Raw genomic sequence first — 72089 nt, 5'->3', positions numbered from 1 at the left:
GCCTCGCAGCTAAAGGCTTATTCTGCAGCATGACCTGCGATCGATGATCCGGGCTGCGCACTGGAAGCAGCCGCTGAGGACCCCGCCAGCAGCCGGAGACCGTGACTAAGTCATCACCGAAGGGAGGGGAACTGATCCCGGCGGCAGAGCTGGGGACACTTCCACACCCGGGCCGAGGCAAGCTGGTTCCTCACTGGCTTCTGTGCTCTGATGGGCAGAGGACGGCTGGGTGCTGGCGATGACTGGAGCACGGCACGTGTGTGGCGCTGATCATGTATGGGTCATGCGAGCATCGATAACCATGACTCTTCACAGACAAAAGGAGGATAAGAGAGCCGCTGCTAAACCCCGCCAGTCCTACTGCCCTCTGGCTTGGAGGAATCAGCACACAGCGCGGCAGGCTGTGTTACCGCAGTGTTCTTCTCCAGACTCGATGTGCCCAATATGGAAACTGAGAGCAGACTGGTGTGGGCAGCGTGTGGAGTTCTGTGTGCCAATTGCTATCTGAGAGGTCTATTTTCCAGTATGGTTTATGTATGGAGGGCATTGTCTAGAGATCACACAGAGGACTAAGGGTTACACTATACCAGGGCTGAAACGATTAATCAATTTAATCGAGTTATTTGACACAAAAAGACTATGTGGTCAAGTTCACTTGACATTTAAGATCTATTGTTCCTACTAATGTTTATGCACTACTGTTCTAGCGCCCGTTATTCTAACGGGCTTAATGTGTAGTATATACAGTATATATATATATATATATATATATATATGTATGTTTGCAAAAATGTGTTAAATGAATGAATAAATCAATAAGGAGGTTTAATAAATTAAGGGAGAAATATATAAATAAACTCATTGATTTAAAAAAAAAAATTGTTCTCCAAACAAATACGTAAAGAAATTCAACAATAGAGAAATATATATAAATAAAGTCATTAATAAATTAATAAATATATTAAACAATGCATCCATAAATAAATAAATCTAATATATAAAGCTGAGTGTATGTGTGTGTATGTCCGCTAAAGGAATCTGCACCATCGCATTTACCATCACGAAATTTGGCACACAGGTACATCAGGTGTCCGGGAAGGTTTTAGACCAAGCCTCAGCTCTCTAGAACGTACCGTTCCTGAGATATTCCCAAAAAATGCATTAGTCAATAGAAGCTTGGTCACATGACCCTTATCAGCCAATAGAAGCTTGCAGGTCCTCCAGTCTCCACATAAACAGTTTTACTCCAGGTTTTCATAACAACCTAGCCATTTATCTTCACTAGAGTTGAGAGGATACCTGGATGTTCGGGTTTGGCTGAAATTCACAAAAAAGTTTGTGTTCGGGACCTGAACTTGACCCCAAACCCGAACCCCATTGAAGTCAATGGGGACCCGAACTTTTGAGCACTAAAATGGCTCTAAAAATGTCATGGAAAGGGCTACAGGGCTGCAAATGTGGATAGGGAAATGACTTAAATTAACATAAAATACGTAAAAATAAAAAATTATAATCTTGATCTAGGAGGAGGGGGAGGTCCATATGGAGTAGGAGGTTGATAAGGCGCTGGATGTGGTGGTGTAGGTGGAAGCGGCGGTGGAGGAGTAGGTAGTTAACACTGGTTTCTGTTTTTGTTTTTTATTTTATTCTTTTGTTTAAATTTGGGTAGACCCCAAAACATTGGGAAATATAACCTGTGATAACCCCCTCCAGCCATGCTAAACAAACGTTCAGACAATAAATACACTGGCTGCAGGGAAGGCCAGCACCTCCAAGGTGTAAAGGGCAAGCTCAGGCCATGTGCCCAATTTGGAGACCCAGAAGTTGAAGGGGGCAGACCAATCAGTCAGTACGTGTAGGCGTGTGCACAGATACTGCTCAACCATGTTGCACGTCCCCGTGACGTCCACGATCCAATTGGATATCTTCTCTATCAACTTTCGATGTTCTTTTCTGCGCCTACCATGGTGATCATGGGTAGCGGGGAATCAGGGTTCCAGGCCGGAGAGGGAGCCTGAGAAAGGGATACCACATCCAAGGGAGGTCAATGGATGAAATTAAATGCGATTGAGCAGAAATGTGGGACAAATTATTGAAACCGAAGCTTCCAAGTAAAGGAGCAAATTACCCACTCCCGACTCGGGGAGGTAGTGACGATAAATAACAATACAGGACTCTTAAAATGCTCTGTTATTGGAATGATTAATAAAAAATTACAGGGAATGTCACTGGGGTATTTTGGATTTGGAAACGTTAAACAGGAGAGGCCCTGCTGCCACTTTGTTGACTCTAGATAACTTCTGCCTGATCGCACGTCCCTGTGACGTCCACGATCCAATTGGATATCTTCTCCATCAACTTTCGATGCGCCTACCATGTTGATTACGGTTAGCGGCGAATCAGGGTTTCACGCCGGAGAGGGAGCGTGAGAAAGGGATACCACATCCAAGGGAGGTCAATGGCTGAAATGTGATCGAGCAGAAATGTGGGACAAGTTGTTAAAGCAGATGGATCGAATGAAAGGAGGTGGCGCGCGTCAAGACGAATTTGAGAAATTTAAGTCCCTGTCACCTATGCAGAGCAGGGGTTTTTCATCGGCAAAAATGGGTTAATGTCACCCACCAATGGAACAGACGATTTTAAAAAATTTCGGTCCCTGTCAACTATGCAGAGCAGAGGTTTATTCACGGTAAAACTATGTTCATGTCACCCGCCAATTAATCACACGATTTTACAGAAATTAGGTCCCTGTAACCTATGTAGAGCAGGGGTTTGTATACGGCAAAATTGGTAAAATGTCACCTGACAATGTAACAGACGATTTTTTTTAAATTTATGTCCCTGTCACCTATGCAGAGCAGGGGTTTATTCACGGCAAAAATTGTAAAATGTCACCCAAGAATGTAATAGACGCTTTTGCACCCTGCTCCCTCTTTTGCTGTGCTGGTGCCTCTGTGCAATCACCGCCTCTTCCTCCGCACTAGACAGGTCACTCGCATGACCTTGATTCCATGTTGGGGTCTAGTATCTCATCATCCTCCACATCATCTTCCACCCACTCTTTACCCCTGCCCTTCTTGTCGGTCTGCAGACTGCAGAAAGCCGCAGCAGTTGGCACCTGTGTGTTGTCATCATCAGAGACATGCTGCGGTGGTCTTCCAATGTCCTCATCCTGAAACATAAGTGGTTGGGCATCAGTGCACTCAATGTCTTCCACTTCTGGTGCAGGGCTATGTGGATGGCACACGAAAACCCTGCCAGCAGTCATCAAAAAGCATAACAGACTGCTGCATGACTTGGGACTCAGACTGCTTGCCTGATTTGCAAGAGGGTGAGTTGAAAGACAGATGGCCACGGGCTGTAGGTGCCAACTCTGATCTTTCAGAAGGGGACTGGGTGGGAGACAATGCAAAGGAACTGTAGGCACTGTCAGCCCCCCAATCTACTATAGTCTGTACTTGTTCTGGCCTCACCATTCGTATTGTCCTAAATGCAGTGTAGGCCGCAAATGTACTTTCTAGTGCAAAAGATGAGCATTTGTCACCCAACAATGTAACAGACGAATTAGTGAAATGTATTTCCTTGTCCACTGGGTAGAGCAGAGGTATGTCACAGCCAAAAATTGGTGAATGTCACCCAACAATGTAACAGACAAATTAGTGAAATGTATTTCCCTTTCCACTATGAATAGCAGGGGTATATCACAGCCAAAAATTGGTGAATGTCACCCAACTATGTAACAGACAAATTAGTGAAATGTATTTCCCTAACTACTAGGTAGAGCAGGGGTATATCACCGCCAAAAATTGGTGAATTTCACCCGACAATGTAACAGACAAATTAGTGAAATGTATTTCCCTGTCTACTAGGTAGAGCAGGGGTATATCACAGCCAATAATTGGTAAATTTCACCCGACAATGTAACAGACAAATTAGTGCCATTTATTTCCCTGTCTAATAGGTAGAGCAGGGGTATATCACAGCCAAAAATTGGTGAATTTCACCCGACAATGTAACAGACAAATTAGGCCTCATGCACACGACCGTTGTGTGCATCCGCGTCCGTTTCGTCATTTTTCACAGTTTAGCGGAGGTCCCATTCATTTCTATGGAGCTGTGAAAAAAAACTGATAGTCCTCCGTTTTTTCTCTTCTCTGTGATCCGTGATTCCAGTCCGTCCAAAAAATATAACCTGTCCTATTCTTGTCAGTGGAAAACGGATGACGGACCCATTCAAGTCAATGGGTCCGTCAAAAAAAACGGATGCACAACTGGTATGTCATCCGTGTCCGTTTTTTTCTACAAGACCTTGGTGCAATAAAATTACACTTTTCATTAACCTTCCTTTTTTCCCCCCCTGTCAGACAAAAAAAAGGAAGACACAAGGAAACACAACTGAAGCAAAATCGGACACGGACCACTGAAGCCAAATCACTGACAGTGAAAAAACACTGTCGTGTGCATGAGGCCTTAGTGAAATGTATTTCTCTGTCTACAATGTAGAGCAGGGGTATATCACAGCCAAAAATTTGGGATATGTAACCCAACAATGTATCAGACAAATTAGTGAAATGACTTAAAATAAAATAAAATACGTAAAAATTTAAAATAATAATCTTGATCTATGAGGTGGAGGTCCATATGGAGTAGGAGGATGAGGAAGCGGTGGACGTAGCAGTGTAGGTGGAAGCGGCGGTGGAGGAGGAGGTAGCCAACACTGTTTTTTGGTTAAAATTTTTATATTTTTTTGTTTAATTTAGGGTACACCCCAAAAGAGTGGGAAATATAAAAAATACAACAATGAGAAATTGAGCTGCAGTATAACAAGGGCTGGGTAAGGCCGGTATACATGTCTATTCTGCACAAGGTAAGGACTAGTCCTGTGGGATCCATGCCTGGTTCATTTTAATGAATGTGAGCTGGTCCACATTGGCTGTGGACAGGAGGCTGCACTTGTCTGTGATGACGCCCCCTGCCGTGCTAAACACACGTTCAGATAATACACTGGCTGCAGGGCAGGCCAGCACCTCCAAGGCGTAAAGGGCAAGCTCAGGCCATGTGCCTAATTTGGAGACCTAGAAGTTGAAGGGGGCAGACCCATCATTCAGTACGTGTAGGCGTGTGCACACAGACTGCTCCACCATGTTGCTGAAATGCTGCCTCCTGCTAAGACGTTCCATATAAGCTGGTGGTGCTGGTTGTTGTGGCGTGCTGACAAAGCTTTTCCACATTTCAGCCATGCTAACCCTGCCTTCTGAGGTGCTGGCGGTGCCCCAGCTGCGTTGGCGACCTCTTCCTCCTCCTCTGCCTTCGCCTTGTGCTTCCACTGTGCCCCTGCTGCCAGGTGGCAATGCCACCAGCAGCGCGTCTACCAGCGTGCGCTTGTACTCGCGCATCTTACGATCACGCTCCAGGGAGGGAATTAAAGGGAACCTGTCATGTGGATATTTGATTATAATCTAACTAATTATATACAACCATTAACTACTAAAAAGTACCTTAGATGTATTCACTTACTGGTGTGACAGATGGTTACCTCATAATATACACACAAAGATGCACATGCCGCATGCTAATGAGCTGATTTGAGTTCAGCGTGATGACAGTGAGTCCAGCGTTTTTTTAATTCAGAGATATAGCCATTCCCCTGCCCACCTGCTGCTGATTCATATGGAAAAATCCATCAGCAGCAGGTAGGCAGGGAGAGTCAGGAGCTCATAAATATTCATGACTCATCATTATCAGCTGGAGCTTTTCAATACAAGATGTTGGCAGATTGACTGGGTCAAATAAAGAAAGTGACCCAGCATTTTGCGAAGAGAATCAGTCACTTATTTATGTTTCCCTCAGTTAGGACACCATAAAACTGGTGACAAGTTCCCTTTAAGGATGGTACGTTGTCCTTGAAATGGGGATCCAGCAGCGTGGCTACCCAGTAATCAGCACAAGTTGCAGAGACACTGCAGCATGTAATCGCTCATGTGTGCCAGGCTTCCCAGAGGCAACTACAAGCTGTCCTCTGTGGGAGGTGTATCGTCTGTGTCCTCTGTATCCCCCCAGCCACGCACCAGTGATGACCATGACCTGGTTTGGGTGCCACCCTGCTGTGAACACGATTCCTCCTCCTCCATCTCCTCCTCCTCATCCTCCACCTCGTCATCCTCCAGAACTGTGGCTTTTGTGGGTGCAGGAACCCACCCTCGGACACACTCGTGAATGACTGGCCTGAAACCCTTGGAAATTATCCCTTTTCCTCCTCCTCCTCCTGTACCACATCCTCTTCCATCATCGCCGAAGCTAATTTCAAGGAGGCATAGAAGTGGGATAGTAACGCTGAGAACGGCGTCATCGGCACTGGCCATGTTGGTGGAGTACTCGAAACAGCGCAACAAGGCACACAGGTCTCGCATGGAGGCCCAGTCACTGGTATTGAAGTGGTGCTGTTCCGCAGAGCGACTCACCCGTGCGTGCTGCAGCTGATACCTCCACTATCGCCTGCTGCTGCTCGCACAGTCTGGCCAGCATGTGCAAGGTGGAGTTCCACCTTGTGGGCACGTCGCATATGAGGCGGTGAGCGGGAAGGCCGAAGTTACGCTGCAGCACTGACAGGCGAGCAGCAGCAGGGTGAGAATGCCGAAAGCGCGCACAGATGGCCCGCACTTTCTGCAGCAGCTCTGACATATCGGGGTAAGTATTAAGGAATCTCTGCACCACCAAATTCAGCACATGCCCCAGGCAAGGGATGTGCATCAAACTGGCTAGTCCCAGAGCTGCTACAAGATTTCTCCCATTGTCGCACACCACCAGGCCGGGCTTGAGGCTCACTGGCACCAACCTCTCATCGGTCTGTTGTTCCATGCCCGTCCACAGCTCCTGCGCTGTGTGGGGTTTGACCCCAAACAGATATGTTTTAAAACTGCCTGCTGTCGTTTACCCCTGGCTGTGCTGAAGTTGGTGGTGAAGGTGTTACGCTGACCGGATGAGGAGGCGGTAGAGGATGATAAGTGAAGTAGGAAGAGGAAGCAACAGGAGGCAAAGAGAAGCGCTCTGCAATCCTCGGTGGTGGAAGGACATGCGCCAAACTGCTATCCGCCTCAGGCCCAGCCACCACTGCATTTACCCAGTTTGCTGTTAGGGAGATATAACGTCCCTGACCGTGCTTACTGGTCCACGTATCCGTAGTTGGGTGGACCTTGCCACAGATGGCATTGCGCAGTGCACACCTGATTTTGTCCCCCACTTGGTTGTGCAGGGAAGGGATGGCTCGGCCGGAAAAATAGTGGCGGCTGGGCATGACATATTGTGGGACAGCCACCACCATAAGGCTTTTAAAACTCTCTGTCTCCACCAGATGGAATGACAGCATTTCAAAGGCCAGTAATTTTGAAATGCTGGCATTCAGGGCCAGGGATCGCGGGTGGGTAGGGGGTACTTCCTCTTCCGCAACAGTGTTTGGGAGATGGAGAGCTGAACGCTTCCGTGGGACATTGTGGAGATGAAGAGGCCGAGACTGCAGCAGAAGAGGAAGCAGGAGGAGCCAGAGACCTTTCTTGGTTTTTGAGGTGTCTACTCCACTGCAGCTCGTGCTTTGCACTTAGATGCCTGGTCATGCAGGTTGTGCTTAGGTTGGGAACGTTTATGCCTCGTCTCAGGCTCTGATTGCACAGCGTGCAAACCACTTGTGTCTTGTCGTCAGCACATTGTCTGAAGAACTGCACACCAGGGAACTCCTTGGAACTGGCTTTGGTGTGCTTGGTCCCTTGCTGCGATGGGCAGTAGCAGGCGTACTGTCTAGGGGACGGCCGCTCCGCTTTTGCACCCTCCTCCCTCTTCTGCTGTGCTGGTGGCTCTGTGCAACCACCGCCTCTTCCTCTCAACTACACCTACTCGCACCTGAGGAAGGTGTTTCACTGTGCATGTAGCTGGCACAGATCGACCATGGCCTCTCCCTGCAACAGGAGCTCCATCAGCAGCACCACGACCGGGGCCACGTCACTTATTTGACGCTCTCCTCATTCTCCGCAAATTTAGGATCTTGCACAAAATGGGTGTTTTTTTAATAACAGAATATAACAGCAGTATCTAACGCTTGTATTTCACACTGACAAATGCAGCAAAGGCCGCTAATTTAGTATTTTGCCCAAAATGGGTGTTTTTTTGATAACAGAATATTATTGCAGTATTTCAAGCTTGTATTTCACACTGACAGATGCAGCAAAGGCTGCAGATGTAGGGTATTGCCAAAAATGGGTGTTTTTTTAAACCCAGAATATTATGGCAGTATTTCAAGCTTGTACTTAACACTGACAGATGCAGCAAAGGCCGCAAATTTAGTATTTTCCCCAAAAAAGGTGTTTTTTTAATAACAGAATATAACAGCAGTATCTAAAGCTTGCATTTCACACTGACAAATGTAGCAAAGGCTGCTAATTTAGTATTTTGCCCAAAATGGGTGTTTTTTTAATAACAAATTATTATGGCAGTATTTCAATCTTGTATTTCACACTGACAGATGCAGCAAAGGCCGCAAATTTGGTATTTTGCCCCAAAAAGGTGTTTTTTTAATAACAGAATATAACAGCAGTATCTAATGCTTGTATTTCACACTGACAAATGCAGCAAAGGCCACTAATTTAGTATTTTGCCCAAAAAGGGTATTATTTTAATAACAAATTATTATGGCAGTATTTCAATCTTGTATTTCACACTGACAGATGCAGCAAAGGCCGCAAGTTTGGTATTTTGCCAAAAATGGGTGTTTTTTTATTAACAGAATATTATTGCAGTATTTCAAGCTTGTATTTCACGCTGACAGAGGTAGCAAAGGCCGCAGATGTAGGGTATTGCCAAAAATACTAATCATAGAATATAACAGCAGTATCTAACGCTTGTATTTTACACTGACAAATGCAGCAAAGGCCGCTAATTTAGTATTTTGTCCAAAATGGGTGTTTTTTTAATCATAGAATATAACAGCAGTATCTAATGCTTGTATTTCACATTGACAAATGCAGCAAAGGCCGCTAATTTAGTATTTTGTCCAAAATGGGTGTTTTTTTTAATAACAGAATATTATGGCAGTATTTCAAGCTTGTATTTTACACTGTCAGATGAAGTAAAGGCCGCAAATATAGTATTTTGCCCAAAATGGGTGTTTTTTTAAACCCAGAATATTATGGCAGTATGTCAAGCTTGTATTTCACACTGACAGATGCAGCATGGGCCGCAAATTTAGTATTTTGCCTAAAATGGGTGGTTTTTTTTATAACAAATTATTATGGCAGTATTTCAAGCTTGTATATCACACTGACAGATACAGCAAAGGCCGCAAATTTAGTATTTTGCCAAAAATTTGTGTTTTTTTTAACCCAGAATATTATGGCAGTATTTCAAGCTTGTATTTAACACTGACATATGCAGCAAAGGCCCCAGATGTAGAATATTGCCAAAAATGGGTGTTTTTTTAAACCCAAAATATTATTGCAGTATTTCAAGATTGTATTTCACACTGACAGATACAGCAAAGGCCGCAAATTTAGTATTTTGCCCAAAATGGGTGTTTTTTTAATAGCAGAATATTATGGCAGTATTTCAAGCTTGTATTTCACACTGACAAATGCATCAAAGGCCCCAAATGTAGGGTATTGCCAAAAATGGGTGTTTTTTTTTAACCCAGAATATTATGGCAGTATTTCAAGTTTGTATTTCACACTGACAGATGCAGCAAAGGCCACAAATGTAGTATTTTGCCCAAAATGTTTTTTTTTTTATAACAGAATATAACAGCAGTATCTAACGCTTGTATTTCACACTGACAAATGCAGCAAAGGCCGCTAATTTAGTATTTTTCCCAAAATGGGTGTTTTTTTAATCATAGAATATAACAGCAGTATCTAATGCTTGTATTTCAAACTGACAAATGCAGCAAAGGGCGCTAGTTTAGTATTTTGCCCAAAATATATATATTTTTTTTATAACAGAATATTATGGCAGTATTTCAAGCTTGTATTTCACACTGACAGGTGCAGCAAAGGGCGCAAATATAGTATTTTGCCCAAAATGGGTGTTTTTTTAATAACAGAATATTATGGCAGTATTTCAAGCTTGTATTTCAAACTGACAGATGCAGCAAAGGCCCCAATTGTAGGGTATTGCCAAATATGGGTGATTTTTTTTAAAACACAGAATATAATTGCAGTATTTCAAGCTTGTATTTGACTGTCACAAAAGCACTTATGCTGTGCTGGTGCACTGAACTTGCATAAAATGGCCGCCGACACCTACCTAACGAACAGATGGATAAAAGTTATTTTTCTCTGTCACTGGGCTCAGGGCAGGGTAAAAAACCACAAAACAAAATCGCTGTAGATCGCTGAGTTAAAAAAGCACTTCTGATAAAAGATTCTTTCCTATTCTCTCCCTCACAGCAGCAGCATCCTATCCCTACACTAATAAGAGCAGAGTTATGTGCAGCGCTACGTGACTCCAGCTTATATGGGTCATATTCTGCACTGGCCAATCACAGTCATGCCATTAGTAGGCATGGCTGTGATGGCTTCTAAGGGCACACAAATTAAATGTTTGTTGATTGGCTGCTCAGCAGCCTTTCAAAAAGTGCCATTAACTCGATGAACACCGAACACCGAACCCGAACTTTTACTGAAGAGTTCGGGTTCTGGGTCCAAAAATCCTAAAGTTCGGTGCGAACCCGAACTTTACAATTCGGGTTCGCTCAACCCTATATATTAGGCCCAGATTATTGGAATTTGCAATACAGACACTGTTTTCTGATGTAGTACAGTATTGGTTACAGAACACCACAGATTATGGACACTATATTAGGTCCAGATTATTAGAATCTGTAATACAGACACTGTTTGCAGATGTAGTTCAGTATTTTTTACACAAAGCCACACACTATGGACACTAGACGTGGCCCAGATTATTAAAGACACAGTCTGCGGATCATGTACAGTATATGTCGCTAATAGGTATAAATTAAAAATATCTTGCTGCTGTCAAACACACACAGTAGTCCTTAAAAGGGCTTTGGGGTCTTTGAAAAGCTTTTGGTAGTAAAAACAACAGATTTCTCTCCCTGCACTATCTGTTCCTACCTCAGCACTGTCCCTGAGACTGCAGGTAAATAGATTGCTGCTCTAAAACACACACACACACACAGTAGTCCTTAAAAGGACTTTTGGGTCTTGGAAAAGCTTTCTCAGAATAAAAACGGTGAAATTCGCTCCCTAGTCTGTCTTTCCCTTCCTACGCTCTGCTCTCCCTGTCTACGTCTGAGCCGAACATGCGTCAGAGGGTGCTATATAGCACCAGATGACGCGTTCCGGCCAGCCAATCACTGTAATGCCAGCAGCCAACATGGCTACTGGCATTTCAGTGATGGCAGTACTTACCTGCAACTTTATTGGCTGTTTAAAACCCACAAAACGTACGGGGAGGAGACTCGAGCATTGCACTCGAGCACATGCGGTACTTGGTCGAGTACCGCCATGTGCCGAGCATAGCGATGCTCGAGCCGAACAGATATTCAGCCGAGCATGCTCGCTCATCACTACAGGTCATCAATATTTATAGTAAGTCCCAGAAAACCCCTGGTGGTTTCACACATAGATTTTTTGGAAAAACACCACAGTTTCTCTGGCAGTTTTTGATGCAGTTTTTTTTTTTGCCAAAGCCAGGAGTGGATCCAGGATGATGGAAAAGATCTTCCTTTGTATTTCTCATTTATTTTGAATCCATTTCTGCCTTTGCTCAAAAGACTACATGAAAAACTGATGTAAAAATTGCATGAACATGCTCCAGCAGTGATGTGCTGTTTGGAGACACATCACCGCTGAAGTCAATCATTGGCTGAAGCGGCACTCTTGACTCCATCCACATGGAAGTTGACAAATGAGGACCAGAAGTGCACTGAAGACAGTCTGGGAGCCATAGAGCAGGAACAGATCATCAGGGAGCAGATAGGTATAGGTCTCTTCAAAGGTACCGCTGGGGGGATGGGAGGCTAGGAATGAAAAAATCAGTAGTAGACAACACTTTTAAGGTGAATGAAGTGTATGGACAGCTTTTAACTGCCCACCCATCACCTTGAACAGCAATCTAAACTAAATAGAATTTTTAGGACTAAACAGGCTGCTTTTTATATGGCATAATATGAATTGCAGCTCATCAGAGCAAACTACCCTGTTTCCCCGAAAATAAGACAGTGTCTTATATTAATTTTTGCTCCCAAAGATGCGCTAGGTCTTATTTTCAGGGGATGTCTTATTTTTCCATGAAGAAAAATACGGTACACATTTATTGTTGAACAAAAAAAATGTATTACGTACCTGTATACGGTACGGTAGTAGTTGTCATCCCAAACCAGCATAACCAGACAAACTGTGAATCCTACGGTATCAAGAATTTCTTGTTACTACAGTACCATTATTTCCATGTACAACAATCTATGGTACATTTACTGATACTGATACCGGTATGAACACAAAGTAAGATTTATTCAATGACAGTCATGTCATCATCTTCTGGAACATCATCATAACAATCCAAACCCTGAATTTCCTGGTCAATTTCTTGTGACTCCATTTCTTTCAGAATCAGTGGACCGAATCTCTCATGTTTAGCAATAGCACTGTCCTTAAATGAGTACTTCTTGTCAAGGTAGCCTGCTCGTAGTGCATTTGCAATGCAACTGTCAGTGATTTTCTCCCATGAATTCTTCACCCAAGTCACAACCTCTTGCAGTTTAGGTTTCACAAAGTTTCCACGCTGATTTCTCTCCATTCTATTTTCAATGTAGTCATTAATTTCTAAGCGCAAATTGTCCTTGAATGGCTTGTTTATTGCAATATCAAGAGTCTGCAGATAGGCCGTCATTCCTGCAGGAATCATTATTTGATCTATTTTTCTTTCGTGAAGAAATTTCTTCATGTCTTTAGCGCGGTGAGTGCTGGCTGCATCCCAGACTAGCAGACCTCTTTGGCCACCCCGCAAAACAAGTGGCAGCATTAAATCGACACACTTCCTTATAACGGCTTGTGTGGCCCAGGCTTTTTCAGTTTCAAGAATAAAAATGCCCGAAACACGTTCAATATTTTCCTTCTTGCCCTTAGAAATGATTAAAGGTGGGATTTTAGTGCCATCAAGACGAATTGCCAAAATACAGGTAACACGTGCACTTTCGTAAGCAGTGGAGGGAATGTACACTGAGGAGGCACCCCGCTGTTCAATTGTTGTTTGAGATGATTGGCCCATAAACACTGCAGTTTCATCCATAGCAATCATGTTGGAAAGATTGTATTTAGAGAAGTCAGCATCATCAATAAATGACTTGAATTCAAGTGCTCGCTTAATAACTTGAGCATCTTCCAGCCTAAACAATGTTGTGGATCTTCTTAAAGACAGTTCACTTCGCTGAAGGAAATTATCCAGCCAGTGTTGTGATGCTTTGAAGTCTTCGGGGGCTATGTCAAACTGTGGTGCCATTGCAAGGGCAAATTCTTGAATCTGAGCCCTATTCACAACCAAAGCCTTTGCTCTCCTGTCAACAACCCATTCACAGATGAGATCTTCCAGCTCGTAAAATAATGGTTGCCGACCTGATCCACACTTGCGCTTTTTAGCATTTCCCTTCTCCACATGTTCAATGAGGTTACCATACTCTGCTCGCCATTTTCGGACCAATCGGATACTCAACATCTTCTCTTTGCAGAAAGCAGTAAGATTTTGGCCCCAAGAGTCGTCCACGATTCCTTTCTTATACTCTATGGAGTAGCTCTTTCTTTTTGCGCTCATGTCTAGGGGTAAAAAAAAAGAAAATGGCACAGGGGTATCAGGGTGGGGAGGGGGATCACTTAAGATGGCACAGGGGTATCAGGGTGGGGAGGGGGATCACTTAAAATGGCACAGGGGGATCAGAAGGGGGAATCAAAATGGTACAGGAGAATCAGAGGGGGGGGGGATTACTATAGCATTGTAGTACCCCCTTCTGATCCTCCTGTGTCATTTTGATTCCCCCCTCTGATCCCCCTGTGTAATTTTAAATGATCCCCCTCCCCACCCTGATACCCCTGTGCCATTTTGATTCCCTTCTCTGATCACCCTGTCATTTTGATTCCCCCCTCTGATCACCCTGTGTCATTTTAAATGATCCCCCTCCCCACCCTAATAACCCCTGTGCCATTTTAATTACGGTACCGTTTTTAGTCCCTCCCCCATCTTCACCAGACACCCCCCACCTTCGTTCACATATTCCTCCCCCCCACCTGTCACCCCGTCCCCTGTGTGTCCGTGGCAGCCAAGTTGTCAGGGCAGAGCGAGCAGCGGGAGGAAGAAGGCGGAAGCTTGTCCTGTCTGCGGCGCGGGCTCTGCGGCCAACGTCCAATCAGTGAGCTGCGTGGCGGCACCTGTAGGGTCCAGAGGAATAAGACTCCTTACGGTAGGGTAGCGGGGTCCTTACATTCTGGGGTGGGGTGCTTTATAATCGGGGAGGCATTATTTTCGGGGGGTGCTTTATAATCGGGAAGGCCTTATTTTCGGGGGGTGCTTTATAATCGGGGAGGCCTTATTTTCGGGGGGTGCTTTATTATCGGGGAGGCCTTATTTTCGGGGGGATGCCTTATATTACAGGGATAGGCAAAACTAGAGGTAGGTCTTATTTTCGGGGGATGTCTTATTTTCGGGGAAAGACGGTATATTATAAATGAAAAACAACAGTCATAACTACGTTAATATAAAAATGTAAGACTAGCTTCACATCTTCGGCAGAGTTCTCCAGATCTGGTATTGCCAGATACTACCGCCTTCCCGCCAGACCCCATTGTCTATAATAGGATCCGGCATAGATCCAGCCGCTAGCAATGGTTTTGTCAGTCCGATTCCCGACATTGTCTTCCGATCCTACCTGCTGAAACACCCAGCTACATTGTAGCTACATTGACCTACATAGATTAATAAAACTGTAAAAATGAAAGACAGGTAACTAAAATTGTTTTTCCTTTTTTTTTTTTTATAAAACAGCTCATTATGGTCTTATCATGCATAGAAAAGCTTTTTTTTGTGCTAGAGTTGCAAAAAGGCAGCATTACTATCAAATGGAAGTCAGGAACACAGTGTGATTTATAATTCATGTTAAGTGCCACTGCAGCTAATTTTGCCGGCCCTGTTTTATTTAACAGAGATTGGAGAGGAACACTGAATCTCATGTGGTTGAGTAGTCTTGATGTTTGCTGGAGTCCCGGTCACTCATGCATATGTTGAAATACTGATGTTGTAAGACATGCTTTGATGCATAACATAGCAATGTTAATCATGCATGGTATTATTCAGAAAATGACAATGGAACTTAGATATATTCTATTTGCATGAAGAGAAAATATTTTTTCCATATAATCAGACTCATTTGCTCCAGAGGATTACCATGTTACAGTCAAAATGTGTAGCTGCTTAGACTCTGTCCATCAAGCAAGCCACACCATAAATCATGAATAACTCTACAATGAGTTGCCACATAAAGCACTTCATGTACATTTTTAAGAAACTTTGTAATGTATCCTTGAGAAAAATACCTCTTTACCCACTTACGAGCCACTTTTTCTCCTACCATGCCTCCTGCACCGATTATTCTCTCTCAGTTCCCTGATTAAATTCCATCTTGAGACAAAAATTGAGCTGTTTACTGATGGATCAGGTTACAGTTGCTGCACATAAAGTTCCATGGAAAGAGGAAGGATGAGGAGTGAGAGAGACAGAGAAGCACACACAGATGCAATTACTGCCTCTAACAAGATTTCTATCTCACCCCTGTGCTGGATTCACAACTACACTGCTCTGTATTGCTGTGTAATATCCTCGCTGATGCTGAGTGTGCCACAGGTAGATAGGATAACAGGATCTTCTGCTTGTATGCTCTGTATAGGACACATCAAATAAGCTATTCTCTGCCCACTCTAAAGTTGAGCTCAGGAAAAACATACTGGTCAGTTAGTGTTATTTTCCATCTACCCACATATTATGAAAGCATGAGCCACCAATAAAGGCAGGCCTACTGTGGTTGTAAGTTCACCCAGAGGGTCTGCTCTCACTGTGCACGAAGAGCTTGTCACATTGTTTAAGTGCTGTATGCCTGCAGTGTCCAGAAAATGAGGTGGAACTGAAGTGCAGAAAACTGTTGGGTAAGTTGCTTGAGCCTGGACAGGAAAAGACCTGACAATTTATTAAATTCATTGGATGAAAGAGCACTGACAGTGAAAGAAAGTGGCAGCACAAGCAAACCAACGTAGAGGTGTTATTCTGTAAGAAGACAGGTGAGAGCAGTGGCGTAACTACCGGGGAAGCAGGGGAAGCGGCTGCTTCGGGGCCCGGCGCCCCGGCAGCGTGTGTGACAGTTTATTTTCAAGTTAGGCCTCTTTCACACTTGCGTTGTCCGGATCCGTCGTGCACTCCATTTGCCGGAGGTGCCCGCCGGATCTGTAACAACGCAAGTGAACTGAAAGCATTTGAAGATGGATCCGTCTTCAAAATGCATTCAGTTTTACTATGGCACTCAGGACGCTATTAAAGTCCTGGCTGCCATAGTAGTAGTGGGGAGCGGGGAAGCAGTATACTTACCGTCCATGCGGCTCCCGGGGCGCTCCAGAATGACGTCAGAGTGCCCCATGCGTGTGGATGACGTGATCCATGCGACACGTCATCCATGCACGTGGGGCGCCCTGACGTCACTCTGAAGCGCCCCGGGAGCCGCACGGACGGTAAGTATACTGCTCCCCCGCTCCCCACTACACTTTACCATGGCAAACAGGACTTTAGCGTCCTGGAAGCCATGGTAACCATTCAGAAAAAGCTAAACGTCGGATCCGGTAATGCGCCGAAACGACGTTTAGCTTAAGGCCGGATCCGGATTAATGCCTTTCAATGGGCATTAATTCCGGATACGGCCTTGCGGCAAGTGTTCAGGATTTTTGGCCAGAGCAAAAAGCGCAACATGCTGCAGTATTTTCTCCGGCCAAAAAACATTCCGTTCCGGAACTGAAGGCATCCTAAACGGATTTCTCTCCATTCAGAATGCATTGGGATAATCCTGATCAGGATTCTTCCGGCATAGAGCCCCGACGACGGAACTCTATGCCGGAACCCAACAACGCTAATGTGATCTAATCTTACTGTCTCCTGATGTGTCTGGGATTCGAACCCACAACCGCCATGTACCATGTATAAGAGGCAAAGCATTTACCCACACAGCCATAAAGGCTGCATTACTACTGATTGAAAAAATATGAGACTTCTACTGTTATAGCTGGCTAAGTCTACATCTATACACAACACACCCAGCTGCCCCAACACACCCAGCACTGCTATATCTCTATATGACAGCTGTCCCAGCACACTCAGCTCTGCTATATCTCTATATATGATAGCTGCCCAGCACACCCAGCTCTGCTACATCTAATACACATGACAGCTGCACCAGCACACTCAGCTCTACTATATCTCTATATATGACAGCTGCCCCAGCAAACCCAGCTCTGCTACATCTATACACATGACAGATGCCCAAACACACCCAGCACTGCTACATCTATACACATAACAGCTTCCCCAGCACACTCAGCTTTGCTATATCTCTATATATCTATCTACTGTATAGCAATACTTAGAGATATATAGATGTAGCAGAGCTGGGTGTGCTGGGGCAGCAGTCATATATAGAGATATAGTAGAGCTGAGTGTGCTGGTGCAGCTGTCATGTGTATTAGATCTAGCAGAGCTGGGTGTGCTGGGCAGCTATCATATATAGAGATATAGCAGAGCTGAGTGTGCTGGGACAGCTGTCATATAGAGATGTAGCAGTGCTGGGTGTGTTGGGGCAGCTGGGTGTGTTGTGTATAGATGTAGACTAAGCCAGCTATAACAGTAGAAGTCTCATATTTGTTCAGTCATTGGCAAGGCTGCTCTTATGGTTGTGTGGTTAGGTGCTTTGCCTCTAATACAGAAGGGCGTGGGTTTGAATCCCAGCAGAAACTTTTCTGAAATACAAGCACTGACTCCATATATATACATACAGGAAGAGGCTGCATCGCATCGCTGACATGAAGTTTTTTTTTTTTTAATACCCGACTGTTACTGTTACTGCCATGGGGGGAGCGGGAGGCACTTGATACTGGCACATGGGGGGAGGGGGGTTTGGCACCTGATACTGGCACATGGGGGGGGAGGCACTTGATACTGGCACTTTTTTTTTGGGGGGGGGAGATGGCACTATGATACTGGGACATGGGGGGGAGAGAGGCACTTGATACTGGCACGTGGGAGGGGGGGTTTGGCACTTGATACTGGCACATGGGTGGGTTTGGCACTATGATACTGGCACATGGGGGGAGGCACTTGATACTGGCACTTTTTTGGGGGGGAGATGGCACTATGATACTGGGACATGGGGGGGGGTTGGCACTTGATACTTGCACATGGGTGGGTTTGGCACTATGATACTGGCACATGGGGGGAGGCACTTGATACTGCCACTTTTTTTGGGGGGGGAGATGGCACTATGATACTGGGACATGGGGGGGAGAGAGAGGCACTTGATACTGGCACATGGGGGGGTTTGGCACTATGATACTGGCACATGGGGGGTGGGAAGGAGAGAAGCACTTGATACTGGCACATTGGGGGGATGGGAGATGGCACTATGATACTGGGACATGTGGGGGGGAGGAGAGAGGCACTTGATACTGGCACATGATGGGGGGGCATCTATGGGGACACTTACTGGCACATTATTGGGGGGCATTATGGGGGACACTAGGCCGGCAGCCTATCAGAGGCCGGACACTGAGGGGCATCTACTGGGGCACTATATATGGGGCATTTTATACTGGTACATTATGGGGGGCACTAGCAGGAAGGGGGAGAGGAGCACTATGGGGGAATTTACTGGGGGCACTATATAGGGGTATTTTATACTGGGACATTATGGGGGCACTATGGGGACATTAGCTCAACTGGGGGCATTACAAGGGGGTATTTTTGCACTGTCACATTATAAGGAGAATTATTTCTACTGGGGGGGGCATTATGGTGGGCTTTATTACTCCCCCATGGTATGACCCCCTAGTAGCAGCACCATTCTCTCCCTGCTCTGCTATCCCTCTGCCCCTTCTCCAAATCCTTATTATGAAATCTTTCTCATTAGGATAAAACACAACATCAGCTCCACTGAGCCCCCGACCAAAGTGTTGAAGTGGCGTCCGAGATCCCCAAGGGCCAAGTCAAGTAACTGTAAGTTTTCATATGAAATATGTTTATGTTATACACATATAGCCTACACTGTGCCACACAATATACAGTATACCGCTACACTGTGCCCCACAATATACATTATACCGCTACACTGTGGCAAAGGAGTGGGGTTTACACAGGAGGAGGGAGGTGCGAAGCGCGCTGGGGGGGGGGGCCCTTACAAATATTTGCTGTGGGGCCCAGTCACTTCAAGTTACGCCCCTGGGTGAGAGGAAGGGGCCAACTAAGCAGAAGATGCTGGGAGTGTGACTTGGAAGGATATTTTGATCCAGATTGCCTAGCTCGCCATTAGGATGCCACCCGAAGAAATTTTAAACTAGATCAGCCTGCAGTTGAAAGGACAGAGTCATCACTTCAAACAAAGTTGCAAGAAGGGATGGGGAGTTACAATGGAGTTGGAAGCTCATTTCCTATGAGGTCATGCGACTTGTATACCCGTGTTCGAGGTGAAGCTCGAAGGTACCAGGAGACCAGTACGGACTGCATAAAAATATGCTGAGACCAGGTACCTTTGTGAGTAGGCTTTCAGAATCAATAAATCAATAAGTTGAAGTACCGTAGCACCCACGGATTAAGACTAGTAGGCATCACCACACTCCAACAAGGGCAAGGCCACTAGAGAGAAGAGTCCCCTGTACTGTATGGAGAAAGAGGAGATCCAACCCCTGAGTTAGATATCTCTTCTCAAATGTGGCACTTGCACCAGTCCAACTTTATCAAGTTGCCCTCAACCTGTGCACCATAATGGAAGAGTTGGCTGCAAAGGGGGCAGCGTGATATTATCCAATTCGTGTGCAGGTTGCACCTGTCACACTGTTTGTTGCAATATACTGTTCCTCAGTAAAGAATTATACCCATCCACCTACATACTTATATGCTTATAGGTAAGCATGCAAAGCATGCTATTGTAAGTATCACATTGCCAGCAACAGTGCCGACTATCCAAGCCATAGTGTCCTCTGACTATACAGTGGCCAGGTTTGGGGTGGCCCCAACTCTATGCTAGATCCCCTGTCAAAGTGTCACCATGTGTTGCTACTCTCTGAAAGAAATGGTAAGGCAAAGTGCTCCCCAATGGGAAGTAAGTCCAGAGAGTCAGTGTGCTTCTTTACTGGAGGAATTCAGGTGCAAAGCAATACCGGCAAGGCATAGGGCTTGCTTTTCTAGTCTCCTCCCTGGCACAAGAAGGGTTTGATGCTGATGAAAGGCCTGCTGAGATATTCATCCCTCTCTCTCTCTCTCTATAAAGAGAGAGGTGGCCCAGAGTCTGTGGCAGAGTATCCCTGTCAGCGTCTTTTTGTGTCACTCAAGTAGTCTGGCAGAGTCCGCTCTTCTAAGCACTGACGGCTAACTTCAGAACACTAGGGGCTCTGACTTCTCTCCTTATTTACAGTTTCTAGCTGAACAAGAATCTTCTAGTGGGAGGAGTGGAGTGGAGAAACTCAGCCCAAACAAATACAATGTTACACTTTGTTTTTCATAGATGTGCATTAGAGCTTCAATGATAATGGCAATGACACAGCAGTTTTTCCAGACAAAAACAGGTTTTCAGACATAATAACTAAAGATGAGCGAATCGAAGCTGACGAAGTGGAATTTATTACGAATTTCAGGAAAAATTCGATTTGCACTGAATGCAAATTTCTTCGCACTTCCTGATAACTAATTGCATTTTTCCTAAAATGGCTGCTGCACGTGTGAGGACATGGAGAAAGGACCTCTGGTAAGGCGGGATCACCCATACTGACATGCATGCAGCTAATCAGCGGCCAGCCAGCTTAGTGCAGGGAGAGATGTGTCTGCAGGCGCTAGGGATAGTGATAGAATAAACATAATTGTGCTAAAAAAACTATTTACAAGTGCAGGGAAAGATTATTCAAGGTGTAGGGAAAGGATAGGGAGGAATCAATCCACAGCATTTCTGTTGAACAGGGAGAAGAGAGCCTGGGTAATAGGAACATTCCTATTAGACCTTGCAGCACTGACTGGGCACCCAAATTGCCATTATACAGCTCTGTAATTCCATCAAACCGTTCTTAGGGTGCAAGTGCTGTTTGATACAGGCATTAACAGGGGTTATTACCAGGAAATATGTCTACGTTTTATTTGCCCTAGTGCGGTGCAGTTATATGTTTTAAAGCAATTTTTGGCTTGTATTAGTGGGAAAAAAGGGCTTATTAGCCGTTGTGTGGTGAAGTGCGAATATTACAGCCCTTTATGTTGTGTATTAGTGGAAAAAGTAAAGTAAAAATATATTTGCCGCTCAGCGGTGAAGTTATCTGTTTTAAAGCCCTTTTTTGTGTGTACTAGTGGAAAAAGGAAAAATATAATTGCCGCCTAGTGGTGCAGTGAGATATTTTGCAGCCCAGTTTGCCGTGTATTACTGACAAAATGCAAATATATTCGCCTCTCATCGTTGCACTTTGTGTAAAAATAGGCCCAATTTTTTTTCTAATTGCCGTTCAGCAGTGCAGTGAGATATTTTGCAGCCCAGTTTGCTGTGTATTACTGGCAAAATAAAAAATATTTGAACTAACATTTGGTTACTTAATCTAACAGTATGTCAGGCAGAGAAGTGCCAGGCCCTGCACAGAGGAGTGGCAGAGGCCTAAATGTTTCTGGCGCAGGCAAAGGTCACAGCAGAGTAAGGGGCTGTGGCAGCAAGGGTCACTTCCAGAGGCCTGAGCTCCCAGTGTCAGCTAGTGGTCGTGTCGTGTCCAGCAACCCAGCGGTTCTTGAATAGTTGACTCGATCTTCGAATTCATTGCAACTTACATCTGACACCCCCAGCCAAGAGTCAGTGGGTTCAACAGACACAACCCTTAGTTGGCATGGCCCGGGAGCAGGCCCTGTGCCCTCACCTGTCCTCAACCTGCCTCTGTCCTTTTCTGTATTATAGTATTATATGCTGTGGGCTCAGCTCCACTTTTCAGAGAGCAAGAGCTACTAGAGGACAGTCAGCAGCTACTATCCAGACAAGATGCGGAGGAGACATCCGCCACTTCCTCCGCTAGGCGGGCAAGTACTAATGAGGAGAGTGGCGTGGGAGCTGGTGTTGAGAGTGGTCAGGCTCCTGACCTAGAGAAGGTTGAGGAGGACATCAGTGATGTGCAGACACTACTCGATGATGATGATGTAGCTGATCACACTTGGGAGCCGGGCGACGAATGGGCTTCATCATCATCGGGAAAAGAGGGTGTCAGCTTGCCCGTGAGACAGCAAGTCGCTAGCATGGCCGGGAGTCAGCAGGGTGGCAGCAGTGGGAGGTCAGGAGCCAAACGCGCCCGAGGTCGACCATCCGCTTTGCGGGAGTCTACCTGCCCTGGCAGTAGCAGTGCAGGAGCTCAAGGAGGCAGCGACAGTAGCAGTCAGGCAGTGTGTAGTGTTGGGGGTAAAATCACCTACTCGGCGGTGTGGCATTTTTTTTTAAGCCGCCGGAGGAGGTGAACGTGGCCGTATGTAGAATTTGTGGGCAGAAGGTGAAGAGTGGCCAGGGTGCCAATGTTGGCACTACAGCCCAGCGTCAACATATGCAGCGTCACTATAAAGTGGCCTGGGAGAACTGTGGCTCCGATGTGGTGGTTCAGCCTGCTGCATCACCCACTGGCACACACCCGGTTTATGGCAGTCAAGGCTCTACCACCTCAGCCAAAGGGAGCTGTCTATCCTTCCCATTATCTGCCAGTCCTGATGCTCTTGCTCCTCCTCCTACTCCTCATCATGCATTCCGTCAGCAATCGATCACCGAAGCGATTGCCAAGAAACAACAGTATGCGTGCACTCATCCAATGTAGCAGAAGCTGAACTTGCTCCTGTCCAAGTTGCTGGTGCTGCAGTCCCTCCCTTTCCAAGTGGTGGACTTTGCACCTTTCAGAGAACTGATGGCTTGTGCTGAGCCGAGTTGGAGAGTCTCAAGCCGTCATTTATTTACCAAAAAGGCAGTACCAGCCCTGCACACACATGTAGAACAGAAGGTGAGCCAGTCCTTGAGCCTGTCGGTGTCTATCAAAGTGCACGGCAGCGCCAACGTGTGGAGCTCTAACTACGGTCAGGGACAATACATGTCCTTTACGGCCCACTGGGTGAATGTGGTTCCTGCAACTTGGCCATCTCCACGTTGCCACGCCGTTGGTTCAGCGACAATATCCGCCTCTGCCTCTACCGTGTCCTTAGCCTCCACTGCAGGGACAATGAACAGGCCCCTCCCTACTTCATGGCGGGCCAATATTTAGCCTTTTTGGCTTGGCTGACATCATCATTTATTTGACCCGTCCTCTGATCTGTCAGAAGGAAGGTAAAATGAGACGCACAACAGATCTTGTCTGTGTAGCAGCTGTAAGGCCTGTATGGTCCCATCAGAATTGGCTTGTGATTTGGAAACCAAAAGCAGGAGTGGGTACAAAACACAGAAGACTTGCACATATTCTGTTCACGTGTCATCTCTGTTTTGGATCCACTCCTGTTTTTATTGGCATTAGCAATACTGATGGATTACTGACCAAATGCTGACCGAGTGAAAGCGGATGCTCCACAAACCGGATCCGTTTTTTGTGGGTTATTGTTCTGACGGATCAGAGGAAGGGCTAAATTATCAGTGACATCAACACAAACTTACTGCTGACACCCTCTCCACTCTGTTGGGGGGGTCTACTTGTATAAGAGTTTAATAGAACAGGTTCTCTAGACATCTATGCGGAATTAGCTGACGACGGTGTAAAAGGAGTGCGCTTCTTCTTGGCGCTAACATCGACCTGTAAGGCTGAGTTCATACTTGAGTTATTTGGTTAGTTTTGGCCCCGTAACTGCCCAAATCAGTGAAGTGTGCAGTGATTCTAAGAGCGATGCCTGTCATCTGCATGTCATATCGACTCACAGTATTATTTCACTACCAAAGCAGACTCCCTATGCATGTTAATGCAAGGCACAGTGTTCTACACCACTATAAACTGTAGCCAGGAAATAGCCGCTTTTTAACGTAATTCGCTGTGAATAAAAAATTCTGCGAAATGGTGAATAGAATTTTTGAAAAAATTCGCTTATCTCTAATAATTACATAGCAGCACCTGGCATTCAAAAGGTCAGTGTGTCTGGTTTTGGTAGTAAACAAGTCTGCCCCCCCAAAAAACTAAAACAAAAACAAAAAAACACTTTTCTTTAAGCCTTATGGTAACTGGAAAATGACCAGCTTCTCATTATTAGCTAGAAAGTCCCAAACGTCTCTCAGTATTCATTTACCATTCCCACAGTTCTGTGCAAATATAATACAAGTGCAAGTTAACCCTTTAAAGTGAAATAAAGTAAGGAGTTGCTCAGTTTGCATAGAGGAAACAGACAAATGCTCACACTTCAAAGTATCCCTGCTCCATGACACCACAACTAGTGATGGACGAATATCTGCCGGGACGGTTCGCAAATGTTCACGAACCGCAAGTTCGCCCCGGGTCCCATTCATTTTAATGGCAGGCGAACCTGAAAAACCTTCAGCTCATATTTGCAGCCAAGAAATAATTACTAGTGCACAAATAGTCCCACAACATGGACAGTGACATACCAGATGCATTATTCCAATTTGCGATCTCCATTCATTATTTTTTTAAATGCGAAATATCGGCAATATAATTTTCGCATACGTGCATGCGCACACCAGTTATAATTATTTTTTCCAATACCGTTTGTCACTGTGTGTAGCAGAGGGAACGCAGCAAAACCGCAAACAAATGCTGCTGTACCCAAATGCACTATAAAGAAAGTATATTATTGGTATAAAACACCACGCTTCTATCAGTTTTTTGGGTGGGCGACTGGTATATCACACCAGTTATAATTATTTATTCTAATTGCGTTTGTCACTCTGTGTAGCTGCAGTATCGCTGCAGAACCACTCACCACTGCTGCACAATACAAATCCACTATAATATGCTTTCTATGTTAGAAAGTATATTATAAGTGTATTACACCCCTCTGTACTGCACACCTATCAATAGTACACCTATACCAGTCCTTAAAAGGACTTTTGTGGACCTATTTGATAGAGTTTTTGTCCCTAACAGTCTGTCCCTGCTCCACACAGCAACCTTTCCCTACACTGACAAAAGACTGAATGTAAAATGGTGGCCAGATCAGGTCTATTTATAAGGTAGGGGGTATGTCCATGTGCTGAAACTTTTCAATTGGCTGTCCTGTACCACCTGATGGATGTGTCATGGGTTAAAGTTCTTCACAATGTAAAAGAATATGGTGGGCACGAATATCGCCATATGTTCGCATGTTCGGTGAATTACGAACAAGCAAAGTTTGCCGTGAACCGACCGCTGGGCGAACCGCAAGGCCATCTCTAACCACAACTATGCCACCAACAGTGCCTCTTTACATTTCAAGCCATAGGGTCTCCTGACTATGCCAGCCACAGAGTCCTATCAGATGACCTGCCACAGAGCTCTATCTCTATTAGAGACTGCCTTGCTGCCTCAGCTTACCCAGTCAGAAACAGTAATAGGAGTCTGGAGTTACTGGGATGGATCTGTCCCCAGCACAGCATGGGTGTGTATGGTTATAAAGGCAGACACTGCACACATCACTTTGTTGTGTTTACCAATATGTGTATTGTATCCACACGCAACAGTCACACTTTACAAAAATATGTAAGACATGACAGTTCAGTGAGCAGTTAACACACAGATTATGCACATAAAGCATAGTATATGCTGCATCCACACAACTGCAATGACCTCTCACGCTGGGTTCACACCAGAGCGTACTGAACGTACGCTCTGTATGCGCGATTGTACGGGCGTTTGCAATCGCGCATACAGAGACAAGCGAACGCCCAGTGTCGCACGTTCCCGGAAGTCTATGTACGGGAACGGGCGACACTACGCCCCAAAGAAGCTCCTGAACTTCTTGGGGCGTCGGGCGTTTTACAGCGCGATCGTACGCGCTGTAAAACGCCCAGGTGAGAACCATGCCGATAGGGAAGCATTGGTTTCTCCTTGTTGAGCGTTTTACAGCGCATAGGAACGCGCTGTAAAACGCTCAGGTCTGAACCGGCTGTCAATTACTAAGATAGCTAAGTGTCTCAGGCTTGTAATGCCAGCATTCAGACTATTAGATCCGTACATAGATGTCAGCACAGTTTCCAGTCTGTCTAATAGTCCATAAAATATGGTATATTTGTAAATCCGCTCAGCTCCCCCTGCTCTATAACATACTGCCTACAGGTTACATTGCATTTTGTGGTGACAGGTCCTCTTTATATGTTCCTAAGGGTGGGTTCACATCTGCGTTCTGGATTCCATTATGGCTTTCCGTTATAACATGGTTATAACGGAAAATAACGGAATCCATAAGACGGAAATCAAAACGGAAGCCTTTAAGAGGCATTCCGTTTTGATCTGTCTTCATAAAAGTCAATGGGAATCATAACGGCTCCGTCTGGTTCCCATTATGCAAGACGGAAAACAAAGTCCTGTCGTCGGGACTTTTTTCTCCGTTCTGCATTAAGGAAACGGGACGGATCCGTTATGATGCCCACAGACTTCTATTAAGACAGAATGTCTTTTAACAGCCTAACGACCCAGGACGAGAATGCTCATCCTAAATCGCCGGCACTTAGCGCTCCAGGACGAGCATTCTCGTCCTGTGGTCCTTCCTCCCCCCGAGGTGCGGTGCAGCGATCAGCGGCAGAGATCCGGCTGTTACTGACAGCCGGATCCCTGCTGCATCGACCAGCATCGGTGATTATGCCGATGCCGGTGGATTAACCCCTCATATGCTGCGGTCAGTGTTGACCGTGGCATATGGGCGGTTTGCACTCCCTCACCTCATCCATCGGGTACCCGCACTGCTGTGGCAGGGACTCGATGGTTGCCATGGCAGCTCCAAGCCATTCCAAGGCTTGGGGTCTGGCATGTATAGAGGCCTAAGAGGCCCAGCCCCCAGGCTGGGTCTCTTAGGCAACTGTTCGCGCCTTACAGTTTAAGACTCTAACAGTTCAATACAGCACAATACAGATGTATTGTGCTGCATTGAAACAAGGATCAGACCCTGTAATATTGAAGTCCCAGAGTGGGACAAATAATAAAGTGAAAAAAAGTTAATAAAATTAAAGTTTTACCAAAAAAAAGCATCCTTTTCCCAAAATAAAGTAAAAAAAAAAATTGAGAAAAAAAGAAAAGTAGACATATTAGGTATCGCTGCGTCCGTATTGACCAGCTCTATAAAAATATCACATTTCCTAACCCCTCAGGTGAACACCATCAAAAAAAAAAACTGCTAAAAAAGCCATTTTATTGTCACCTTACATAACTAAAAGTGCAATACCAAGCGATCAAAAAGGCGTATGCCCGACAAAATATTACCAATCTAACTGTCACCTCATCCTGCAAAAAATTAGCTCCTACCTAAGACAATCGCCCAAAGAAAAAAAAAACTATGGCTCAGAATATGGAGACTCCAAAACATGGTTTTTTTTTGTTTTAAAAATGCTGTGATTGTGTAAAATTTCAATAAGAAAAAAAGTATACATATTAGGTATTACCGCGTCCGTAAGAACATGCTCTATAAAAAATCGCATGACCTAACCCATCAGGTGAACACCGTAAATAAAATTAAATAAAAACTGTGTAAAAAAAGCTATTTTTTGTCACCTTACATCACAAAAAATGTAATAGCAAGCGATCAAAAAGTCATACGCACTCCAAAATAGTGCCAATCAAACCGTAATCTCATCACGCATAAATGTTACCCTACCTGAGATAATTGCCAAAAAACTGAAAAAACTATGGCTCTCAGAATATGGAGACACTAAAACATGATTTTGTTTCAAAAATGATATTATTGTGTAAAACTTAAATAAAATTAAAAAAAGTATACATATTAGGTATCGCCGCGTCCGGAACGACCGGTTCTATAAAAATACCACATGACCTAACTCCTCAGGTTAATAGTAAAAAATAATTAAAAGAAAAACTGTATAAAAAAAGCAATTTTTTGTCACCTTAGATCACAAAAAGCAAAATAGCAAACGATCAAAAAGTCATACGCACCCCAAAATAGTGCCAATCTAACCATCACCTTATCCCGCAAAAATAGTACCCTAACTAAGATAATCAGCTAAAAACTGAAAAAACTATGGCTCTCCGACTATGGAGACACTAAAACATGATTTTTTTTGTTTCAAAAATGAAATCATTGTGTAAAACTTATAAATAAATAAAAAATAAGTATACATATTAGGTATCACCGCGTCCGTATCGACCAGCTCTATAAAAATATCACATGACCTTTTTTTACACCTTTTTTATTTTTAAAAAAATTACGGTGTTCACCTGAGGGGTTAGGTCATGTGATATTTTCATAGAGCAGGTTCTTACAGACGCGGCGACACCTAATATGTATACTTTTTTTATTTACTTAATTTTTACGCAATACCAGCATTTTTAAAACAAAAAAAAAGATGTTTTAGAGTCTCCATATTCTGAGCCATAGTTTTATTTTTTGGGCGATTGTCTTAGGTAGGGGCTCATTTTTTGCGAGATGAGGTGACGGTTAGATTGGTAATATTTTGTCGGGCATACGCCTTTTTGATCTCTTGGTATTACACTTTTAGTGATGTAAGGTGAAAAAAAAATGGCTTCTTCAGCACAGTTTTTATTTTATTTTTTTGACGGGGTTAGGTCATGTGATATTTTTATAGAGCTGGTCGATACGGACGCAGCAATACCTAATATGTCAACTTTTTTATTTATTTATGCTGTGTGCCCGTACAGCAGTTTATGACCACATATGGGGTGTTTCTGTAAACTACAGAATCAGGGCCATAAATATTGAGTTTTGTTTGGCTGTCAACCCTTGCTTTGTAACTGGAAATAAATTTATTAAAATGGAAAATCTGCCAAAAAAGTGAAATTCTGAAATTTCATCTTTATTTTCCATTAATTCTTGTGGTACACCTAAAGGGTTAACAAAGTTTGTAAAATCAGTTTTGTATACCTTGAGGGGTGTAGTTTCTAAAATGGGGTCACTTTTTGGGAGTTTCTACTCTAGGGGTGCATCAGGGGGGCTTCAAATGGGACATGGTGTCAAAAAACCAGTCCAGAAAAATCTGCCTTCCAAAAACCGTATGGCATTCCTTTCCTTCTGTGCAATGTCGCGTGCCTGTACAGCAATGTACGACCACATATGGGGTGTTTATGTAAACTACAGAATCAGGGCTATAAATATTGAGTTTTGTTTGGCTGTTAACCCTTGCTTTGTAACTGAAAAAAACGGATTAAAATGGAAAATCTGCCCAAAAAGTGAAATTTTGAAATTTTATCTCTATTTTCCATTAATTCTTGTGGAACACCTAAAGGGTTAAAAAAGTTTGGAAAATCCGTTTTGGATACCTTGAGGGGTGTAGTTTGTAAAATGAGGTCATTTTTGGGTGGTTTCTATTATGTAAGCCTCACAAAGTGATTTGCTTCTAAACTTCTAAGCTTTCTAACGTCCCCAAAAAATAAAATGGCATTCACAAAATGATCAAAAAATGAAGTAAACATATGGGGAATGTAAAGTAATAACTGTTTTTGGAGGTATTCCTATCTATTATAAAAGTAGAGAAATAGAAATTTGGAAATTTGCTAATTCTTCAAAATTTTTGGTAAATTTGGAATTTTTTTATAAATAAAAATATATTTTTTTTACTCAATTTTACCACTGTCATGAAGTGCAATACGTGACGAGAAAACAATCTCAGAATGGCTTGGATAAGTAAAAGCGTTTTAAAGTTATCACCACATAAAGTGACACGTCAGATTTGCAAAAAATGGCCTGGTCCTTAAGGTGAAATATGGCAGGGTCCTGAAGGGGTTGTGCGGGTTCAGAGCTGAACCCGGAAATACCTCCATTTTCACCCCGGCAGCACCCCTGACTTGAGCATCGGAGCAGTTCATGGGCGGGATTTTGCACTGCCCTAGCCAGTAAACCGGCTAGGGCAGCGCTAAAGCCCACCTGGCAGTGTGTTAAGGAAAATAGAAGAGCCCGTGCCCTGCGCGAAGTAGCGCAGGGCAAGGGAGCGCATCGGAGCATAAGATGCTCCGATGCTAGCCTCAGGCTGCCTGGGTGAAAATAAGGGTATGTGCGGGTTCAGCTCTGAACCAGGACAACCCCTTTAAGGGTTAAAGGCTTCCGTTTTGCATTCCGTCATAATACAAGTCTATGGGCAGTATAACGGATCCGTCCTTCCGTCTTATGGATTCCGTTATTTTCGTTATAACGGAAAGCCATAACGGAATCCAGAACGCAGATGTGAACCCACCCTAGGATAAAGTTTTTCAAAATATATATTTTTTTCTGGTTTTAAAAGTGTTCATCCTTTCTATAGAAACAAGTTGTACGATTTTCAAATAATATTTCTGTAACAAAATCTTTCTGTAGCAAGATCTCTGCTTGCAGTCATTCAAAAGGAACTTTGGGGCACATTTATTAAGAATGGCGTTTTAGACACCGGTCTTAACCTCTATACGTGGCGGTGAATCTGCCAGAGTGATTAAGAGGCTCTGGACTATACATAACTTTGACGGATTCTCCGCCACTTCCAAACGTAACACAGCTTCCTTGCCGGCTTACATTTAGACTGTTTTCTACACTTAAAAAAGAAGTAGAAAATAGTAAATGGGAAGGGCCGCCCATGAAACACCCACTTTTTTAGACTTGGCACTAGCAGGGAGAAGTCACAGATTGAGACGCAAGGGACCTTTGCATTGTAATCAGCACTATAAATATGCCTATTTTAGGCGTATTTGTTTGATAAATGACCCCCTTTATTCTTAGGTACATAGCTTGCTACAAGAAAGAGCTCTTGTAACTGTATTGTAACAAGCTGTGCACCTGTTGTGCCCACCACATGACCAAGACAGATTTTTATGACAGCAAGCTACGATCTTGAACACAGTGTGAAATTGATATAGAAAGCATGTTATAAAATTAGATAACTTTTTACTATATAAAGAACAACATTTATTTGCTAAAACTGGAAAACTGTAATAAAATACTAATATAAAACAAAAATGTTAACAATTCATACAAAACTTTGTTTGCTGTAGCGAAGGAAAAGAAAGTGCAGTGTGATGCTGTGCAGCTGCTCGTTAATACACTATTAGAAGAAATACAGAATACATTAGATGAAATACAATTAGGTTAAGAGCAATTAATTAAATGTAGGGCATGGTAAAAGAAGAGACACTTTTTATGTATCCATACAAATAAGACACAGAACAAGATGTCCAAATACAACCTATTAAAAACAGGATACAGACTACAAAAGTTATACAATCCATTTATCCATAAATACTGAGGTCTGCTTTCAGCATAAAAAGGACAAGAAATTATACCCCATTAGTTTCCACTTCCCATGGATATGATTAGAGATGAGCGAATTTTTCAAAAATTCGATTCACCGATTTGCCGAAATGTTCGGGAAAATTTTGGTTCGATTCAAATATATTCACGGTGAATTATGTAAAAAAAAAACAGCTATTTCCTGGCTTCTGAGAGCCTTTATAGTGGTATAAAACACTGTGCCTTGCAATAACACGCATAGGGATTCTGCTTTGGTAGTGAAATAATACTATGAGTCCGTATGACATGCAGATGACAGGCGTCGCTCTTAGAATCACTGCACACTTCACTTGGACAGTCCGGGGCCAAAACTGACCAAATAACGCAAGTATGAACTTGGCCTTACAGGTCGATGTTAGCGCCAAGAAGAAGTGCACTCCTTTTATACCGTCGGAAAAACTGATTCCACATAGATGTCTACAGAACCTGTTCTATTAAACGCGTATACAAGTAGAGCCCCCCGGACAGAGTAGAGAGGGTGTCAGCAGTAAGTTTGTGTTGGCGTCACTGATTAATTTGCCCAGAACAATAACCTACAAAAAATGGATCCTGTCTGTGGAGCATACGCCTTCACTCAGGTCAGCATTTGCTCAATAATCCATCAGTATTGCTAATGCAAAAAAAAAAAAACAGGATTGGATCTAAAACAGAGATGACACGTGAATAGAATATTTGCATACAGGCCTTACATCTGCTACACAGACAGGATCCGTTGTGCGTCTCATTTTTCCTTCCTTCTGACAGAACAAAACCTACAAAAAATGGAGCTCACAGAGTACCAGTAAAAAAATATTATATTTTATTAAATCACAGAAATGTCACTTTAAAAGGAAAGGTAGCAGAAAGAAACACACCATCTTGGTCATTACACAGGCTAAATATTAATAATATGTTGTAAATTCTTATATAGAAGATTTAGTAAGGGTATGTCCCATATATTAAATGATAAACAATAGTAACTGTCAGGAACCCATAATAATTCACACCAATTAATTAAAGAATAGCAATAAAATAGTGCCTGGGATCAAAGTAATACATCTTCCCTTTGCATGAAAGCCTGGGACCTGCTGAAAGGAACTTACCCAAAGGTTCTGTGTGCACAACCAGGATGGCGCTACCTTCTGACAGATAAGAAGAAAGGTCAAATAAATGATGATGTCAGCCAGGCCGAAAGGAAAAATAGTTGCCCAGTCATGAAGTGGGGAGGGTGGGAACAGCATGAAAAGTCCACAGAGTGGACCTATGACATAGTGGTGAGGTGGAAGCAGCATGAGGAGACCACAGACTGGCCCAATGACAGGGTCTGGAGGGTGAAGCAGTATGAGGAGGCCACTGAGTGGCACAATGACAGAGTCTGGAGGTGGCGGCAGCAGAAGCATAAGGAAAGGCCACCGAGTTGCACAATGACAGAGCCTGGAGTTAGCAAGTGATGGCCACAAAAAGAGAAAGGCGCTCATAGGGTGAATACGTGAAAAAAAACTGTGTCCCCCAAACACAAGGGAGTTAATTATGCTCACCTATTAGGGTTGCACTAAATTGGGCGCAACCACAATGAAGGTAAACTGGAGAAATTGGTAACTGGTTGGTGCAGCCGGATCTGTCCAAAAGAGCCTTAGGCGGGGGCCAGACCGCCAATCGGGTAAACACTGGTACTGGAGCTCCACTGGACCATAGAAGTCTAGCGGACGTGTGGACACAGGGCGCAAACTCACAACCAGATGACAAGTATAATAAGGTTTATTTGAAGACAACGCATTTTGGGGTTCAGCGGACCCCTTTATTAAGTCTAAAAAACATATAGTGGAAAGTGATATATATATATATATATATATATATGAAACAACAATAATTGTAAAAATGATGAGGAGGAAATTCCATGGGTTAAAAGGATGCTTCTAAAAAACTTATCTCAATAGAAAAGATGCTTAGAGGAGGATGAAATAATACATTCCAAATATGGGCAAAACAGATAGAAATAATAAAAATAAATATATAATAAATAATATAAAATCAATAAATTAATTAATTAATACACAATTAATACATAGCCAGAGTGATATAGGGGGGTGTAGTTACAATATCACTAATACATATAGTGGTATATGCAAATGTTAATATGAGCCCAGGAGCTTGCTGGAGCAAGAATATTCCAGTAATACTGTATATATGTGTGGCTGCATTCTGGGTAATATATATATATAAAATGTATATATATATATATATATACACGCACCTAAAGAATTATTAGGAACACCATACTAATACGGTGTTGGACCCCCTTTTGCCTTCAGAACTGCCTTAATTCTACGTGGCATTGATTCAACAAGGTGCTGATAGCATTCTTTAGAAATGTTGGCCCATATTGATAGGATAGCATCTTGCAGTTGATGGAGATTTGAGGGATGCACATCCAGGGCACGAAGCTCCCGTTCCACCACATCCCAAAGATGCTCTATTGGGTTGAGATCTGGTGACTGTGGAGGCCATTTTAGTACAGTGAACTCATTGTCATGTTCAGAAACCAATTTGAAATGATTCGAGCTTTGTGACATGGTGCATTATCCTGCTGGAAGTAGCCATCAGAGGATGGGTACATGGTGGTCATGAAGGGATGGACATGGTCAGAAACAATGCTCAGGTAGCCCGTGGCATTTAAACGATGCCCAATTTGCACTAAGGGGCCTAAAGTGTGCCCAGAAAACATCCCCCACACCATTACACCACCACCACCAGCCTGCACAGTGGTAACAAGGCATGATGGATACATGTTCTCATTCTGTTTATGCCAAATTCGGACTCTACCATTTGAATGTCTCAACAGAAATCGAGACTCATCAGACCAGGCAACATTTTTCAAGTCTTCAACAGTCCAATTTTGGTGAGCTCGTGCCAATTGTAGCCTCTTTTTCCTATTTGTAGTGGAGATGAGTGGTACCCGGTGGGGTCTTCTGCTGTTGTAGCCTATCCGTCTCAAGGTTGTGCGTGTTGTGGCTTCACAAATGCTTTGCTGCACACCTCGGTTGTAACGAGTGGTTATTTCAGTCAACGTTGCTCTTCTATCAGCTTGAATCAGTCGGCCCATTCTCCTCTGACCTCTAGCATCCACAAGGCATTTTTGCCCACAGGACTGCCGCATACTGGATGTTTTTCCCTTTTCACACCATTCTTTGTAAACCCTAGAAATGGTTGTGCGTGAATATCCCAGTAACTGAGCAGATTGTGAAATACTCAGACCGGCCCGTCTGGCACCAACAACCATGCCACGCTCAAAATTGCTTAAATCACCTTTCTTTCTCATTCTGACATTCAGTTTGGAGTTCAGGAGATTGTCTTGACCAGGACCACCCCCCTAAATGCATTGAAGCAACTGCCATGTGATTGGTTGACTAGATAATTGCATTAATGAGAAATAGAACAGGTGTTCCCAATAATTCTTTAGGTGAGTGTATATATATATATATATATACAGTACAGACCAAAAGTTTGGACACACCTTCTCATTCAAAGAGTTTTCTTTATTTTCATGACTATGAAAATTGTAGATTCACACTGAAGGCATCAAATCTATGAATTATGTGGAATTATATACATAACAAGTGTGAAACAATTGAAAATATGTCATATTCTAGGTTCTTCAAAGTAGCCACCTTTTGCTTTGATTACTGCTTTGCACACTCTTGGCATTCTCTTGATGAGCTTCAAGAGGTAGTCCCCTGAAATGGTTTTCACTTCACAGGTGTGCCCTGTCAGGTTTAATAAGTGGGATTTCTTGCCTTATAAATGGGGTTGGGACCATCAGTTGCATTGAGGAGAAGTCAGGTGGATACACAGCTGATAGTCCTACTAAATAGACTGTTAGAATTTGTATTATGGCAAGAAAAAAGCAGCTAAGTAAAGAAAAACGAGTGGCCATCATTACTTTTAGGCTACTTTCACACCTGCGTTTAGGTCGGATCCGTCTGGTATGTGCCCAGACGGATCCGCACCTATAATGCAAACGCTTAGATCCGTTCAGAACGGATCCGTTTGCATTACCATGAACAAAAAAAAAAAAAAATAATAATTTTTTTTTTTTTTTTTTTGTTCATGATAATGCAAACGGATCCGTTTTGACTTTACATTGAAAGTCAATGGGAGATGGATCAGTTTGAAAATTGAGCCATACTGTGTCAACTTCAAACGGATCCGTCCCCATTGACTTACATTGTAAGTCTGGACGGATCCGTTTGCCTCCGCACGGCCAGGCGGACACCTGAACGCTGCAAGGACAAACGGAGCCAGACTGATGCATTCTGAGCGGATCCGCATCCATTCAGAATGCATTAGGGCTGGACGGATCCGTTCGGGGCCGCTTGTGAGCCCCTTCAAACGGAACTCACAAGCGGAGCCCCGAACGCTAGTGTGAAAGTAGCCTAAGAAATGAAGGTCAGTCAGTCAGCAGAAAAATTGGGAAAACTTTGAAAGTAAGGGCTATTTGACCATGAAGGAGAGTGATGGGGTGCTGCGCCAGATGACCTGGCCTCCACAGTCACCGGACCTGAACCCAATCGAGATGGTTTGGGGTGAGCTGGACCGCAGAGTGAAGGCAAATGGGCCAACAAGTGCTAAGCATCTCTGGGAACTCCTTCAAGACTGTTGAAAAACCATTTCAGGGGACTACCTCTTGAAGCTCATCAAGAGAATGCCAAGAGTGTGCAAAGCATTAATCAAAGCAAAAGGTGGCTACTTTGAAGAACCTAGAATATGACATATTTTCAGTTGTTTCACACTTGTTTGTTATGTATATAATTCCACATGTGTTAATTCATAGTTTTGATGCCTTCATAGTCATGAAAATAAAGAAAACTCTTTGAATGAGAAGGTGTGTCCAAACTTTTGGTCTGTACTGTATATATATATATATATATATATATATTAATGTTAATTTTAGCCTAGGGGCTTGCTGAAGTAAGGATGTGACGGACTGAACCATCACTGGGGCTGCTGGAGAAGCCTGAGGGCCAGCCTGCTTCCTACGGACTATGGACCGAGAACTATGGAGACCCCCTCAGACCTTTTGAGGTTACAAGGAACTATGAACCCTGATTTATGTGTGTAATTTATATGCCACATCTTTCCTATTGCCCATTAAAAAGGCATGGTGTGGATTCAGCAACACAAAAAGGGTAAACTCTGCACTGAGACTCCCACTGATTGTGTTAGTGATGGGATTAAGATAGTTGATTATAATAGCAGCCGACTCCTATGATACACTCAGGAGATAATCCCATCACATGTGTCTCATCTTTCCATTCATTCATTATGGAGGGGGTGAAGATATCTGTTTGCATGTTCATTGTTGATTGCGTCAAAGACAATGCCAGTGTGTTTGTTAATTGCGTCACAGACAATGCCATTGTGTTTGGTGAATAGGGTTAGTTGTGTGTTTAAACTGTACAGAATTGGCTATGTCATGTCCTCAGTATGTCATGTGTATATAAGTCAATGCTGTGTGTTCAATAAAGAGTTCCTGTTTTACCCTTCATCATGTTGAGGCTGGTGTTTGGGTAACTGATCGAAACTGGGGATTGCTATACGCTGAAGATTTGGTATACTCCCCTGGCTATACTATTTGCTCTTGTAAGAGCTGTTCCTGTTCCTTGTTCCTGTGGTGGTTTTGGTGTAGAGTGGAGTGCTTGGAGTCCTCGGGAAGCACTAGGAGCATCCATCGACGGAGGTACCCGGTCTGGGTGCTAGGAGATCCGTTACAAAGGATATGCCAGAGACATATATGTGTGTGGCCACATTGTGGATAATATATATAGAAAGTAAATATGTGTGGCTGCATGATGGATATATATAGGAAGCATAAAGGATAAAAAGGGTCTCCAAATAGGGCCCCCCTATAGGGTCACCAGATATAGCCCAGCAAAGAAGAGAAATATACATATGCATGTGAAAGGTGGCCTATAGTAATCGCTGTTCTCGGTTGAGAGGCAAAGACCTGTGGGGAGAGAAAGGGTACCTGTGAGGCTGCAACAGAAAATTTAGTACTGCCGCTTGCTATCGGCACGTGGGTCGTCTGATTCGCTGTGCGCTCACAGCGCGTGCTTGCAGCGAAGGATTAGAGAAGTGGAGTCGGGCAGGGACCGGCATCGCTGATTAGACGGCTGCTCTAGCGGGGCAGGGATGGTCCGGACGATACTGAGTGATGCACTCTGAGAGTGGGGAGATGCAAGGGGAACTATATTGGGAGGTGACAAAACAAGAGGGTATTGCAGCGTGGTAAATGGTGACAGGAGCCTGCACAAAAGAGGGGGGAATGAAGAAGGTTCAAACAGGGGAATATATGAATGGAAGGGCTGTAAAACATACAGGGGAAGAGAAGAACAGCTTGTGGAGTGTATGGCAAGGAAAGGATCAAGGGGAGAAAAATCTCCATGCATCTAAATGAGTCTGCTCTGATGTAGGTGAAAAGAACTGATGTTAGGAACAAGAGAAGGGAAACAAAGAGAAATGTATTGACAAATGGAAAATGATGTGTGCCTGAAAAAATAGTAGTGCAGATGGACATACTGGGTGATGAATGAATAAGGGGTGGAGGGAGTGGGGGGAGCGGTGGAGAGCGGAACGGTCCAGACAAAAAATCCTCTGGATACACAGGTAAAAAGACCAACATCTCTCTCCTTTGGACTGTTCTAAATCTATCAGGACAACTGTCAGCAATATGTTCAATTGGTGTGATCGACGTCCTAGAGGGATCTTTATCATGGGTGGCGAGAGTGTCGGGATATGCTGTGCTTTAGGAATCCCGGTGTGATGTTCCACCGATATTTATTCAAATGCTCCCTCAGGGCCTGGATAGTACGGCCGACATATTGTAGCCCACAATCGCACTCCAAAAGGTAAATCACATAAGTTGAGGAGCAGTTCGCAAAACTCTTTATGGGGAACTCTTCACCCGTAACATTGCTCCTGAAGGTCTTGGTCCGGTGGGAAATGTTAGCGCAGCACTTACATAGGGTATGGCTGCATTTGTAACTTCCCATACAATCATGGTACCAGCAGGCCACGTCCTCCTGAATGTGATCAGTGGTCTGGGTGGAATGGTCTCTTTAAGATAGGGCTCATTCTTTAAAATATGCCAGTGCTTGGTTAATCTGCTCCTCAAAACTTCATGAATAGGGTTATACGTAGTGATAAAAGAAGATCTTCTGTTTCCTTTGGCTTTTCCTTAATTGCAAGGCAATCTTCTTGGCTTTGGCTACTTGCTCGCGTGCAAGCACCATCAATAATCCCTCTGGGGTATTTATTATTAAAAAATCTAGAACGTAAAATCTGGCTCTGTGCAGTAAAATCACCCATATTTGAACAATTTCTACGTATCCATTTAAATTGGCTAAAAGATATGTTGTCTTTCAATTTTTTATAATGTGCACTTCTATAGTCCAGATACTGTAGGTAATACCATCGACTTAAAAAAAAAGTCTTAGTCAAAATTATTTCATTATCTGAGTATAGGACAAAATCCAGATATTCAATTGATGCGGTTAAGCTGTTCACTGTGAAAGTGAGGTTCCAGGTATTAACATTAAGATGAGAAATAAAGGCCTGGGCCTCCTCATCGCTGCCTCTCCAAATGATGATCAGATCATCGATATAACAATTATAATAAACAATAATATCCTTCCAATAGTTACCACTGTAGATGAATTCCTCTTCAAAACGGCCCATATAGAGATTTGCGAAACTAGGCGAGAATCTCGTCCCCATCGCGGTTCCCTTTCGCTGTCTGTAGAGTTTGCCTTAGAATGAAAAGACATTGTGTGTCAAAATGAACTGGATCACATCTGAAATAAACGATTTATGTCTTTGGGAGAGTTGATGGTCGGTTTCTAGATAGTAGCTTGACGTGCTGATACCTGCCTCGTGTGGGATATTGGAATATAGGGCTTCTACATACATGGTCAACCAACGGTAGGAGGGGGGTCCCAGTGGACATCTTTCAATAGTGAAATAAGTTGGGACGAATCCCTTAGGTAAGAGCTAAGAGATTCATAACATGTTTCTGTAGAAAGACGTCTACATAATGTGAAAGATTGCTGGTCAGTAAATTGACGTCCGAAATATCTTCTGCTGCAGCCTCACAGGTACCCTTTCTCTCCCACAGGTCTTTGTCTCTCAACCGAGAACAGCGATTACTATAGGCCACCTTTCACATGCATATGTATATCTCTCTTCTTTGCTGGGCTATATCTGGTGACCCTATAGGTGGGCCCTATTTGGAGACCCTTTTTATCCTTTATGCTTCCTATATATATCCATCATGAGGCCACACATATTTACTTTCTATATATATTATCCACAATGTGGCCACACACATATATGTCTCTGGCATATCCTTACTTCAGCAAGCCCCTGGGCTAAAATTAACATTAATATATATATATATACAGTACAGACCAAAAGTTTGGACACACCTTCTCATTCAAAGAGTTTTCTTTATTTTCATGAAGATTCACACTGTAGATTCACACTGAAGGCATCAAAACTATGAATTAACACATGTGGAATTATATACATAACAAACAAGTGTGAAACAACTGAAAATATGTCATATTCTAGGTTCTTCAAAGTAGCCACCTTTTGCTTTGATTACTGCTTTGCACACTCTTGGCATTCTCTTGATGAGCTTCAAGAGGTAGTCCCCTGAAATGGTTTTCACTTCACAGGTGTGCCCTGTCAGGTTTAATAAGTGGGATTTCTTGCCTTATAAATGGGGTTGGGACCATCAGTGGCGTTGAGGAGAAGTCAGGTGGATACACAGCTGATAGTCCTACTGAATAGACTGGTAGAATTTGTATTATGGCAAGAAAAAAGCAGCTAAGTAAAGAAAAACGAGTGGCCATCATTACTTTAAGAAATGAAGATCAGTCAGTCAGCCGAAAAATTGGGAAAACTTTGAAAGTAAGGGCTATTTGACCATGAAGGAGAGTGATGGGATGCTGCGCCAGATGACCTGGCCTCCACAGTCACCGGACCGGAACCCAATCGAGATGGTTTGGGGTGAGCTGGACCACAGAGTGAAGGCAAAAGGGCCAACAAGTGCTAAGCATCTCTGGGAACTCCTTCAAGACTGTTGGAAGACCATTTCAGGGGACTACCTCTTGAAGCTCATCAAGAGAATGCCAAGAGTGTGCAAAGCATTAATCAAAGCAAAAGGTGGCTACTTTGAAGAACCTAGAATATGACATATTTTCAGTTGTTTCACACTCTTTGAATGAGAAGGTGTGTCCAAACTTTTGGTCTGTACTGTATATATATATATATATATATATATATATATATATACAGGGAGTGCAGAATTATTAGGCAAGTTGTATTTTTGAGGATTAATTTTATTATTGAACAACAACCATGTTCTCAATGAACCCAAAAAACTCATTAATATCAAAGCTGAATATTTTTGGAAGTAGTTTTTAGTTTGTTTTTAGTTTTAGCTATTTTAGGGGGATATCTGTGTGTGCAGGTGACTATTACTGTGCATAATTATTAGGCAACTTAACAAAAAACAAATATATACCCATTTCAATTATTTATTTTTACCAGTGAAACCAATATAACATCTCAACATTCACAAATATACATTTCTGACATTCAAAAACAAAACAAAAACAAATCAGTGACCAATATAGCCACCTTTCTTTGCAAGGACACTCAAAAGCCTGCCATCCATGGATTCTGTCAGTGTTTTGATCTGTTCACCATCAACATTGCGTGCAGCAGCAACCACAGCCTCCCAGACACTGTTCAGAGAGGTGTACTGTTTTCCCTCCTTGTAAATCTCACATTTGATGATGGACCACAGGTTCTCAATGGGGTTCAGATCAGGTGAACAAGGAGGCCATGTCATTAGATTTTCTTCTTTTATACCCTTTCTTGCCAGCCACGCTGTGGAGTACTTGGACGCGTGTGATGGAGCATTGTCCTGCATGAAAATCATGTTTTTCTTGAAGGATGCAGACTTCTTCCTGTACCACTGCTTGAAGAAGGTGTCTTCCAGAAACTGGCAGTAGGACTGGGAGTTGAGCTTGACTCCATCCTCAACCCGAAAAGGCCCCACAAGCTCATCTTTGATGATACCAGCCCAAACCAGTACTCCACCTCCACCTTGCTGGCGTCTGAGTCGGACTGGAGCTCTCTGCCCTTTACCAATCCAGCCACGGGCCCATCAAGACTCACTCTCATTTCATCAGTCCATAAAACCTTAGAAAAATCAGTCTTGAGATATTTCTTGGCCCAGTCTTGACGTTTCAGCTTGTGTGTCTTGTTCAGTGGTGGTCGTCTTTCAGCCTTTCTTACCTTGGCCATGTCTCTGAGTATTGCACACCTTGTGCTTTTGGGCACTCCAGTGATGTTGCAGCTCTGAAATATGGCCAAACTGGTGGCAAGTGGCATCTTGGCAGCTGCATGCTTGACTTTTCTCAGTTCATGGGCAGTTATTTTGCGCCTTGGTTTTTCCACACGCTTCTTGCGACCCTGTTGACTATTTTGAATGAAACGCTTGATTGTTCGATGATCACGCTTCAGAAGCTTTGCAATTTTAAGAGTGCTGCATTCCTCTGCAAGATATGTCACTATTTTTGACTTTTCTGAGCCTGTCAAGTCCTTCTTTTGACCCATTTTGCCAAAGGAAAGGAAGTTGCCTAATAATTATGCACACCTAATATAGGGTGTTGATGTCATTAGACCACACCCCTTATCATTACAGAGATGCAAATCACCAAATATGCTTAATTGGTAGTAGGCTTTCGAGCCTATACAGCTTGGAGTAAGACAACATGCATAAAGAGGATGATGTGGTCAAAATACTCATTTGCCTAATAATTCTGCACGCAGTGTATATATATATTTACATACATTATATTACCCAGAATGCGGCCACACATGCATATTCTTGCTCCAGCAAGCTCCTGGGCTCATATTAACATTTTTATATACCACAATATGTATTAGTGATATTGTAACTACACCCCCCTATATCTCTGTGGCTATGTATTGTGTATTAATTAATTATTTACTCATTTATTAACTTTATATTATTTATTATATATATATTTTTTATTATTTCTATCTGTTTTGCCTATTTTTGGAATGTGTTATTTCATCCTCCTCTAAGCATCTTTTGTAGTGAGAGGTTTTTTAGAAGCATCCTTTTAACCCATGGAATTTCCTCCTCTTATCATTTTTACAATTATTATTGTTGTTTCGTTTTTATCTATATATATTGTAGGAAGGCACAAAGGTCCGTCATTGACGGAAGGTATGTGTCACCGAGATTCCTGGCCTCGGTGAGGTAAGAGCAGGTTATTTCATGTGTCAGCGGCAGCTAGTGCATATTTAGTATGGCTGTAAAGCCGATCCGGGCCGGCTCTTACTGGGAGCAGCCAAAGTGCAGGGTGGGTGGCTATAAAACACAGGCTGCACTGTCAGGTGGTAAGAATTTACTCCTCTCTGACAGTGAAGCTCTGTCAGTCTCTGTGTTGGGACCTGGGAGTTTGGGCCTGGGTAAAAGCCTGCTACCTTGTTGGCGTAAGAGCAGGTGGTTTCTGATGTGTCCAAGGACTTTTGCATTGCTGCATGGTGTGAACAAACACCAGCTGAGTTAATGGAGATGTTTTTTCGAGTGGGTCTTGGATGGAAAGAGTGTTACCTCTGGTTAGGGAGCATATGGAGGCAGCACAGCAAGCCTAGGGTACGGTCTATAATCGGCAAGCTCGGGTCCATAACTTTAACTCGGGTGATCTGGTGTTGGTTCTGGTACCGACTGTAGACAGTAAGTTCCTAGTTTGGTGGCAGGGGCCCTACGAGGTACTTGAAAAAATTGGATAGGTAGATTACAAGATACACAAGCCAGGGAGGCGAAAGACGGAGCAGGTGTACCATGTGAATCTGCTCAAAACATGGAGAGATAGGGAAACCTGTACGGAAGACAGCCCACGACCAGGGTTCTTAGGGGAAACGGTTTTGGCCCCTCCGTCTGTAGCAAGGGAAGCGGCTGCCACAGTGAAAATTGCTGACAGCCACTCCTCTAAACAGGCTTAGGAAGCCAGGGAGTTCATTAGTCAGAACACGGATGTATTCTCGGACCCCCCTGGACGCACTTTTCATAATCCGGCATGACATTATCACTGAGCCTCGGGCAAAAGTCCTGTTAAAACCGTTCCGGTTACCCGAGGCTCGGCGACAAGCCATCTCGAAGGAAGTGCAGCAAATGCTCCAGCTAGGTGTCATCGAGGAGTCAAAAAGTGAATGGGCCAGTCCGATAGTCTTAATACCCGACCCGGATGGGACATTGCGGTTCTGTAACGACTTCCGCAAACTGAATGAGCTGTCCAAGTTTGACGCATATCCCATGCCCCGAGTAGATGAGCTTATTGAGAAGTTAGGCCAAGCCCGGTATTTTCTGTGTTGGACTTTACTAAAGGGTACTGGCAGGTACCTTTGACAGAGGCTGCCAAGGTAAAAACGGCTTTCATCACACCAGAGGATCTGTATCAGTACAAGGTATTACCCTTTGGTCTACATGGCGCTCCCGCCACATTTCAAAGGCTAATGGTCGTTGCACTACGCCCACATCGTCGGTACGCTTCAGCGTACCTGGACAATATCGTTATCCATAGCACCGACTGGGAAAGTCATCTATCTAAAGTACAGGCTGTAGTGGACTCCCTTAGGAAGGCTGGCTTAACCGCTAACCCAAAAAAGTGCATGTAAGGGTTAGAAGAGACCACGTACCTGGGGTATGTAATTGGGCGTGGAATGATCAAACCTCAGGTGAACAAAATTGAGGCAATTAGGAATTGGCCCCGACCTTTCACTACTCAGCAAGTAAAGTCATTTCTGGGTATGGTGGGGTACTATATGAGGTTTGTCACCAATTTCGCTGGGGAAATGGGTTCCAAATTTCGGACAAGAGGATACCCAAAATACTTATCCTAGAAAACTTAGAAAAAATCAAACATTTAAGTAAAGGAGAGATCAGAAAGGGGTTAGGTGGCGTTGTACAACCGAAATCAAGAATTCCTTTTGTGTCAGAGTTTAGCACCAATAGTGGCACTATTTCTGCCATTTTGAAAAAGCACTGGAGAATATTCACCAGTAATTTTGAGAATGTTGAAGAGTTCAAATGTTCGTACCGCAGAAACCGCAATTTGGGTGACAGACTTGTCAAGTCTGATATAGGATCGTCTAAAGTAACCTGTGAGACATATTTTGGCTCTACCCTCGAGGGTTGCTTTCCGTGCTATAATTGTGTCAACTGTGCCCTTATGCTACGAGGTGACTCATTTGTTCCCCCCCGTTTCGGGTAAGACAATAAAAATTAAGCAATACTTAACATGTCCACCACAAGAGAAGTAAGGAAATCAGCGGCACTTACCAGTTGCAGGATGTCATCATTCCATTATTTATTGCAGTTTGCAAAAAATGCATACAAGCATCGTAGGGCTGAGGCGGACAAGCCTTCACATAGAACAAAAGCCGCCTGAGCGGTGAGGGGCAGCAACGGCCGTTTCGCACGAATGTGCTTCTTCCGGCTACCACAATACTTAACATGTGATTCGTCTTATGTTATCTATTTATTGATTTGCCCTTGCCATCTTTTGTATGTGGGTGAAACCACTTGGGATTTAAAAACCCGATTAAATCAACATACAGTAGATATTCCATTAGGAAGCAGAAACTAGATTTGCCAGTGTCAAAACATTTCACTGAGGTCAAACACTCAGAACGGGATCTACGGTTCAGGATTCTAGAACAAATACCCAGTTTGAGACGGGAGGGGGGGGGGGGATAGGACTAAATGGCTAAAGAGGACACATTGAAACCCCAAGGTTTAAATGTGGAATTTAAAGTCACTTAATAATCTCCACCATTTATGCATGTGTTTTATTCTGTAACTCCTATCTATGGAAAACAACATGTGCCATTTATTATAATTAGTTTTTTCTAATAGTTTTTTTTCTCTTTTGTTTATAGGACAGCAATGGTTGGTTTAAATACCAGGAACAGTCACGCTGGGGTTTGAATGGAGGGACCCTGCAGGCGATCCATGATTACAGTATATTGACTGTGTACTTTACCGGAAACCACACGAATAGGGACTGTGCTCTCGGACGCCATTATCTCTGACTCCGTATCTTCCTTGTCCCCCCTTTCTTTTGGGGACCTGGATGATACGGACTCGTGATATGGTGGTCCATTTTATAAAATAAATAGCGGTATCTTTTATTTTGCTCTGAGTATCAGGTTCACCCATGCTACCCCCTTGAACTGGGTGAGCGCCTGGGATCACACAAAGGGGAGACACCCTGATGCCCAGCCCTAATTGGTTGTAGAGACACTTTCAAGTAGCCACTTGGGTGTTCTCTATATACCCTTGGGATGTTAGCATGGATGCAGAGATGCTGGCAAATCTAGAGGGATCGGCACTGCGGATTCACACTCCATGATGCCCCCTGATAGATATTTAGACACAGAGACCCATGATCACTCGTAGGTCTTCTGTGGTCTGGCCAGCGGTAATCTGCTTCAATAGTGGAGCTTTGAGCTAGTAGTCTTACTTTTGTCTAGTTGTACATTTCTGCACGATTTCCATGGAAGACAAGGGGCGTGCCGGCCAGTATGGGCAGGAGAATGCACCCTGTACACAAGTGAGCAAGCGGCCATTTTTAATGTGGTTCCCATACCTTTGACGTACATTCTCGTGTCTCGCGAGTGCACGAACAGCAGTGCATGCGCAAGCCGCTTGTCTGGACGCCAAGCAGGTTCCATTTTGCCATCATGACCGAACGTGACGACTCCACATGTTTTTAAGGTTTTAATCAAGTTGTAATTTATACCTCCTGTGCACTTTATATTTCCACTTGACAATCATGTATTTTTGTCAACACTACTATTGTTATGCACTTTATATGAGGTCACTATTGATGAATTATGTTTACACTACGATCGGACAGATGAATTATGTTTTTAAAGTTATATTTATATTCAGCACTTTATTAATTAATCATGGACTTTGATTATGTAAATTGTTTGCTCTATTTATGTATGACACTGTGCACATGTTATTCAGCTGGACAAAGGCTACATAGAGAGAGCTGAAACGTTGCTGCTAGATGGGTTAATAAACCATCCACTTTTTTCATCACAATTTTCTGGAGTGCTGCCTTCTTTTCTTCTATATATATATGTTGCCAAAGCTAAGTTGCCAAAGTTATGGGTGAATAAACGCTTCACTGATTTTTCACTTTACTTGGAGTGCAGTCCTGCTTTCTTCTAATCATATTATTGGGACATTACCGCTGTCTCTTTGGATTTTGCACCCGACTCCTGGTGGTGCTCCCGCTGGATTTTCTTCAGTATATATATATATATAGATATATCACTTTCCACTCTATGTTTTTTAGACTTGATAAAGGGGTCCGTTTAACCCCGAAACGCGTTGTGTTAAAAAAAAAAAAATTATTATACTTGTCATCTGGTTGTGAGTTTGCGCCCTGTGTCCACATTGACAGAGTCTGGAGTTGGCAGCAGTATGAGTAGGCCAACGAGTGGCACAATGACTATGTCTGGAGTTGGCAGCAGTATGAGGAGGCCACCGAGTGGCACAATGGCAGAGTCTGGAGTTGGCAGCAGTATGAGGAGGCCACCGAGTGGCACAATGACAGAGTCTGGAGTTGGCAGCAGTATGAGGAGGCCACCGAGTGGCACAATGACCAAGTCTGGAGTTGGCAGCAGTATGAGGAGGCCACCGAGTGGCACAATGATTGAGTCTGGAGGTGGTTGCAGCATGAGAAGACCACAGAGTGTCCCAATGACAGAGTGTGGAGGTGGCTGCAGCAGCAGTATCAGGAAGAGGCCACAGAGTGGCAAAATGGCTGAGTCTGGAGGTGGCGACAGCAGCAGCATCAGGAGGCTACCACAGAGTGGCAAGGTGACATAGTGTGGAGATGGCAGCAGCATAAGGATACCACAGAGTGGCAAGATGACATAGTGTGGATATGGCAGTAGCAGCCGCAGCAACAGGATACCACAGAGTGGCAAGGTGACATAGTGTGAAGATGGCAGCAGCAGCATCAGGATACCACAGAGTGGCAAGGTTACATAGTGTGGCTATGGCAGCAGCATTAGGATACCACAGAGTGGCAAGGTGACATAGTGTGAAGATGGCAGTAGCAGCAGCATCAGGATACCACACAGTTACAGATGAGACGAAGTGGAATTCGGTCTGATTCGCAATGAATGCAAATTTCTTCACGCTTCGTGGTAATGAATCGCAATTTTCCTAAAATGGCAGCTACACGTGTGAGGACTGAGGGCATGGAAGAAGGCATGGGAAGGCTGGATCACCCAGATTGACATGCCTGCATGCAGCCAATCAGCAGCCAGACAGCCCTGTGATGTCACAGCCCTATAAATACGGCAGCCATTTTAGATTCTGCCATTTTCCAGCGTTCAGAGTGCAGTGACAGAAGTGTGAAGGCGCTAGGGACAGCAAGTGGAAAAACGATTGTGGTAAAAAAAAGACAGAATAAACGATTTATAAGGGAAAGGATAGGAATCATTTCACAGCATCTTAGTGCATGGAGAGATGTCAGAAGGCGCTAGGGACATTGATAGGAAAGTGATTTACAAGTGCAGGGAACAATTATTTGGGGATCCAAATAGTCATTAGACAGCTCTGTCATTCCAGATTTTTGTTATTGGGCTGCAAGTGTTATGTTGAAAAGCCTTTAGTGGCTTATATCTTAGTATCTTATTAAGTACAACAAGAAAAAAATATACGCCTTTCACTTCTGCAGTTATTTCTGGTGAAAGCGTATAGGTGCGTATTTCAGTACTACAACAAAAATATATACACACTTCACTGTTGCAGTTATTTCTGGTGAAAGTGTATGGGGGCGTATTTCAGTACTACAAGAAAAATATATACGCACTTCACTCTAAATTTTTTCTGGTCAAAGCGTATAGTGGCCTATTTCAGTCCAACAAGACAAATATATTCTCAGTTCACTTCTGCAGTTATTTCTGTTGAAAGCATATAGGGGTGTATTACAGTAAAAAAAGAAAAATATATACGCACTGCACTGTTGCAGTTATTTCTAGTGAAAGTGTATAGGGGCGCATTTCAGTACTACAAGAAAAATATATAAGCACTTCACTCTAAGTTTTTTGGTGAAAGCATATAGGGGCATATTTCAGTACGACAAGAAAAAGATATACGCACTTAACTCTAAATCTTTTCTGGTCAACGCGTATAGGGTCGTATTTCAGCACAACAAGAAAAATATATTCTCAGTTCACTTCTGCATTTATTTCTGTTGAAAGCATAAAGGGGCTTATTACAGTAAAAAAATAAAAATATACATGCACTGCAATGTTGCAGTTATTTCTGTTGAAAGCGTATAGGGGCGTATTAGAGTAAAAAAAGAAAAATATATACACACTTCACTGTTGCAGTTATTTCTGTTGAAAGCATATAGGGGCGTATTTCAGTACTACAAGAAAAATATATACGCACTTCACAATTTTTTTTCTGGTCAAAGCGTATAGGGTCGTATTTCAGTACAACAAGAAAAATATATTATCAGTGCATTTCTGCAGTTATTTCTGGTGAAGCGTATAGTGGGCTATTTCAGTCCAACAAGAAATATATATTCTCAGTTCACTTCTGCAGTTATTTCTGTTGAAAGCATATAGTGACGTATTACAGTAAAAAAAGAAAAATATATACGCACTGCACTATTGCAGTTATTTCTGGTGAAAGGGTATAGGGGCGCATTTAAGTACTACAAGAAAAATATATACGCACTTCACTCTTTAAGTTGTTTATGGTCAAAGTGTATAGTGGCCTATTTCAGTACATCAAAATAAATATATTCTCAGTTCACGTCTGCAGTTATTTCTGTTGAAAGCATATAGGGTCGTATTACAGTAAAAAAAGAAAAATATATACGCACTTCACTGGTGCCATTATTTCTGCTGAAAGCGTTCACGTCGGCGGCTATATGTGTTGAAAGCATTGCTGGGAGTCAGCAAGGTGGAGCAGTGGGAGGTCGGGAGCCAAACGTGCCCGGGGTAGAGCACCTGCTTCGCAGCAGCCTACCTACCCAGGAATTTGTGGTGCAGGGGTTCACGGAAGTAGCGGCAGTAGCAGTCAGTCAGTGCGGCGGTTATATGTGTTATTTTGTATTTCAGTATAAAAAGAAAAATACATTCTCAATTCACGTCGGCGGCGGTTATATGTGTTGAAAGCATTTAGTGGCCTATTTCAGTACAAACAGAAAAATACATTCTCAGTTCACGTCGGCGGCGGTTATGTGTTGAAAGCGTTTAGTGTCCTATTTCAGCGGTTATATGTGGTAAAATTGGGACATCCTAAAACATTTAATGTGAAAATGGCTTAATGTAGCTTAATGTACCATAATGTGCCTAAACCTCAATCAATTGCCTTGAAACTTTGCACAACCTAAGATCTTAGCTTCCCAAACCTATCCTGGAAGTTTCATGGATTTCAGTTAACCACAAGGCAAATGAGTGACATTAAGATTGTTTTTTGAGGAGCTTAATGTGGCTTGACATACAAAAACAACTTAGATGTTAGCCGATTTCCCCTAAACTTCCCATACTACAAGACTCTCTCTAGGCAAACATATTCTGAAGATTTTGGGTCATTTGAGAAAACATACAAAAAGTTATTCACATTAAACTATTTTATTCCCATCCTAAACATTTACCGTAATGTTAATAGCTTAATTTAAAAAGAGCTTAAAGGGGTATTTACAACACGCCATTTCATACTTACCTGCTCCCGGCCCGCTGTCCACTTCCTGGTTTCGGCACTCGGCAGGGGGCGGGCTCCATCTTGATTGAAGTCTTCTCCCGGCCGAGCCGCGCGCTGGACTGAAGGCGCACGCCGAGGCCGCGCATGCGCCCTGGTGACTTTTTTCTGGCAATTATACTATACTGGCCAGGAAGAAATTACCATAGTGCATGCGCAGCCTCGGCGTGCGCTTTCGGGACTGCGCGCGGCCGACCAGGAGAAGAGAAGAAGTCGTCTGCGCAAGCGCGGCCACCGCGGTTCCTGAGAAGAGCGGTGGCCGTAACAAGGGGAGACGGAAGACAACAGTCAGGTAAGTATATGTTTATTTTCTTCTAAGGGGTGGGAATTAGTTAATTAAATATATTTAGAAAAATGATCACTGTTAAATCATTAACCACTTCAGCCGGCCTAGCTTAAACACCCTTAATGACCAGGCCACTTTTTACACTTCTGACCTACATTACTTTCACCGTTTATTGCTCGGTCATGCAACTTACCACCCAAATGAATTTTACCTCCTTTTCTTCTCACTAATAGAGCTTTCATTTGGTGGTATTTCATTGCTGCTGACATTTTTACTTTTTTTGTAATTAATTGAAATGTAACGATTTTTTTGCAAAAAAATGACATTTTTTACTTTCAGTTGTAAAATTTTACAAAAAAACGACATCCATAAATACATTTTTCTCTAAATTTATTGTTCTACATGTCTTTGATTAAAAAAAAATGTTTAAGTAAAAAAAAAATGGTTTGGGTAAAAGTTATAGCGTTTACAAACTATGGTACAAAAATGTGAATTTCCGCTTTTTGAAGCAGCTCTGACTTTCTGAGCACCTGTCATGTTTCCTGAGGTTCTATAATGCCCAGACAGTAGAAAAACCCCACAAATGACCCCATTTCGGAAAGTAGACACCCTAAGGTATTCGCTGATGGGCATAGTGAGTTCATAGAACTTTTTATTTTTTGTCACAAGTTAGCGGAATATGATGATTTTTTTCTTTTTTTTTCTTACAAAGTCTCATATTCCACTAACTTGTGACAAAAAATAGAAACTTCCATGAACTCACTATGCCCATCACGAAATACCTTGGGGAGTCTTCTTTCCAAAATGGGGTCACTTGTGGGGTAGTTATACTGCCCTGGCATTTTAGGGGCCCAAATGCGTGCGAAGTAGTTTGAAATCAAAATGTGTAAAAAATGGCTGGTGAAATCCGAAAGGTGCTCTTTGGAATGTGGGCCCCTTTGCCCACCTAGGCTGCAAAAAAGTGTCACACGTCTGGTATCGCCGTACTCAGAAGAAGTTGGGCAATGTGTTTTGGGGTGTCTTTTTACATATACCCATGCTGGGTGAGAGAAATATCTTGGCAAAAGACAACCTTTACCATTTTTTTATACAAAGTTGGCATTTGACCAAGATATTTATCTCACCCAGCATGGGTATATGTAAAATGACACCCCAAAACACATTGCCCAACTTCTCCTGAGTACGGTGATACCAGATGTGTGACACTTTTTTGCAGCCTAGGTGGGCAAAGGGGCCCACATTCCAAAGAGCACCTTTAGGATTTCACAGGTCATTTTTTACACATTTTGATTTCAAACTACTTACCACACATTAGGGCCCCTAGAATGCCAGGGCAGTATAACTACCCCACAAGTGACCCCATTTTGGAAAGAAGACACCCCAAGGTATTCCGTGAGGGGCATGGCGAGTTCCTATAATTTTTTTTTTTTTGTCACAAGTTAGCGGAAAATGATGATTTTTTTCTTCTTTTTTTTTCTTACAAAGTCTCATATTCCACTAACTTGTGACAAAAAATAAAAACTTCCATGAACTCACTATGCCCATCACGAAATACCTGGGGGTGTCTTCTTTCCAAAATGGGGTCACTTGTGGGGCAGTTATACTGCCCTGGCATTTTAGGGGCCCTAATGCGTGAGAAGTAGTTTGAAATCAAAATCTGTTAAAAGTGGCCGGTGAAATCCGAAAGGTGCTCTTTGGAATGTGGGCCCCTTTGCCCACCTAGGCTGCAAAAAAGTGTCACACATCTGGTATTGCCGTACTCAGGAGAAGTTGGGCAATGTGTTTTGGGGTGTCATTTTACATATACCCATGCTAGGTGAGATAAATATCTCGGTCAAATGCCAACTTTGTATAAAAAAATGGGAATAGTTGTCTTTTATAGAGATATTTCTCTCACCCAGCATGGGTATATGTAAAATGACACCCCAAAACACATTCCCCAACTTCTCCTGAGTACGGTGATACCAGATGTGTGACACTTTTTTGCAGCCTAGGTGGGCAAAGGGGCCCACATTCCAAAGAGCACCTTTCGGATTTCACCGGCCATTTTTTACAGATTTTGATTTCAAACCACTTCTCACGCATTCGGGTCCCTAAAATGCCAGGGCAGTATAACTACCCCACAAGTGACCCCATTTTGGAAAGAAGACACGCCCAGGTATTTCGTGATGGGCATAGTGAGTTCATGGAAGTTTTTATTTTTTGTCACAAGTTAGTGGAATATGAGACTTTGTAAGAAAAAAATAAAATAAAATAAAATCATCATTTTCCGCTAACTTGTGACAAAAAATAAAAAATTCTAGGAACTCGCCATGCCCCTCATGGAATACCTTGGGGTGCCTTCTTTCCAAAATGGGGTCACTTGTGGGGTAGTTATACTGCCCTGGCATTCTAGGGGCCCTAATGTGTGGTAAGTAGGTAAATGACCTGTGAAATCCTAAAGGTGCTCTTTGGAATGTGGGACCCTTTGCCCACCTAGGCTGCAAAAAAGTGTCACACATGTGGTATCGCCGTATTCAGGAGAAGTTGGGCAATGTGTTTTGGGGTGTCTTTTTACATATACTCATGCTGGGTGAGAGAAATATCTCGTCAAAAGACAACTTTTCCCATTTTTTATACAAAGTTGGCATTTGACCAAGATATTTATCTCACTCAGCATGGATATATGTAAAATGACACCCCAAAACACATTGCCCAACTTCTCCTGAGTACGGCGATACCAGATGTGTGACACTTTTTTGCAGCCTAGATGCGCAAAGGGGCCCACATTCCTTTTATGAGGGCATTTTTTGACATTTGGATCCCAGACTTCTTCTCACGCTTTAGGGCCCCTAGAATGCCAGGGCAGTATAAATACCCCACATGTGACCCATTTTGGAAAGAAGACACCCCAAGGTATTCAATGAGGGGCATGGCGAGTTCATAGAAATTTATTTTTTTTGGCACAAGTTAGCGGAAATTGATATATTTTTCTTTTCTCACAAAGTCTCCCTTTCCGCTAACTTGGGACAAAAATTTCAATCTTTTATGGACTCAATATGCAACTCACGGAATACCTTGGGGTGTCTTATTTCCGAAATGGGGTCACATGTGGGGTATTTATACTGCCCTGGCATTCTAGGGGCCCTAAAGCGTGAGAAGAAGTCTGGAATATAAATGTCAAAAAATTTTTACGCATTTGGATTCCGTGAGGGGTATGGGGAGTTAATGTGTGATTTTATTTTTTGACACAAGTTAGTGGAATATGAGACTTTATAAGAAAAAAAATTAAAATTTCCGCTAAGTTGGGTCAAAAAAATGTCTGAATGGAGCCTTATAGGGGGGTGATCAATGACAGGGGGGTGATCAATGACAGGGGGGTGATCAGGGAGTCTATATGGGGCGATCACCTTCCTATAAGGCTCCATTCAGATGTCCGTATGTGTTTTGCGTATCCGATCCATGTATCCGTGGATCCGTAAAAAACATACGGACATCTGAATGGAGCCTTACAGGGGGGTGATCAATGACAGGGGGGTGATCAATGACATGGGGGTGATCAGGGAGTCTATATGGGGTGATCACCCCCCTGTCATTGATCACCCCCCTATAAGGCTCCATTCAGATGTCTGTATGTGTTTTGCGGATCCAATCCATGTATCCGTGGATCCGTAAAAAACATACGGACATCTGAATGCAGCCTTACAGGGGGGTGATCAATGACAGGGGGGTGATCAGGGAGTCTATATGGGGTGATCACCCCCCTGTCATTGATCACCCCCCTGTAAGGCTCCATTCAGATGTCTGTATGTGTTTTGCGGATCCGATCCATGTATCCGTGGATCCGTAAAAAACATACGGACATCTGAATGGAGCCTTACAGGGGGGTGATCAATGACAGGGGGTGATCAGGGAGTCTATATGGGGTGATCACCCCCCTGTCAATGATCACCCCCCTGTAAGGCTCCATTCAGATGTCCGTATGTGTTTTGCGGATCCGATCCATGTATACGTGGATCCGTAAAAAACATACGGACATCTGAATGCAGCCTTACAGGGGGGTGATCAATGACAGGGGGGTGATCAATGACAGGAGGGTGATCAGCGAGTCTATATGGGGTGATCACCCCCCTGTCATTGATCACCCCCCTGTAAGGCTCCATTCAGATGTCTGTATGTGTTTTGCGGATCCGATCCATGTATCCGTGGATCCGTAAAAAACATACGGACATCTGAATGGAGCCTTACAGGGGGGTGATCAATGACAGGGGGTGATCAGGGAGTCTATATGGGGTGATCACCCTCCTGTCATTGATCACCCCCCTGTTAGGCTCCATTCAGATGTCCGTATGTGTTTTGCGGATCCGATCCATGTATCCGTGGATCTGTAAAAAACATACGGACATCTGAATGGAGCCTTACAGGGGGGTGATCAATGACAGGGGGTGATCAGGGAGTCTATATGGGGTGATCACCCCCCTGTTATTGATCACCCCCCTGTAAGGCTCCATTCAGATGTCCGTATGTGTTTTGCGGATCCGATCCATGTATACGTGGATCCGTAAAAAACATACGGACATCTGAATGCAGCCTTACAGGGGGGTGATCAATGACAGGGGGGTGATCAATGACAGGGGGGTGATCAATGACAGGGGGGTGATCAGGGAGTCTATATGGGGTGATCACCCCCCTGTCATTGATCACCCCCCTGTAAGGCTCCATTCAGATGTCTGTATGTGTTTTGCGGATCCGATCCATGTATCCGTGGATCCGTAAAAAACATACGGACATCTGAATGGAGCCTTACAGGGGGGTGATCAGGGAGTCTATATGGGGTGATCACCCCCCTGTCATTGATCACCCCCCCTGTTAGGCTCCATTCAGATGTCCGTATGTGTTTTGCGGATCCGATCCATGTATCCGTGGATCCGTAAAAAACATACGGACATCTGAATGCAGCCTTACAGGGGGGTGATCAATGACAGGGGGGTGATCAATGACAGGGGGGTGATCAGGGAGTCTATATGGGGTGATCACCCCCCTGTCATTGATCACCCCCTTGTAAGGCTCCATTCAGACGTCCGTATGATTTTTACGGATCCACTGATACATGGATCGGATCCGCAAAACACATACGGACGTCTGAATGGAGCCTTACAGGGGGGTGATCAATGACAGGGGGGTGATCAATAACAGGGGGGTGATCAGGGAGTCTATATGGGGTGATCTCGCGTCTTACGAAATCTCGCGTCTCACGAGATGACGCATATATGCGTGACTCTGCGCAGGGCTGCCGCCTCCGGAACGCGATCCTGCGTTAGGCGGTCCGGAGGCGGTTAACAGATTTAACAGTGATCATTAAGATGAGAATACCCCTTTATTGTACCATAATGTGTCTAAACCTCAATTAATTGCCTTGAAACTTTGCACAACCTAAGATCTCAGCTTCCCAAACCTATCCTGGAAGTTTCATGGATTTTGGCTACCCACAAGGCAAATGAGTGACCTTAAGCTTGTTTAGACTAGACTCTTTCTTTGCCAACATATTCTGATGATTTGGGGTCATTTGATAAAACATACCAAAGTTATTAACATTACACTATTTTATTCCTTGACTAGACGTGGTCACACATTTTAATGTAATCTCGCCCAATTAATTCAGTGGTCAGCGCTGCGGTTATATGCAGTAAAATCTTTAGTGACATATCTTAATGAACTTCGCTACTCTTCCAGGCTCAAAGCTATCTTGACTCTTTGTCTTGTCATTGTCTGTAGCTACAAGAGGCCTGTTCATGCCAGGCAGGTTCCCCCAGAAGTATCTTGGTCAATCGACCCTTTGTCATTGTACCATTCTGTGGCTTCATCATGCTACTGCCACCTCCACACTCTGTCATTGTGCCACTCTGTGGCCTCCTGATTCTGCTGCCACCTCCCGACTCTGTTATTGTGCCACTCTGTGGTCTCCTCCTGATGCTGCTGCTGCCACCTCCAGACTCTGCTGTTGTGCCACTCTGTGGCCTACGTCTGCTGCTGCAACCTTCAGACTCAGTCATTGTGCCACTCTGTGGCCTACTCATGCTGATGCCACATTCAGACTCTCCCGTTGTGCCACTCTGTGGCCTACTCATGCTGCTGCCACCTCCAGACTCTGCGTTGGGCCACTCTGTGGCCTACTCCTGCTGCTGCAACCTCCAGACTCATTGTGTAGTGTACGGGGACGGTAATGCCCGTCACTACCAAAGGGTCACTTGTTGTGCTGTCGTTTCCCCTTATTTATGGGGAGGTTGGTCATAAAATGTAATTGAATGTAATGCTATGTATTTCCCTGTTACTGTGAAATGTGCATGCACAGGCCTGTTAGGGGTGTCATTCCAGCTCTTAGTCATTAGAGGGAGCTAGGGAGCCCTAGACTATATAAGGCCCAGTCAGGGAGAGGAAAGTGAGTAGTTGGAGTTTAGACTATGTCAGAGTCAAGTCCAGGCCGGAAGCCTGCAGACCAGGAGAGGGTATTGCAGTCCCTGTAACCGGGTTCCAGATTCAAAGAGAAGGTTCCCCTCCTGAGTTCACATATGCAGAAGCAGGAACACCTCGGTAAAGAGCCTGAGGGAACTGAGAGAGAGAGACAGAGGCAAATCCAGAAAAGCAAGAGGTACTCAAGACAACAGAGGAGGTACTTTATAATTAGAAAACCAAGGATATACGCCAGAGCTAGGGCATCGGGCCTTGGAGAAGAGTTTATATGTTCCAGGATCAGTCAGGAATAGAGTGCAAGCTGCCTGTACTGCAAGTCCTGCGTTTAACACTCTGAAGTCACCTTGCTATACATATATATTGCCTGCATCAACTGTATTGAAAATCAACTGTCTTCAAAGGAACTGCGCTTCCATCAATGTCCCTATATGATGACTACTAAAGTTTGAATTCTGTTTTAACATCACGTGGTTCCTCAGTTATTCCTGCTATCAGCAAACGGCGTGCCACCGTTTAATTGGCACTGGCGTCACGAACATTTCTCATCATCACCTGCCCTTGCAGAGAGTCAGCCGTCTCAGGTTAGTGTCTATTGCACTACAACACCCAGGAACATTTCTACACCTAACTTGAGTACGCTGCACCTCTCTTTTGGCGTCACGAACAGGATACGCACGCTTTCTAGTGCAAGAAGCGTGAACTTTGTGCCTTATACAGTTGCCCTGTGACCAAAGTGACAAATTGCCTGTTTTATTAAAGTGGACTTTGTGGACTGAAAAACATACTAAAAGTGTCCCTAAAACCTCCAAAAAGCGCTGTGCAGTGTTGCGCTATCAAGAGGAAAGAAATCGCCACATTGGAGTGTGGTTTTATGGACTTTTTATCATCCGGCTTGCTGTCAGTGAATAGACAGTGGTTTTTGCTAAAGATGGCCGCTGAGCTTGCTGAATTTACTGCTGCGTCATCTTCATCCCGAAAAAGCGGGAAAAATTGGCGCCTTTTGGATGAAAAAGCGGGAAAGGGTTCAAGGTCAGGCGCCACAGCCTGCCTGGACATTTGCATGTCTGCCAGCATGGACTCTGCCTTCCATATACTGGAATACCTGGGGGGCGGCCTCCCAGCGAAATGGGAGGATCTGGCTGAACTTATTGGCGCCACCCTGTCGCTCTCCAGAGAAGGATCGAGCATGTTGGAGAGTGAGGACTGCTCTGCTACAACGTCCGCGCCTGAGTTACCAAAAATGACCGATATCGGTGTCGAGCCAGAGGAGGCTCCACCGGCCTACTCTCCGGGACCGGAGAGACCCGCCTGCCCGCCACTGGGGAAAGAACCGGAGCTCCATTATGGCTCTTGGAGAGACTTCTTTCAGCCCTCTTTCAAGTGGTCCTCATTGATGGCAGAAATCCGGGAGGCCGCTATAAAGAGGAACACAAAAACTAAAATTTACTATGAGGAATTAACCAAGACTATTCACGAGCGCCACACCAGTACCCAACCCCGCCTGGAAAGGAGAAAGGGGTTGGTGGTGTCCTTTGACAAAACCCGTGGCTACGGGTTCATCCAAGACTACCTAACTGGCAGAGATTTATACGTCAACAGGAGATCTGTCAAGAGAGACTACCTCCCTTCGTATCAGCATAGCCTCCGCGAGGGAGAGGAAGTGGAGTTCACCCCTGCCGAGAGCCTGAGAGGCCCATATGCAACTGCCGTGACCCGTCCCAAGAGAGAGCCGGAGGACTGGGAAGCAGAAGAAGAATGCTACTCTGGCTGCGAGCGGGAACCTGAACGCTCTCCAGAACCGGCCCATCACGCCTTCCAAGAGAGGGGCTCCTTCATTGGGCCTAACGTATTTTGGCAGCCAACCGTGTTGGAAAAATGGGTGAGCCCCTATCCTTCCCCCGAGCTGCCTCGTCGGGAAAAGACAATCCAGGACTTGGAAAATCTCAAGGGACTCCGTGTTACCCTGGAGAATATCCGTAAGGGAAGGAGACCCGATGCGCCACCGGAGCCTGACGCGGCCGCGTCCGACGCATCGTTGACTGTACCTGCGCCGGCGGCGCCAGCAGAGGACAGCGATTCCGACACGGAAAGCATCGGTGACCAGATTGTCCGGCTGGAGGAAAAGTTGCGGGAGCTGCGCAAGATTGCCACCGCCAGGATCCAGACGCCGTCTAAAGGGGACGAGGTAAGGGTGCCTGTCACCACCCGTAAACCATCGTCTGATAATAATGCTCCGCCAAGGCCCCAAAGAAGACCCACTATTCCTGTGAATTGCTGCACAGAGCCCACCGGACCGCTTGCGGCGGCGGTACACAATGCAGCACAACCCACAATCATTATGCCGGGACCGGTACGGTCCACAAAAGTGTTGACCCCTAGGCCTATGGGGCCAATACCTATCAGGGGTCCCTTCACTTTGCAGCTGCCCCCTGACACTGTGATGTGGGCGCATCCTCCTGTAGAGGACTACTACAGGCCATATTTGCCAGCAGGGCCAGGTGATTATGACATGCCTCTGTGAATCAGCCTGCTAGGCCTTTGATTTATGTTTCCAAAGAATTATGTTGAGAACTTAACCCTTCCAGGACAGGAGTCCTATGTTTCCTGGCCTTTTGTTGCTGCTGCCAGTTCCTCCACGGCTCAGTGGTAGGTGTCAACCACTGAAATATCAAAGTCAACAAAGCCAAGTTTGTTTCCAGGATCTCCTGCCTGCGTTTGCTATCCCACACTACGTTGTGCCTGTTCCGTTGTTGCACCTTTTACCCTTTACCCCCTTTTCAGGTTGATCAGGGGTATCACAGCGCTTGGTTTTTTTTGCTGTCATTTTTATTGTGCAACGGAACTCCAGGGAAAAGTGCCCAGAGATGGACTCCACCGCACGAGAGCCTCTGTGATTTAATAGGAAAATAACCTGGGTACGGACTCATATTTGTTCTTTGAGCCTCCAAGAACTTTTATACTGTTTTACCGTTTCTTGCTGTTCTATTAAGGACAATTTGCACATATGGACTATCCTGGTAATAATGTTACGCTGTGCCAGGTCAGCGCCCCGGTTCCATTCCCTATCCTGCGAGAAGAGAACGACGTCCCTTGTCACCACCCTTCACCTTTATCAATTGGACCTGATAGGAATGTAAATGCAGATGAACTACATATATGTATGCCTGCATGTGTCTTTTTCTGTTTCAGGTAGAGATTCCAGTTGGGCGAGCCCTGATGGAGTACAAGGTCGTACTCAGCTTAAAGCAGTGGGGTATGTAGTGTACGGGGACGGTAATGCCCGTCACTACCAAAGGGTCACTTGTTGTGCTGTCGTTTCCCCTTATTTATGGGGAGGTTGGTCATAAAATGTAATTGAATGTAATGCTATGTATTTCCCTGTTACTGTGAAATGTGCATGCACAGGCCTGTTAGGGGTGTCATTCCAGCTCTTAGTCATTAGAGGGCGCTAGGGAGCCCTAGACTATATAAGGCCCAGTCAGGGAGAGGAAAGTGAGTAGTTGGAGTTTAGACTATGTCAGAGTCAAGTCCAGGCCGGAAGCCTGCAGACCAGGAGAGGGTATTGCAGTCCCTGTAACCGGGTTCCAGATTCAAAGAGAAGGTTCCCCTCCTGAGTTCACATATGCAGAAGCAGGAACACCTCGGTAAAGAGCCTGAGGGAACTGAGAGAGAGAGACAGAGGCAAATCCAGAAAAGCAAGAGGTACTCAAGACAACAGAGGAGGTACTTTATAATTAGAAAACCAAGGATATACGCCAGAGCTAGGGCATCGGGCCTTGGAGAAGAGTTTATATGTTCCAGGATCAGTCAGGAATAGAGTGCAAGCTGCCTGTACTGCAAGTCCTGCGTTTAACACTCTGAAGTCACCTTGCTATACATATATATTGCCTGCATCAACTGTATTGAAAATCAACTGTCTTCAAAGGAACTGCGCTTCCATCAATGTCCCTATATGATGACTACTAAAGTTTGAATTCTGTTTTAACATCACGTGGTTCCTCAGTTATTCCTACTATCAGCAAACGGCGTGCCACCGTTTAATTGGCACTGGCGTCACGAACATTTCTCATCATCACCTGCCCTTGCAGAGAGTCAGCCGTCTCAGGTTAGTGTCTATTGCACTACAACACCCAGGAACATTTCTACACCTAACTTGAGTACGCTGCAATTGTGCCACTCTGTGGCCTACTCATGCTGCTGCCACAGCCAGACTCTGCTGTTGTGCCACTCTGTGGCCTACTCATGCTGCTGCCACCTCCAGACTCTGCGTTGTGCCACTCTGTGGCCTACTCATGCTGCTGCCACCTCCACACTCTGTCGTTGTGCCATTCTGCGGCCTTCTCATGCTGCTGCCAACTTCAGACTCGGTCATTGTGCCACTCGGTGGTCTCCTCATGCTGCTTCCACCTCAACACTATGTCATAGGTCCACTCTGTGGACTTATCATACTGTTCCCACCCTTCCCCACTTCATGACTGGTCCACTATTTTGGCTTTCGGCCTGGCTGACATCATCATTTATTTGACACTTCTTCTGATCTGTCAGAAGAAAGGAAAAATGAGACGCACAACGGATCCTGTCTGTGTAGCAGCTTTAAGGCCTGTATGGTCACATCATAATTGGTTTATGAATTGGTAGCCAAAAGCAGAAGTGGGTACAAAACACAGAAGACATGCAAATATTCGGTTCACGTGTCATCTCTGTTTTGGATCCACTCCTGTCTTTTTTTGGCTTTAGCAATACTGATGGATTACTGACTAAATGCTGACCAAGTGAAGGCAGATGCTCCACAGACAGGATTTGTTTTTTGGGGGTTATTGTTCTGACTGATCAGAGGAAGGGCAAAATAATCAGTGACGTTAACACAAGCGTAACTTATTGCTGACACCCTCTCCACTCTGTTGGGGGGGGCTCTACTTTGTAAGCGTTTAATAGAACAGGTTCTGTAGACATCAATGTGGAATCAGCTGACGACGGTGCAAAAGAGTGAGCTTCTTCTTGATGCTAACATCTACCTTTAAGGATGAGTTGATACTTGAGTTATTTGGTCAGTTTTGGCCACGTGACTGCCCAAATAAGTGAAATATGCAGTGATTCTAAGAGCGACACCTGTCATGTGTCATACTGTATTGTTTCACTACCACAGCAGACTCCCTATGCATGTTACTGCAAGGCACAGTGTTCTACACCCCTATAAAGGCTCTCTGCAGCCCAGAAATAGCAATTTTTAACACAATTCGCCGCAAATAAATTCGGATCGAAGCTAATTTTTCTGAAAAATTCTCTCATCTCCACACACAGTGGCAAGGTGACAAAAGTGGGTGAAAGAAGGAGCACTTGCTATCAGATGTGTGGCATCAGGCGGGTGGCAGCATCAGAGTAGTAGCTGAGGCAGGTAGCCAGAAGAAACCAGTCTCTTTTGCCAAAGTGTTGGTGTGGCACCATGGATGATCTAGTCTGATGCATCAGAAATTGGTGGGTGGAAATCCTGGCTGATCCACGCCTGATTCATCTTGTCATGTGCTTGTCATACTGACTCACAGTATTGTTTCACTACCACAGCAGACTCCCTTTGCGTGTTACTGCAAGGCACAGTGTTCTACACCTCTATAAAGGCTCTCTGCAGCCCGGAAATAGCCATTTTAACGCAATTCACTGAAAATAAATTCGGATCGAAGCCAGGGCCGGGCCGACACAGAGGCTGTGGAGGCTCCAGCCTCAGGGCGCAGGCCAGCTCCCCAGCCTCTCAGGGGGTGGTATGGGGTGGATGTCTGATTAATAACAAACATACATATCTAAATGGCGGGGAGGTGGGGGGGCTTGACTTGAGTCATCTACTGATCAGTGATCATCAGAGCATTAGAGCTGCAGGAATAAATAACATCTAAATGTCTGGTGGGGTAGATGGGGGGTTAGATGATCTAACCCAGCCCCCCTTCCCCCATCAGCCCTTGTCCTACCACCCCATCTACCCGTACCCCCCCCCATCTACCCCACCAGATATTTAGATGTTATTTACTCCTGTAATTCTAATGCTCTGATCAGTAGATGACTCAAGTCAAGCCCTCAAACCCCCCCCCCCCCCAGCCATTTAGATATGTATGTTATCAATCATCATCCCCCACCCCCCACCGCTGCCTTCCTTGTAATTTGCTGGCCCCCAATATCCATTGTGAATCACAATCCATAACAGTGTCATCCACAGATCCCCCTATAACAGTGTCATCCACAGATCCCCCCATAACACTGTCATCCACAGATCCCCCATAACAGTGTCATCCATAGATCTCCCATAACAGTGTCATCCACAGATCCCCCCATAACAGTGTCCTCCACAGATCCCCATAACAGTGTCATCCACAGATCCCCCCATAACAGTGTCATCCACAGATCCCCCCATAACAGTGTCATCCACAGATCCCCCATAACAGTGTTATCCACAGATCCCCCCCATAACAGTGTGTCATCCACAGATTCCCTCATAACAGTGTGTCATCCACAGGTCCCCCATAAGTGTGTCATCCACAGATCCCCCATAACAGTGTGTGTCATCCACAGATCCCCCATAACAGTGTCATCCACAGATCCCCCATAACAGTGTCATACACAGATCCCCTATAACAGTGTCATCCACAGATCCCCCATAACAGTGTCATCCACAGATCCCCCATAACAGTGTCCTCCACAGATCCCCCCATAGGAGTGTCATCCACAGATCCCCCATAACAGTGTCATCCACAGATCCCCCATAACAGTGTCATCCACAGATCCCCCCAAAACAGTGTGTCATCCACAGATCCCCCCCATAACAGTGTGTCATCCACAGATTCCCTCATAGCAGTGTGTCATCCACAGGTCCCCCATAAGTGTGTCATCCACAGATCCTCCATAACAGTGTTCTCCACAGATCTCCCATAACAGTGTCATCCACAGATCCCCCATAACAATGTCACCCACAGATCCCCCATAACAGTGTCTCATTCACAGACCCCCCATAACAGTGTCATCCACAGATCCCCCATAACAGTGTCTCATTCACAGACCCCCCATTAGTCCAAAACCCACCCAAAGCATCTTTTGGTTAAAAAAAAAATTATTTTCCTCCTCAAAAACCTAGATGCGTCTTATGGGCAGGTGTGTCATATAGGGCGAAAAATACAGTAATATTATTTCCTGTTAGATTCTATGCGGCTGGCGACGCAGACTCTGCCAGGTTCGCAATCACACCGGCCGCTGCCGTTGTGCTGGTATAATTACGCAATGCTATGGGGCTGGTATGTAATTTCTTCCAGGGCTGGTTTTCATCCCCAGTCTGGCCCTGCACGGAGCCGCCTATCTTTGGGAGCACTCGGGCTCCCAATGCCTTCCACAGCGACAGATTCTTAAGGGGGTGACAGCACTGGAGCCAGGAGACGTTATAAGAACAGGAATGCTCTATAGGAATTAGAGCCTTCCCTCTCCATAGGTAAGTACCTGTATCTGTATTTTTTGTAATTTTTTTTTGCTTTAAGATCGGAGAAAGGTACCAGGCAATTAAAATTACTTACTACAGCAGACAAGTCCTCAGTATCTGGCACCAGCGGGGATCGCCTGATGCCAGATAAATGTGCTTGCCTGTTGCTGGAGCAATCGGCCAAAAAAGCAAAAATCTCCCCCCAAAAATACTCACCCAGCCTCGCCAAAATTAGTGATGGCTTAGTAAAAGGCACATGGCAGCCCGCCTGGAGTTTTCCAAAAGGCACCTGAAGGACTCTCAGATCATCAGAAACAAAATTCTCTGGTCTGATGAGACAAAGATTGAACTTTGGTTTGAATACAAGGTGTCACGTTTGGAGGAAACCAGGCACCGCTCATCGCCAGGCCAGGCCAATACCATCCCTACAGTGAAGCATGGTGGTGGCAGCATCATGCTGTGGGGATGTTTTTCAGGGGCAGGAACTGGGAGAATAGTCAGGATAAAGGGAAAGATGACTGCAGCAATGTACAGAGACATCCTGGATTAAAAATATCTGTCAAACATGATCAAAAATAGATAATTGTGGAACAAAAAATATATAAAATAGTATGAAATTACACTTGACCTTATGCTTACACAGTTGCTGTCACTACTGGGAACCTCCTATGTTTTTTATTTGCTTATTACAGAATGTCTTCTAAAAAACCTTCTGGAGCAGAGTTCAGAAAAGGAAGAAAGTTGAGGGAAGAGGAAGCAAGTAAGAGTTCTCAAAAATTGCAAAAATGGCTACAGCCAAGCAAAGGTACAGACACAGATTCAGAAGCAGGAGCAAGTTCAAGTTCCAGAGAGCCAACCTCAACTGCTACAGAGATTGGTTGCAGTCCTACAGATCCACATTTTGGTTTTTCCACTGAAACGGCAGAAAGTCCGGAGTACAATGTGTCAGAAAGTGAACAGATTGAAGGTGAAGAATGCTTGCAAGAAGCTGAAGACACATCGGCAATACCAAGTGAACTCATGCCCGAAGAAATGGCAGCTGAAGAGCCCAGCAGGATGACGTTTAACTTGAATGATCCACCCTCATGGCCTGATATCACAGACAAAATTTGACGTTATTTAATAGAACAGGGCCCACATCAAGGAATCGATGCAGATTTTGGAAGATCTCAGTTCCAAGAAGGGAGTACATTCTATCCCAGTTGGTTAATAAAACATCTACCTGGTGGTAGGAAAATTGACCGTGCATGGTTGATATACTCCAAAACATCAGATGCAGTGTTTTGTTTTCCATGTATCTTATTCGGAAAGCACAATTTTTCAATAACGAATTCAAAAAAAGGTTTTTCTGATTGGAAAAACCTAAACCCACGTATCCCCACACATGAAAATTCAGCAGAGCATCGGACCAACTATTATAAATGGAAAGTAATGGAAAAGAACATGAAAACCGGCCAGCTTTTTGACAGCACTATAGAGAAAATGGTTTGGACTGAGAAACAAAAGTGGCGAGATGTCTTGAAGTGCATTTTGGATGGAATTTTGTTTTGTGCAAAAAACAACCTTGCTCTCAGAGGTTCTGAAGATATTATTGGAAGTCCACACGCTGGCATGTTCCTTGATCTAATGGAGGTAATAAGTCATCACAACATGTCACTGAAAGAGAAGATTGAGACTCATCAGAAGCGCTGTGTCAATTACCGTACCTTTCAAGCAAAATTCAAAACGAATTTATCAGTATTTTGGGGGATACAGTCCACTCTCAAATCATTAATAGAATAAAGGAAGCTACATTTTTTTCAATTCTTTTTGACTGCACTCCTGATATATCCCGGAACAAATGAGCGAAATAATCCGTTATGTTACAGTTGTGAATGGAAAGGTGACAATAGAAGAGAGTTTTATCGATTTTATCCACACTAGGGAAAAAACTGGAAGTGGATTAGCTTCTCAGATAATGAACAAGCTACAGACTGATGGACTCGACCTTAAAGATGCACGAGGGCAAGGCTATGACAATGCAGCCAACATGGCAGGAAAATATAATGGAGTACAAGCAAGACTTCTTCAGGAAAATGAATATGCTAAATTTGTTCCATGTGCAGCACATAGTCTCAATTTGGCAGGGGTACATGCAGTGAACCCTGACATTAAAACCTTTTTTTGGGACAGTTCAAAGAATTTTAACTTTTTTCTCCAGTTCCACAGCTCGCTCGGAAGTACTTATAAAGCATGTTAAAACTACTTTAAAAGGCCATACCGATACTCGATGGTCATCCAGAGCAAGTGCAGTGAACGCTTTGTATACACAGATCACTGAAATATGTGAATCACTCACAGACATTGCGGAAAATTCAGCAAATCCAGATTCAGTTTCAACGACAGAAAGTCTGGTGATGCAAGTGGACTATGGTTTCCTGTGCAAACTTTTTGTTTGGAACAGAATCTTGGGTCATGTCGACAGAGTAAATCAAGCCATACAGGCAATAGGCGTTTCTGTGTTGCAGGCTTCAAAAATGATTGACGGTTTAAGAGAAACCTTTCAAGAAATGAGGAATATTGATTTTCAGGAAGTATACCAGTATGCTTCAGAGACATGTGGAAAACTTGACATCCCTGCAATGTTTTCTCAAAAAAGGCAAAGAAAGAAAAAAAACAAAGCACCTTATGAATCCCCTGATGAAGGAGCCAATCTGACTTCTGAGGACAACTTCCGAATTACTGTAAAACAGGTTTTTGACATTCTCATTTCTGACTTAACTTGGAAATCAAAAGCACTAATGGAAACATCCCAAGATTTTGAGTTTCTTTTCTGTCCTGCACTTCTTACACTGGATATGGCGGAGTTACAGAAGGCTGCTTCCGATTTGGCTCTGAAGTATAACAAAGACTTAGATGCCATAGAGCTGTCTTCAGAAATTGAAAGCTTTAGATTTCAGGTGCAAGCCATATTGCCACAAGCTATGTCGGCAACAGTTATTGATATCTGTCAAATGATCTATGATTATTCACTGTCACCTTGCTATCAGTGGCGTCGCCAGGGGGGGCCAGAGGGGGCGATGGCCCCCCCTACATCATGCTGTGCCCCCCATGTGCCCCCCCAACTAAAATGCCCCCCCCCCAAGTGAGCCGCCGCCGCCGGGCACAGGGAGATGAGCGCTTCTATTGCGCTCATCTCCATTGTAATCTGCCTGTGCCAGCGGAGGTGCAGGGGAGGGAGAGGCGTGTCCCTTCCCCTTCCCCTGATAGGCTGCAGGCACTAGGCCGGCAGCCTACCAGAGGCCGGCGCAGGCGGCGCGATGACGTCATCGCGCCACCTGAGCCTTACATTACAGCGCGGGACACAGGAAGAGGCTGCATAGCATCGCTGACACTGAGGTAAGTATAAGTGTTTTTTTTTTGTTTTTTTTTTTACAATAGTGTTACTGGCACATTGGGGGGGCTTATTACAATACTGGCACATGATGATGGAGGGGGACTTAATACTGGCACATGATGATGGGGGGGACTTAATACTGGCACATGATGGGGGGGACTTAATACTGGCACATGATGATGGGGGGGACTTAATACTGGCACATGATGATGGGGGGGACTTAATACTGGCACATGATGATGGGGGGGACTTAACCCCTTAAGGACACAGCCTTTTTACACCTTAGGACCAGGCCATTTTTTGAAAATCTGACCAGAGTCCCTTTAAGTGCTGATAACTTTAAAACGCTTTGACTTATCCAGGCCGTTCTGAGATATTTTTTTCATCACATATTGTACTTCATGACACTGGTAAAATGGAGTAAAAAAAATAATTTTTTTTGCACCAAAAAATACCTAATTTAACAAAAATTTGGAAAAATTAGCAAATTTCAAAGTTTCAGTTTCTCTACTTCTGTAATACATAGTAATACCCCCAAAAATTGTGATGACTTTACATTCCCCATATGTCTACTTCATGTTTGAATTGTTTTGGGAACGATATTTTATTTTTTGGGGATGTTATAAGGCTTAGAAGTTTAGAAGCAAATTTTGAAATTTTTCAGAAATTTACAAAAACTCAATTTTTAGGGACCAGTTCAGGTCTCATGTCACTTTGCGAGGCTTACATTATAGAAACCACCCAAAAATGACCCCATCTAAGAAACTACACCCCTCAAGGTATTCAAAACTGATTTTGCATATGTTGTTAACCCTTTAGGTGTTGCACAAGAGTTATTGGCAAATGGGGAGGAAATTTGAGAATTTCATTTTTTTGTCTAATTTTTCATTTTAACCCATTTTTTCCACTAACAAACCAAGGGTTAACAGCCAAACAAGACTGTATCTTTATTGCCCTGACTCTGCCGTTTACAGAAACACCCAATATGTGGCCGTAAACTACTGTACGGCCACACAGCGGGGCGTAGAGGGAAAGGTGTGCCGTATGGTTTTTGGAAGCCAGATTTTTATGGACTGGTTTATTTACACCATGTCCCATTTGAAGCCCCCTGATGCACCCCTAGAGGAGAAACTCCCTAAAAGTGACCCCATCTAAGAAACTACACCCCTCAAGGTATTCAAAACTGATTTTACATACGTCGTTAACCCTTTAGGTGTTGCTCAAGAGTTATTGGCAAATGGCGATGAAATTTGAGAATTTCATTTTTTTGCCTAATTTTCCATTTTAACCCATTTTTTCCACTAACAAAGCAAGGGTTAACAGCCAAACAAGACTGTATCTTTATTGCCCTGACTCTGCTGTTTACAGAAACACCCAATATGTGGCCGTAAACTACTGTACGGCCACACAGCGGGGCATAGAGTGAAAGGTGCGCCGTTTGGTTTTTGGAGGGCTGATTTTGCTGGACTGTTTTTTTGGCACCATGTCCCATTTGAAGCCCCCCTGATGCACCCCTAGAGTAGAAACTCCATAAAAGTGACCCCATCTAAGAAACTACACCCCTCAAGGTATTCAAAACTGATTTTACAAACTTTGTTAACCCTTTAGGTGTTGCACAAGATTTAATGGAAAATAGAGATACAATTTCAAAATTTCACTTTTTTGGCAGATTTTCCATTTTAATATTTTTTTTCCAGTTACAAAGCAAGGGTTAACAGCCAAACCAAACTCAATATTTATGGCCCTGATTCTGTAGTTTACAGAAACACCCCATATGTGGTCGTAAACTGCTGTACGGGCACACGGCAGGGCGCAGAAGGAAAGGAATGCCATACGGTTTTTGGAAGGCAGGTTTTGCTGGACTGTTTTTTTTTACACCATGTCCCATTTGAAGCCCCCCTGATGCACCCCTAGAGTAGAAACTCCAAAAAAGTGACCCCATTTTAGAAACTACGGGATAGGGTGGCAGTTTTGTTGGTACTAGTTTAGGGTACATATGATTTTTGGTTGCTCTATATTACACTTTTTGTGCTGCAAGGTAACAAGAAATAGCTTTTTTGGCACCGTTTTTTTTTTTTGTTATTTACAACATTCATCTGACAGGTTAGATCATGTGGTAATTTTATAGAGCAGGTTGTCACGGACGCGGCGATACCTAATATGTATACAATTTTTTTTATTTATGTAAGTTTTACACAATGATTTCATTTTTAAAACCAAAAAAATGTTTTAGTGTCTCCATAGTCTAAGAGCCATAGTTTTTTCAGTTTTTGGGCGATTATCTTAAGTAGGGTCTCATTTTTTGCGGGATGAGATGACGGTTTGATTGGCATCTATTTTGGGGTGCATATGACTTTTTGATTGCTTGCTATTACACTTTTTGTGACGTAAGATGACAAAAAATGGCTTTTTTTACACCGTTTTTATTTTTATTTTTTTACGGTGGTCATCTGAGGGGTTAGATCATGTGATATTTTTATAGAGCCGGGCGATACGGACGCGGCGATACCTAATATGTATACTTTTTTTTTATTTATGTAAGTTTTACACAATGATTTCATTTTTGAAACAAAAAAAATGATGTTTTAGTGTCTCCATAGTCTAAGAGCCATAGTATTTTCAGTTTTTGGGCGATTATCTTGGGTAGGGTATGATTTTTTTGCGGGATGAGATGACGGTTTGATTGTTACAATTTTGGCGTACATGCGACTTTTTTGATCACTTTTATTACCTTTTTTGGGAAGTAAGGTGGGCAAAATTTCAATTTCATCATAGTTTTTTATTTTTTATTTTTATGGTGTTCACCGTTCGGGTAAAGTAACATGACCGTTTTATAGATCAGGTCGTTACGGACGCGGCGATACCAAACATGTGTAGGGAATTTTATTTTTTTCATTTTTTATCAGTGATAAATGTGTTTTTTGATTTTTACTTTTTTTTCACTTTTATTCACTTTTTTTGACCCAGACCCACTTGGTTCTTGAAGATCCAGTGGGTCTGATGTCTGTATAATACAGTACAGAACAATATATATTGTTCTGTACTGTATTTTACTTACACTGAACAGATCTATGCCTTTCAGCACAGATCTGTTCAGCACCATGGACAGCAGGACGCCTGAGAGGCGTCCTGTTGCCATGGGAACCTTCCCCGTCTGCTCAGAACTTCGCAGACGGGGAAGGGTAAGGAGGGGATCTCTCGGGGGGCTGTCTGGGGGCTCTCTCCCTCTCCATCGGGGGGCTGCAAAGGCACAGCAGCCCCCCGATGGGAGAGGGAGGGAGCTCCCTGCGCTGTTAACCTTTTACATACAGCGGTCCGTACGGACCGCTGTATGGAAAGGGTTAAACGGCTGACATCGCATCGCAGATGTCAGCCGTTTATACCAGGGTGCCAGCAATGTGCTGGCACCCTGGTATACCCACTAGAAACCAACGATTATACAAGGGGAGGCGGGCGGGGGATCGTGATCTCGCCTGCCGCACCGCCCGCCTCCCGCACCGCCCACACCGCCCGCAACCCTCCCCCTGCACCTCCCGCCACCATAAAAATCATTCGGGGGTGCAGGGGGGGGTGAATAAAACTTTTTTTAGGCACAGCAAGTTTCTGATCCCCGCGGTCAGGGACCGCGGGGACCAGAAACTGCAGAAATCGCAGCAAACCGCAGGTCTGAATTGACCTGCGGTTTGCCGCGATCGCCGACATGGGGGGGTCACGGGACCCCCCCGCGCATTTAGCCTAGGTGCCTGCTCAATGATTTGAGCAGGCACCGGGTTCCGATCACTGCCGGCCGGGCGGCAGTGATCGGAACAACACATGACGTACCGGTACGTCATGTGTCCTTAAGTACCAGGACATCATGACGTACCGGTACGTCATGTGTCCTTAAGAGGTTAATACTGGCACATGATGATGGGGGGACTTAATACTGGCAAATGATGGGGGGACT

This window comes from Bufo bufo, chromosome 3, assembly GCF_905171765.1.
Source record: "Bufo bufo chromosome 3, aBufBuf1.1, whole genome shotgun sequence".
NCBI lineage: Eukaryota > Metazoa > Chordata > Amphibia > Anura > Bufonidae > Bufo > Bufo bufo.
Note: the sequence above shows the minus strand (reverse complement) of the source record.